Source organism: Chiloscyllium punctatum, chromosome 4 (assembly GCF_047496795.1).
Source record: "Chiloscyllium punctatum isolate Juve2018m chromosome 4, sChiPun1.3, whole genome shotgun sequence".
In the NCBI taxonomy this organism is placed as follows: domain Eukaryota; kingdom Metazoa; phylum Chordata; class Chondrichthyes; order Orectolobiformes; family Hemiscylliidae; genus Chiloscyllium; species Chiloscyllium punctatum.
Genome location: NC_092742.1, coordinates 123231082 through 123303170, shown reverse-complemented (window position 1 = coordinate 123303170; position 72089 = coordinate 123231082). Strand labels below are relative to the sequence as shown.

General features: G+C 42.1%; 1 long non-coding RNA gene across 6 annotated transcripts; it reads right to left on the bottom strand.

Moving 5' to 3' along the window:
• Positions 1 to 30839: 30839 nt before the first annotated feature.
• On the bottom strand, positions 30840 to 58217 carry LOC140476636 (uncharacterized). Of its 6 annotated transcripts, XR_011960565.1 has the most exons (8): positions 58147 to 58217; positions 57401 to 57507; positions 54288 to 54370; positions 52455 to 52554; positions 50662 to 50747; positions 35586 to 35703; positions 32120 to 32248; positions 30840 to 31576 (listed from the first exon to the last, which is right to left on the bottom strand). It is a non-coding gene; the product is annotated as an uncharacterized lncRNA (long non-coding RNA). The 6 variants fall into 6 exon arrangements; XR_011960563.1 differs by lacking the exon at positions 50662 to 50747; XR_011960566.1 differs by lacking the exons at positions 32120 to 32248; positions 50662 to 50747.
• Between the last annotated feature and the right edge of the window lie 13872 nt (positions 58218 to 72089).

The following is a 72089-nucleotide window of genomic DNA, read 5'->3' as shown; positions in this document are numbered from 1 at the left end:
CAATATCACATTCAATATACATAGATGACTGGAAAGCTAAAAACAAATCTCACACAATTCATAAACTGACGAATAACCAAAAATTGATAAATAATAGCAAGTGACATTTGTTTATTTTACTGAGAAGTAATTGATCTTTTCTCATATTTATAGCACTGGAGCATACAATTCTGTGTTGTTTTAACTAAGATCTACAGAACAAGAGAAAATTAATGACTATCATGACTTTGCATATTTCAGCTTTATGACTGCAACATTCTCAAATATTTTCTGAGGAATATTGATTGAGTGGAATTAGATACATTTTGCTTTGAGTGACCAGAAGAAAGTATATAGCAGATACTGTGATTATTGGAATGGACGATGATACCTCCAAATAATCTACTGATATTGTGATTGGAGATACAGTAAGTGTCAGAATAAAGTAAATTATAATCAAATCAATTCAAAAATGTTTGCAAGTTTAAAATAAATACAATATTCACAATGATTGAGAGATTGTACATTGTAATGGCCTTGCAGTATTTATTGTACAGAAGCATAATTCCACATTTGTAGCCCTTACTGGATTGCACAATTATTAGATATAAGATATATTAGCAACAAATGGATTTAAAAAATATATATTCGTGAACTTGAGAATAATGAGATATCTCATCTTGATATTAAACTGAGTAATATGTAGAAATGAAGAGTAATATCGAAGGGAAAAGTAATTGGAGTTCTCTGAATTTCAAAGACTGAGATAATTGTTATATTTCACCTGAGCAAAAATCAGACATTTACAAATGATTTTGCAAGGGATATTATTGGTTGTTTGGTATGTGCATGGGCCTGAACAAATAGGTATTAATATAGTAGCATTGACAATAAGAAATAATGAATGAAATTTTCAAAAAACACTGCATTTTTACAAAGTCTATGTTAAATTGCTGTGCAATTATTGTAATTGATAATTGCTTTTAGAATCCTGACAGATAAATTGACTTAATATTTTGAAAACACTTTGCTCTGACGTTGATTGGATATTCATTAAGATTAAGAAACTGAAAATTAAAGCATAAAACTTAGCTGTATGATGTGAAAAAAATCATTCAGCAGCAATTGAAAAAACTGATTTTGTTTAAAAATGCAGGCAATGCAAGATTTATATGCTTCCAATAGTTTTCTTGAAGAGTCATGTCAATTTTGTTGATGTAATTTTTACCACAATAAATGTTCCGATATTTATTTCAGAATTAGGAGGAAAAGAATTAAGCCATGAAAGTGACTATTATTGTGAACAAAGCACAGGGTCACTGACCTTTGATACGGAAAGGAAGTCTCATAATTGTGTGATTATTGTTCACTGACATCTAATATGGGAGGAAAAGGATAATTGTCAACATTTTCAAGCAATTTTTTTCTTATAGTGGAATGAAAATAAAAATCATTTTGGAGGGCAATTTGTTTGAAAAAAGGAAACAGTCATTTCATATGACATTTGAGCTGAAGACTCATTCCCGTTTCCCTCATTGTAGTCTTTATAATAATTTAAAACTTAGTGTTGGTTGAACAAAAGAACAAATGGATATAATCAAAATGTTTTCTTGTACACCAAAACAAGTAAATGTAAAGCAATTTTATCATGAAAATAATATCGCTCTGAATGTAATCATTTCACACACAATAAATGTTTGTATTGAATTGAAATGTCATCATAGCTGTAGGAGTGTTTTTCCCTGACAGGGAATGAGGACTCAGGAGGCAGGCTGAGCTCAGACATGTGGAAGATGTTTACTCATGCAGCAACCAGTTAATGAAGGGATCGTCCCCCGAGGCCAATCTCGGAAGGGAGATCCATAACACACTGTAACATGTACAGTAAAAAGCAGCATTTTTATGGACTTTCTGCATCACAATGGCCACATGCAATGTGATTACAGCCCTTTCCTCCTCATCCAGCCACCCAATTGAAACACATAATCGCAGATGGGCATTCTAAAGGACATCCCCAGATTCCTATTGGGATCTTTCCATGCATCTTATTGACTTAGATTCCAAAGTTATTCCTGAACTCCCTCGGGCCTCTCAGGATACCTTATCAGCTGGGACATTTTGAGTTCTGCTATTCATTATATTTTATTTTATCAAAGCCAATTACTCCTCATATTGTTCACTCTCTTAATTATATATGTACAAAGAAATAGAAAAGACAGTTAATTTTAGCTTACTTGCTATAAGATTAGTAATATGACTTGTGTTATAAAGTTCGTTATATTGTGTAAAATCATACAGCTACTCTTTCTGTAAGGACTTTATAATTAATGAGCAGTCAACATCATACCGTGAAGTTAATTCCTAAAACTAGCTAACTTCAAATCTGTCTAAATGTTTTTCTATAATATTTTTAGTAGGCATTGGTTACATATATCAAACTTATGTTGCAAATTTCCCCTATTATACTCAATAATCTGTAATTAGAACCTATGTTTAATATTCTGAGTAACTGTAAAATAATAACTATATCTGACAAATGAACACTTCTGTTGTCATGATAGCTGCTTAGTGAGTTAACTGGGCTGCACCCTGCAGCTGCTGTTTATTCATTTAGTGGGACAATTATCCTTTCATTTATGAAGATCAGGATTGGTCATTTGTCTGTATGTCGGCATGCTCTTATGAAGAAATGTCAGGAATGCTGTAGTCCTGGCATTGGAGTAGGTCCATTGGTAGTGTGATTTCTTTTAATTTCACGCTGGAACAGAATGTTAGTCTAGTTTATCACCCCCTGACCACCTTGTATTTTAGTTCTAAGGTAGGCTGCCTGTTTTTGCTTGTCAGGCATTTTGTATGAGCCAATATGGACCATTCTATTCCAGGTGGGGGCAGGTCATGTCCAGAACAGCAAATCAACTTAGATTCAAGTATGGAAATAAAAAAATCACCATTCGCTATCATTGGTTTCTGTACAATGCAATACGTTTACGTTACTGAGCCTTAATTTCACACTTTAAGCTAGATATACTGGATTTGATCAATTCTTAAATATTAGATATAAGCAACAATTAATCTTAAAAACATTTCATAGCAAACTTAAAAATGATTAGAAATCTCATATAGCTGCCCGTCATGTGTAAAAGTGAACAGCATTTATTGCAGTGTAAAATTATCAGACATCTCTTAATATGTAAGGATGAATATTAATCCAATGATTTCTGTGAACATTCAAATGAGAAGGGAACAGATATTATCTGTGAATGTTGGATAGGGAATCATTAATTAGTTTGTGTTTGTGTTATCCTGGAATAAGAGTACTATTATTCTTCTTTTAATATTGATACTAAGAAATAATGGATTAAATTAAAATGTGAATTTGACAATGTTTGTTACAAAACCTAAATTGAATTACTGTGTGATTTTTTGCAATGACAATGAATTGATAATTAATTTTAGAACTTTGACATGGAAAGACATTAGACATTCAGTGAACGTTGATCAGAAATGGTTTGTCATTCAAAATTCTCAGATCTTCAAGATTTCTATATTTGGTTTCTCTACTTTTCTTCTGGAGAAATATAATATATAATAAGTACAAATTCTGCATTATATTTAATTCATGCAATTTTTCATATCATCAATATTTTGACATTTGAGTCAGAATTATAATGAAAATAAGTCAATAAGGAAGAATTATTTTCACAGAAGCATACAGTCAACAGCATTTATCAACGTATTTGTTTCAATATTGTCCCTGTATAAATGGATAAATACGTTTAATGGGGATCTGTTGACAATGTAATCAACCACAATATCATTTTTATCATAATTTTTGGATTGGAAATCTATCAGAAAAAACATCCTATATTCAGGACTTGCTTCATCTCAATACATGTTACACGTAGTATCCTCAGTCATAAGTAATAAGGTGTCATCATGGGTCTGGGAAAGATGTAGTGTGTAAATTACAATAAGGTGTCTCTTACATATGTTTGGATCTGGTGACACTGTGATGTTTGCTTTGATTATTCATCCTGAGAACAATAAGGCACGTACAAAGTGTTTTTCACCGAACATTAATTAGGTGGTCTTGAAGACCATTACAAGTACTTTGATTTCAACAATGTTCAGCTGATTTCCATGATCTGGGAAATGTTTCACAACATTTTACCAAAATTCTGGATTCTAAGCATTCAATGGGTTTCGTGCAAACACCCTTCACTTGTCATCATTCTCAAGTGAGGTGTCTAATGCTCAGGCACTGGCTGGAAGTCAAGGTGCCAGGAAGTCTGCTTCAACCTCTCCAAAACACAGCTCTCGGGCTCGTTGTAACAGGATCTCCCGAGCCTTTGTGAGCTCTTTGACCTGGCTTTCCGCTGTTTTCTGGAGCTTGTTACTTTGTCTACTGTTTCCTTTAGTTTGACCTTTTTAGCTTTGCTTTTCCCAGCTGTAGGAATATTTAGAATGTTCAATTATGGGCCACAGGTCACTTGACCTTAGCGGACAGATAAAATATGGTTCACTCATTGTTGTAATAACGAATTGAGAATGAATCTTTGCATTTTATCAAATAAAATGTTTCAATTTTATCAGTGGTTTACAATGACATTCATTAGATAGTCATTAAGAGAGATCAACTGACAATTATAAGCTATTTGCAGGATTATTGAATTGAAAAAGGATACAGACGTATAGAGATTTTTTTTGGAAGGCATTGCTTTTTCATTCTAATATCTTTGTTGTTCAAGAGGTCTATGTAGCTGTTCATTGGTTCTCTTGTCCAGATACTAATTTATAATTCATATCGCTTTTATTATGCCCAGAGTTTTGAGATTTGTATCAGATTAAGAAGAAAACGAGGAGCTATTAAAATGAGAACTTGAGTGAATAGAAAGCACAGTAAATTTAAATTACAGAGGAAACAGAGAGTATTTGCTCCAAATAAGCAAATATTTTTTATGTCGAAAGTGTGGTGGTGGAAAAACACAGCAGACCAGGCAGCATCCATGGAGCCGGAGATTCCCAATGAAGGCTTATTCCTGAAACATGGTTTCTCCTGCTCCTCAGATGCTGCCTGACATTCTGTGCTATTCCAGCACCACATTCTTGACTCTGATCTCCAGCATCTGCTTTCCTCACTTTCTCCAAATATTTGTAATGGACATGAACTGAAAATGTTAGCCTCGGCAGTTGAACAAAACCAAATTTACACTTATTTGTGCAATATTTGGACTGAAAATTGTTTGTGATCATGCAACACATGAGGACATATGAACACCTCTTCTGTTAGAATCCTTTGCCATTCATAATAAAGAATAACCACTGCTTTGAACAACCAGTATCGTGTGTAATTACTGAACTGAAATACCAGAGGACAACTTCTGCATTTATTGGAGGGAATGATAACAGATCCTTACTGTGGCAGTGGGGATTGATCTCAGAAACAATCAGATAGTTACTCTGACTATTCCACTGAACAGTAATTAGATGGTCATGAAGACCTTTGTGTGTCCTCAGGTTTGGTGTTTTGTGTGAGCAATGATGTAAAAAATATTGAGATATTTTACAAGATTTAGGAACACTGATAATCAAGTGTTTAAGGTATTAACTAAAGTCAACTTTTAAAAAGTTAGAATTGCTTAGAGAAACGCAATTAAACTACTGTAGAATCCCTGTTAGCACAGTGTGGTAACAGGTAATTTCGTTGAAAAAAATGACCCTCCAAAGAGTAACCCAGCCAAACACTTTCCCAACCATATTCCTCGACATTCACTGCTGACTAACATACACATCCCTGAACACAATGTGCAATTTAGCATGGTCAGCTCACCTAACCTGCACGTCTTTGGATTGTGGGAGGAAACCACAGCAAAGTCACATAGACTTGGGGAGAATGGGTAAAGTACACAAAGACAGTCACCGAGGATGGGACCAAACCAAGATCCCTGGCACTGTGAGGCAGCAGTGTTAATGACTGAACGACTGTGCAACTATATGCAATAAATAAAATCAGTGAGAGGTATGCAAAGTCAAATTTCAAATAAACACTATTGTCAAAGCATGTAAAATTTACATTCAATACGAATACAGGAATGGAAAACAAAAAAAAACTCCAACAATTCATGAATGAAAAATAATTAGAAATTTAATTTGATCAAAGGTCATTCCAATATTTAGATGAATTGCAATTTTTAATAACAAATGTAGGTAATTAGCTGACTAATGAATAATTCGAAGTGGCATATGTTTACTTTACAGATGAAGAAAGTGACTTGATTTCCCCCCTTGTAACACAGCAGAATAACGATGTGAATGTCCGAAATGTTTGAATCAAGCTCTTTCGAACAAAAAACTGATCACTTACGATCACTTAGCTTTTCACCTTTAAGACCGCAACATTCTCAAATATTTTTCAGGAATTTAGAACCAGCAGAACTAGTTAATTTCTTTTCATGGGAACCCGAAGAAGAGAATAAACAGCAGATACTGTGAAGAAGTCATTCAATGTGAATATTCAACTGAAGACAACATTCCTTCTTTCTAAAAATGTTCAACTTCCAAAAATTCAATATTTATTGTCATTGATGAATGAAACAATAAAGAGATGCTGATGTTATTGTATTTCCAAAGCAGGTTTTTTTTCTTATAATTAAATTAAAATACAAATCATTTTAGAGGTCACATGATTTGAAAAAAAGTGTCATTTAATGTGATATTTGAGATGAAGAATCATTCTTTTTCCCCCAGTGTAGTCTTTTCAATAATTTAAAATTTATTTGAGCTGTTATTTGAGCTAAAGAACAAATGGGTGTACCTACATTGTTTTCTTGCATACAAAAGAAGTAAAGTCAACAACATTTTTAAGTTTCGTAGAGTTAATTAGCAAAATGCATTGAAGCTATCATGCATGAAGTGAGATAAGTGAGAGAGAGAGAGACAAATTAAATGTTCAAATGAACACGTCGATATTTTGAAAGCATATCAATCTTATGAATTATGAATAGGTGGATGGAAAATAAAAACAAATTCCTGACAATTCAAGAATGAATAATAATAAGAAATTTAAGTTGTTCAAAGCACATCACAATATTTAGATAAATTGCAATATTTGCAATATTACAATTGTAGGTGATCAACTGACCAATGAATAACATGAAGTTGCATTTGGTTATTTTGCTGAAGAGGAATTTTGACTGTTTATTTTTTCATCTTTATAACACAGGAGAATAGGTATTTATGTGCTTGAAATGTCTGAACTAGGTTCTTTCAAATAGAGAGAAAAAAATCAGTGAGTATCATTTCTTAGACTCTTCCAACTTTAAGAATGCAACATTCTCAATTACTTTTTCAAGGAATGTTGAACTAGCAGAATTAGATGCATCATTTTATTAGTGACCTGAAGAAAATAAGTAATAGATATGGTGATGATTAAAATGTTCAGCAGGTTGAAGTATATTTCATGTTGTTTTGAAAAGCAGTTCAATCTATGCTCACGTATTTTCTCATGAATATTTGGAGCTGCTCTGACACATCTCTGCTGAAGGTGGGAATTGAAATCATTCCTCCCAATCTTGTCGTAGAGACACTGTCAGAGCTCCACAAGGACCTTTCATAATGTCCCCACCCCGGAAGGGTAGGACCATAGTCACATGGTTTCTGTGGCAACACAAATGAAAACGAATCAGATGTTTATTGTAATAATTTGTATGGGAATTAATTACATATTTCCTGTGTGTAATGAACTGACAAAATGAATTAGTATTTACAGTGATGATGTAACAAAGCAGTAATGACTTTAATTAAATATGAATCTCATGATGATCCATGAGAGTAAAAAATGCCTAATCATTTGATCATTGTAAACTGATGAACAAAAATCAATAAAATAATTCCATATGTTGAAAGCAAGTTTTCACAGAATAAAAGGAAAATTCAAATTTTTTTTGCAACATAAATGAATAGGAAAATAAATGAATTAGTCACACAATGCGACTATTCATCTGAAGACAACTTCCCTTCTTTCCAGAAATGTTCACTTCCCAAAGTTCAAAATGTACTGTAACTATTTCATGAAACAATAGAGATGTTAGTTCCTTTTGTTGTACTTCAAAACGTCACAAGAATTTTAAATGATTTTGTTCCATGAAAAATGATTAACTTGTACCGTGTTTATAAATACAGTAAATGTTAACATGTAAGCAAAACATAATTAAATCAATTCAACTTTTGCTAGGGTTAAAATAAAAATTGATATTTACAACACACACTGCAAATCTTTACATTATTTCATGCATGAGCCATAATTCCACAGATATACCCTGAACTATATTGAACAATGATTAGATAATAGCAGCAATTGGATTGTCAAAATTCCATCAGTTAATTTAAGAATACTGAGAAATTTTAGTTGATTATTTCACTGAACAATATGGAGAAACGACCAGGAATTATTCTAATGAAAAGTAATTACAGTTCTCTGAACACTTCAGGCTGAGATTACCGTGATCATTGATGAGCAATCATCAAATATTTACAATGAGGCATTGAATGGGAAGTCATTGGTTCCATTATGGAATCGTTCAACTGAGAAATAAATTGATTTTTATATTGTAGTGTTCCTACTCAGAAACAATTGATGCAATTGAAATGCGATTCTCACTATATTTGTTAGAAAGACTAACTCCAATCACTGTACAATTATTGTAATGGCAGTAACTTGAAAAATAATATTATAATCCGTAAAAATAAATTGATTTAATATTCTAAAAGCACTTTGCTGTGACGATTATTGGATATTCATTAAGATTGGTAAACTGAGGAATACAATATAATGGCTAGCTTTATGTATTCACAAAAATGATCCATTCAGTTATTATTCAGCAGAATTGTTTTTGGGTCAAACAAGCAGGATTACAAGAATGACATGTTCCATCCATTGGTTTGCTTCTTGAGACGTGCTTTTAATTTATATACTTTTGTTCATTACCAATGTTTAGACATTCCTGTCAGAAGTAGGAAGTTAATAAGTAGATAGTGAAAGTGCGTATGACAGTGAACGTAAGATACAGGGAACTTCCATAATTTTGTGATGATTGTACATTGATAAATAACTTTGGAGTAAAAAAAGTAAATCAGCATGTTCAAAGCAATTTTTTTGCTCATAACAAATTGAAAATTTAAAAAATCCTTCTGCAGTGCACATGATTTGAAAACACATCAGTCACTAGTCAAAAAAAATACCAGTCACAGAAAATATCGGCTCGAGATAATAAGGCCCTTATGAAGAGTATTCTATTCAACAGTAATTCGAGGACTTTGAACATCTTCATGTCGTTCTTGCAAAGAACACTTATTATTCCAGAAGTTTTATTATCGTAAATATTTCCACATTTGGATCAGAACTAGAAAGATAATGAGAAACGATTCACATGAGTATTTTCATGAGTGAAAGTCAAAATAAATTTAGAGTGCCAAGTTTCACTATTTTGTCTGAATAAGCAGATAAAGATTTTTAATATGCGAGCTCAAAATGTTTTCAAGTACAGTTGTACTAAGCCAAAATACATTATTTTATTTTGCGATACTTCAAGTGGATTGGAAATCTATGTATGCTGATGTTAGTGTCCTCGTTCATTTGTAATAAAGCATTGTTATTGGGTTTAGCGAAATACATCGTGTGCAATTACTGAAGTGAAATTTAAGAAATCAAGTGCATTTATTGGATGGAACTGCTCACCAAATGTTTACTGTGATTCTTGTTCTCAGAAACAATAAAATATTTACTCAGGCTTTTCTCTTGAGCAGTAATTAGATGAACAGGAAGACATTTGTGTGGTTGTGTGTGCCGTGTTCAGTGAGCATTTCTTTTCAATTACAATTATATTATATTAATAAAGGAAGGGATTAATAATCATATGTTAAAGATCTTAATTAAAGTCATATTTTCTTTTAAAAATTAAAATTCCTTTGTGCAACAATAATTTGGAGATGTCAGTGTTGGACTAGGGTGCATCCAAGGAACAGGAGAATCGACGTTTCGGGCATAAACCCTTCTTCCTGTTCCTTTGATGCTGCCTGACCTGCTGCGCTTTTCCAGCAATACATTTTCAGCTCTGCAGTCCTCACTTTCTCCCTGGTGGACTAGGGTGGACAAAGTTAAAAATCACATGACACCAGGTTATAGTCCAACAGGTTTATTTGGAAGCACTAGCTTTCAAGGCAATGGCTCTGCATCTGGTTATCTGGTCTCTTAGGAGAGACACGACTAGAGATACACAAGTGCCTTTCATTATCTTCCCAACAAGGAAGGGTGGGATTATAATCAATTGGGATTACTCAAATGAAAACTAACCAGTGTTCATTCCGATAATTGGGCTGGGAATTAATTAGACTGTTTCTGTGTAATGGACTGAGAATGAACTAGTAATTCACTATAATAATGGTACTAAGCACATATGCTCTTACTTACAAATTAATATCAGGATAATTGGAAGAAAGATAAATCGACATATCATGAGCTTATTGTAAATTCATAAAAAATACAACTGCTGAATACGTTTAAAACTGTTTTTCTTATAAAGAAAAAGATAATGAGAATCTTTAGCAGTCGGTCGGAATCGGAAGAAAAGGTCATTCACTGTGACTATTCAGCTGCAGACATCTTCTCTTCCTTCTACAAATGTATAACTTGCAACAATTCCAAATGTATTCTGATTGATAAAGGAAAGAGCAAACACCTGTAAATTCTATTTTTTTGTTTACAAAAAATGTCACAAATTTAAATTTTTTTAGCTTTAAAATATTTAAATCTTACTGTGATCAGAATTACAATAAATCTTTGTGTTGAAGAAAAATATAATCAAATCAAATCAAAACATACATCGATATTCATCATAATTGGGAGAGTGAACACTTCAATATCTTTCCATCAGTTGATGTACTGAGCCATAATTCCATTTTTCTATCCCTTTCTGGATTGATCAGTGGTTAGATATTAGCAATAACTAAATTATTAATATGCTGTCAATGAACTGCATGTTAATGAGAAACTTCCCATTGCTGTTTGTTCGAAATAAACAGTAATTATTGGTGAAATGTCATTAGATATCTCTTAATCGATGAGGCTGTGATTACTTTGATTGTTGAAATGATCACAATATCTTGAATTTATTTGCTTCAGGTCACTGATTAAAGTATGAATGTTATTAAGGTGAGGGGGAATGTTTTAAAAAGGATCTGAGGGGCAACTCTTTTCACAACGCGTGTTTGGCATATTGAGATGAGCTGTGAGAGGAAAGGCAGCGGCTGGTACAATTACAACATCTAAAAGACTTTCGGACAGTTACATGGATAGAAAACATCCAGAGGGATATGGGACAAACACAGGAAAATGGGACTAGTTTAGTTTCGGAAACCTGGCCGGAATGCCAAGTTGGGCTGAATGGCCTGTTTCCGTGCTGTATCAGTCTAACTTTCTACAATTCAAACTTGACTGTGATGGGTAAAGGAAAGCAAAAACGGGTGTTAATTCTATTTTGTGTCCATAAAAAAGTGACATGAATTTTAAATAATTGTGTCACATGAAATAGTTCACTGTTATTGTGATTAGAAATGCAATGAATGCGAACATTAAAGTGCAATATAATTAAATTAATTGATATTCACAATGATTGTGCGTTTGTACACTGCAATATATTCACATCAGTTCACGTACTGAGCAAGTATTGTTCATTTATACCCCTTACTGAACTGAACAATAATTACATATTAGCAACACATAGATTTTTGAAAATATATCAGTGCACTTCAAAGAAGGAGATATTTAATGATGCTATGTGACTATGCAATGTGTAGACATGAACAGCTATCATTGCAGTGAGAAGTAATTACAGTTCTCTGAACTTATAAGGCTGAGATTTGTGATTATTCAAATGAACAAAAGTCAGTTTTCAAAGTGTGTTGCATGCAAAATCATTGGTTCCACTGTGGGATAGTTGACCTGAAAACAATAGCATTGTTACAATGGATTAAATGAAACAATGAATTAAATTAAAATATGGATCTGACTATACATGTTAGAAAGACAAACAAATTATTCTGTAATTATTATAAGGATAATGAATTCATAATAAATGTTGCAATCTGAACAAATAAGTTGACTCAACATTTTAAAAGCACTTTGCTCTGATGTTGATTAGACATCATTAAGATCGGTAAATTGAAGACTAAAGTAAAACAGCTAGATTGATGGATTGAGGACAATTCAGTAATTATTGAAAAGAAATGACTTTTGCTCAAAATGCAGACAATACAGAAGTAATGTATTTCATTCAATTAGTTTACATGTAGAAACATATGTTTTTAATTTATTTAACTTTAACCTGATCAACGTTCAATCATTTGTGTCTGAATTAGGAAGAAAATAAGGAGATAATGAAAGTGAATATCAGAGTGACCACAAGATACAGTCCATGACATTTGACAGAAAAAGGAATTTGCATAATTTTGTAATTATTGAACATTGATAAACAATTAACTCCTCAGGTATTGAAGCAGTCCAACCCCAAGAACAACAAAATCTGGACAATATCCAGGTTTGGGCTGACAAGGGGCAAGTAACATACATCCCACACAAATGCAGGCTGCGACCATCACGTATAAGAAATGACCTAACCACCATCACTTGACATTCAATGCTGTTCCCATCACTGAACACCCACTATCAACATTATCCTGGGGATAATCATTGATCAGAAACTGAATTGGTCTCACCACACAAACACAGTGGCTACAAGAGTAATTCAACTCCTGGCTCCTGAAAGCCTGCCCAATAGCTACTAGGCACAAGTCAGGAGTGTGATGGAATACTCCCCACATGCCTGGATTAGTGCTGCCCTAACAACACTCAAGGAACCCATGGCCACTTCCATCTCGAAGGACAAAGGCAGAAGCTAGATGGAAATACAACTACCTTCAAGTTCCCCTCCAAGGTACTAACCCACCCTGACTTGGGAATATATCACCATTCCTTCACTGTTGGTGGGTGAATGTCCTGGAAATCCCCACCCCAATGGCATCGTGGGTCAACCCACAGCAGGTAGACTGCAGCGGTTCAAGAAGACAGCTCAGCACCAATTTCTCAAGGGTAACTAGGGACGTGCAATAAATGCTGGGCCCAGCCAGTGACACCCACATCACATCAAATAAATATTAAAATAATGTCTGCAAGATCAAAACAGCTCCAATGCTGTCCTAGCTGCAATCTCTGCCTCTTCTTATTGACAAAGGTAAAAGGTTACCTTGCTCAACTTTCTTATCAGTACAGTATTCACCCCAGCCCTCTCTTATACCAACCAGCAGCATTTCCATCACCAGCAGCAACTCCACTTAAAATATTTTGTCAGTAACTTTTCATTAACTGGTTACTTCAATTACAATGCAATCTCTACAAACAGTACCTTTTCGGCGACAACAAATTTTCTAACAACTTTTCTTGATCTCTCTCTGTCATTCTTTTTGGTTAGAAGAGGTAGGGAGGGAGGGCAACAGCACAGTAATGTAAGATATATGTAACACAGTGAGACAGGAAAGCTAGTATGGCTCACGTTGACTCTTAGACCCCACACAGTGGAACAACACATTCACTGCATAATAAACACAACACAACATTTCAACCCGGCGTGACAGTAATAAAATGTGGATCGGTTGGACATGCTGGATTTGTTTCAGCCGGAGTTTGTGAGAGTGAGGGGTGACATGACTGAAGTGTCTAAGATCCTGAATGGTTTGTTAAGGAGGACGTGGAAAGGATGTTTCCTCTTGTGGGTGATACATGAACTCGAGAGAACTACTTTAAAATTAGATTCACCCTTTCAGGACAGAGATGAGGAGATTTATTTCCCCTCAGAGGGCTGTGCAACTTTGGAACTCTCTGCCCCAGAAGGTAAGCTCAATGAATATTTTTAAGACACAGGTTGACAGGTTCTTGTTAAGGGACGTTGGGGGAAGATGGAACACCAATCACTTAACAGATCAGGTATGTCCTTATTGAATGATGGAGCGGGCTTGAGGGGCTGAAAGGTCACCTTCTGCTTCTTTTTCACATGACACAGGACTGAGAGCTTTGTTGAAAATTCCTTCACTAGATGTAGGTGCCACTGGCTATGGGCAGCATTTATTACCCAGAGGGCAGGTAAGAGTCAACCACATTGCTGTGGGTCAGGGGTCACATGTAGACTAGATCAGGTAAGGATGGCAGCTTCCTTCCCTAAAGGACATCAGTGACCGAGATGGGCTTTTACTGACAATCGAGAATAATTTCATCAATAGACTCATAATTCTAGATTTTTACTGAATTCAATCTGCTGAAACTGACTGACCATGTGGCTGTCAGTGAATCCAACACAAGTGGATGGAAACATTGCTCAGAGTCTGGTTCTGGAACATTGAATACAACCAGGAAATGGAAAGTGAATAATTAGCTGAAAACAAGGCCACTGCTCTGTTAGAGACAAAATCATTTAATGTTCAGTTACTGAACATTACTGACTCACAGAATATTCTAACCTGCAGAATCACAGTAAAAGGGGAAAGTAAACAACATTCTTGGTAAAGACAGAATGAACGAACTGCTTGTATAAAAACAGCTCAGAACAAAGGGGATGAATCCTCCACAAACTGACAAATCAGATTTGTAGGTAGAGATTGGAATTCTTCAGAAAAAACCGTTTCCTGCTGATGGTGTGTGCTAGAAACCATTCTCAGAGTGATCTGCCATTTATTTCCTTTGAAGAGAATCTGTTTCCCCTCGCAAAAGGAGGTGTGTTGCTCACTTACAGATGAAGGAAACCTGATCTGAGATTCGCAGGTTAATTAAGCTATTAGTGACAGTCCACTGCACACAACAAGAGCTTAGACCACAACAGATTCTAGTGAAACCAACAATGCAATGAAAAAGGTGAATTGGTCTTTATAATCATGCAGCCTCTCTCAATCAAATAATCACAGTCAACTTCTCAACATTTTAAAACTATTAATATCAATGAATACATATTTATTTCCATTCCTAATTTCCTCCAAAAAATGTATCTGGTTATTCTCTTCAAAATATATTTTAAATGGTGTATTCCAAATCACAATTCATTTCCAATTATACTTAGTGCAAAACAACTTGCAAACGAAAATAGTTTTCACATCAATAATGACACTGGAAACTTTGTTATGTAGTTCAACCATATTTCCAAATATTGTTTTGGTTCATTATTGCAGTGAAGCTAAAATTAAAGTCTATTTATTTTCTCTGATACCCTTCCATTAATTTATTCCCTAAGAACAATGCCCATGGTGTACTGAGTGACAAACATTAAATAAAATTGAATTTTCATTGCAAGAACTTGTACAAAATATCACATATTATTCAGTTCATTCATTGTCATTGATTATCAGTTATTTTCATTGTATGATCACGTTAAATTCACTTCAATTATCAAAGTAGAATTTTCACCTCTATAGATATGTAAAGTGAATGTCAAATTATTAATATTTCAAGTAAAACCAAATTCACATTATGTTCTGTTTGAATCCAGGATTGACAGGATGTGTTACATTATTATGGGAAACAGGAACAAGTGAAGGTGGTGGCTCTCAGATGTGAGGCCTTAAAGCCAAAGGACCAGGTGGTAGTTACAGTGGGGGGAGGTACCTAGTGACCCGCTCTCCTCAGAAGGCAGTGAGGATGATGACACTGACACTGACTGGAACGGGTTAGATGACAAAGCGCCCACGTATGGACAGAGGGACGACAATGGGTGGGATGACCCACTGCCCTATAAGGCCCAGAAGGCCGTGTCTATGGCACCACTGGGCATCAAAGTTCAACTTAGACAGACAGCAGGGCGCAACAAAGGGAACTGACAGAAACCAAACCTGAACCGTTCACCCGCTGAATAACAGATGTTGGTGAATGAACACCCAGCCTGATAGAGAAATGGTAACAATGGGCCTTATTGGGACAATATGGATGAATTAGTAGAGGTACACAGTCTCACCGAAGATGATGTATGGACCCTCCCTCGGCCCAAGATGCCCTGAAGTGTACAGCAGAAACTGTACCTGCAATGAGAGGATGGGGTGCGAGCCGGTTCCCCAGAGTACAGCTGATCCATGGCGCCAGGCATTTACAGATATTGCAGGGACACACTGGGGAGGGGACAGACTGAATGGGCTAAAATAACCTTGGTGACTCAGGGAACCAAGGGCAATATCAAGGATCATACAGAGAGGAAGCCTGAGGTGTGTAATGACCATGGGAGATTACCAAACCCCAACCTGTGATGATGAAATCGGTTTGATGTATTTAAAAGATGACATGGGACCCTATTTAACTGTAATTATAAACATGGGACTCTCAGTGGGAGATAATTCTAACCACATTCTGAATTGGGCCATGAGAGCTGAGGCAAACACAGAAACACAGGGGAATAGCTGCAGTACAGGGAGGGTAATGAGACCCACAATGTTACAAGGGAAGCAGGAAAGGGCACATAGGCAAGGCACAGAGTGGGAGATAGGTGTTCATATTGTGAGTGGCCTGTGTTCATGTAGGTATATGCATAGCCAATGAATATTCATTGACGCGCTGTTAAGGGGCCAACACTTGCATGATTCTAACACCAGAGCATCTTTGTCAGTTACCGATAAGGATTTACCCCTCACCCCCTCAATTACTAAAATGAGAGCAGTCAGAGAGGGAACCTAGGAAACTGGATGAAGCAAACCTGCCCCGATGTAGACCGGGAGTATGACAAAACGTATTCAGATATGGAGGTGTGACACTCAAGAAGGGACCATTTATTCTAAAATGGCAACTATTGACATCAACACCCGAATTTAAACATGGGGATGCTCCGGCCAGGACTCGGACAGAAAGAAAAGGAGAGACAACCTCTCCGGGGTAGCTACATTGTAGGGAGACTGGGACAGTCAGAGAATCTGGTGGGTTTAGCTCGGACCCACTCAGCGGTGTGTGTAACTCAAACAGGAAAGTGGGTTGTTATCTATCGACCCTGTAGAGATCGAGGGCCCTCTCACTCCCCACACAAATGGGATCTCATCAAAGCTGGGGCTGAGGAGGCAGTAATTGTGACAGTGATAGATTGACAGAAGCTGGAAATAGTCTGGGTCAATACCTGTGGACATTGAATGGCAGAAGAGAGTGGTGTTTACTGACCGAGGAGAACAGGCCTCCAGGATACTATTACCTCAGGGATCCCGCAATATTCCAGTATATCCCACTGATGTGTGTTTGATGGATTTAGTCACACCGATCTTACCAACACCTCATCACCTCAAGCGGTAAGAAAGAAAATATCCAGATATTATACAGAGTATTGGATCAGGTTAGCCAGGCCAGGCTTAAAATTAACGCACAGAGAGTGCAACTGGGAAGGTAGGGAGAGACGGAACTGGGACATCATATTGGGGAGATCAAATCAGGAAGGGAGAGGGAACAGTCCCAGCGGGAACAAAAACTATGATTATAAAACTATCTACCCACACACCGTAAAGGGATCAGGCAAACTTTAGGATTGTTTAATTATTGTGGGAATTTTGTGAGGAATTATCCAGAAATAGAGAACCATCATGAGCCCTGGCAGAAGCGTGGACATTAACCAGGGGTGAGGGAGGCAAAATGCACACAGTCAGCATGCCTTTGGTATAGTCCATGACTGGGCTCGGTGAAGGTATATCACCCCGTCTGGGGGCCACATTGAGCATGAAGAACAGGTCAGAGAGTTAGTGGAAGCAGTAATAATAAAGATTAGAGCTCACAGGAAAGTAGAAACCCCACACCAACGGGGTAGTTGATGAGCATGGGTGAGCATACTTACTGAAACAGTGCAGACATTTGAGGAGGATGCAGTGGCAGGAGCTACAGAAGCGAGAAAGGAAAGTTCAAAGACATTTCCAGAAACAGTCCCATAGCAGGAGAAACAGGAATGGGAAAAGGGTGGGGCAGTAATAGGACATAGGATGATCCTGCAGTGCCACTGAAGAAGACAAACATTATGATAAACATATCATGGGCTGGCCCATATTGAGCAGGATAAAATGCAATATCGGATGATCAACTACAGGGGTGTTCTGGAACAAGAAGATTTTGTCACAGGGGTGTAGCTGTACACAGTATGAGCCAGGGAAAACAATCAGCATAAAATGGAGGCAGCTGCAGGGGCCCAGGGACTCACGGGAACAATTACAGATGGATTTTACATACACCCCCATCCCAATCACAGGGAAGGAAATCCTGCTGGGTCTTAATAAAACGGTTTACTCAGGGGGCGGAAGCATTCCCCTGCAGATTCTGACCAAGGGACACATGTTCCTGGAAATGAAGTTAAGCAGCTCTGTGGCCTGTTTGGTACTGAGCAGAAATCCCATCTCACATACCACCCCCAGAGCTCAGGGACAGTAGAAGGAATGAAGCAGACACTGAAAGCTAGTCTGACTAAGGCCCTGACAGAGACAGGCCGGGATGGGTTAGTGTACTCCCCACAATCCTAATAAAACTGACATCAACCCCAGCAAAGGGAACTGAGCAATCCCCCTTTGAATTTGGACTATGCAGCTGCCAGAGGGTATGGTAGTGGGAGGGCAGGAGATGTACAATGGCAAGGATAGGGTGAAACAATTTGTGAAAGAACTGACAAAGCAACTGCATGAGCTGAGAGGGGAAGTTGCAGACGGAAAGAGAATCAGAGACTGGGAAAGGGAGCTCATAAACATCTGAGTTCACATCCCGAACCCAGGAGATTGGGTCGGGGGGAAATATTAGTGGAACGTATGAAAGGAACACATCCAAATGCTGGACTTGGCTGGGGGAGTCACAGAATTCCAGAGAGGGAACTCTTCCATCCTGCATTAGTAAGGAGCTCTGAATAAACATTGGTCGTGCTGCTCAGCACAGAACTCAAGGCTCCTCTTTGATATTTCTCCCAGTAACAGGTGTGCAGGGGTATGTTGGTGGCTGGAGGTCTGTGACCAGTGCCTCTGTTCCACAAGGATCAGAGCTGGGACATCTGTCCTTTGTAATACATATAAATGATTAGCCTGAAAATGTAAACGATTTAATTAGCAAGTTTGTAAATGGCACAAAGTGAAGCAGTTGTGAATCGTGAAGAATGTTATCAATGGAAACATCAAGGACGAGATCAGTTGGAAGGTTATGCGGAGAAATTGCAGATAGATTTTAATTCAGACAAGTGTGACATGATGCGTTTTGGGCGGCTCATTGTAAGAGGAATGTATACACTAAAAGGAAGGGCCCTGAGCAGCATTGATATACAGAGGTGCAAGTTCACAGCTCCCTGAATGTGGTGAAGGATGTGGCAGGCTTGCCTTCTTCTGTCAGGGGAGTGAATATAAAACTGTCATGAGGCCACTTTTGGGGGATTGTGTGCTGTTTTGAGCACCGCATTATAAGGAGGATGTGGAGGCTTTGGAGAAGGCGGAAATGGATTTACCAGGATGTTGCCTGGATTGGGAGAGGTTGGAAAATCTTGGATTGTTGTCTTTGGAAAGTCAGTGGCTGCGGAGTGATCCGAGAGGCACAGACAGAGTGAATAATTTGAATCTTTTTCCAAGTGGAAATTACCAATTCCACTGGCCATAGATTTAAGGGGAGAGGGGGCAAGTTAAAAGGAAATGAAAACCGAAAGAACAGCAGATGTTGTAAACCAGAAAGCAAAACAGAAATTTCTGAAAAAGCTCGGCAGTTCTAGCAGCATCTGTGAAGAGAAATTAGTTAACATTTCTGAGGAAGGGGGACCGGACCCAAAACATTAACTGATTTTTTTTCACAGATGCTGCATGACCTGCTGAGCATTTTCAACAACATCTGTGCAAGTTAAAAGGGAGTTGTGTCAGACAAGTTTCTTATGCAGAAGGTGGTCAGTGACCAGAATGTACTTGCCTGAGAGATGGTAAAAGCAGAAATAATCACAATGTTTAAGAGGCATTTGGACAGACACATAAGCAGGCATGGGTTGGCAGGGATATGGATCATATACAGGCAGATGGAATCAGTTTGGAATGGCATCATGATCCACACAGACATGGTGGGCCAATTATTCCGGTGCTGTACTGTTCTGTTTTCCAGGCGGGAGAATGTGTGGAGCGAGAGACAATATTTTGAGTATAATATGTCTCTTCTTTAGAACACACAGTAAGTTGATGGATTTTGAGAGAAGCAATGTAGAAAGGCAATATACATTTGAATGGCACAGACATAGAGAGCAGGACAGCAGGAATGTGGGTCAATGGGTACAAATCCTTAAAGGAGAGAGAACATAAAGTGTTTTGAGTAAATGTATAGGATGCTGGGCTTCCTTAATAGAGGGAATGATAACATACTCATGGAAAAGATGCTGACCATTGACAAAGTTCTAGTTAGGTCACAGTCAATCATTGCATTCAATTGTGGTGAACAGATTCCTGGTCAGGATGAGGAAGTTAAAATACCACAGAGGGGCCTGTTCCATACTTTGCTTCTCTTTCAGGATGCATTGGCAACCCAAGGGTTAAACATTCTCCTGCCAAAGGTCTTCCTGCCGTAATGTAAGAGTACAAGGCCTGTACTCTTCCAATACAGACTGAACACCTCAGTAGGGGTGAGGCAGACCGTATCTTCGAAATAGGAACCACACATGTGGATTCCACCATAACCCCAGATAGAGCAATTTGCCCTTTCCAGACAAGACTGAGAGCCCTGGGCACAACCCTGTTAAACTGCCTCCTGCTCCCATTGTCTTACCTCCCCTCCATATTAGCATAGGGAAGTGAATCCCCCATTTACTGAAAGAAGAACCCTCTGCCTTAATCTCTTCCTGTCAACACATAATCAAGGACAATATGATAATCAGTTTCTGTAATCCATTCACACATTATCACAGGACATTGGCATTCATCAAGCTTTGTAAATTCATAATTACCAGCTTTAAACTATGCAATGGCAATCACCCATGTGACTGATATGCCTTTGTCTAATTCTTATTAAATATACTGTCTCTGTGGGTAAGGCAGAGATTCGTGAAGATGAGTCTGTACAAGTAGACACTCGGCTACTTTAGAGATGCTTTGAAACTCTTGCCAGCTGTCCGATAATAAAGCTATTGCTGTTGTACAGAAAACTTGTGTCATCTGGATTTGTGGAACAAAACAGACATTAACAAGGAAGGATATGAGTGATCTTCAGGGTGTGGAGTACAGACTTACTGGAGTGGTTCACTGATGAAGAAAATGCAGTCACTGGATTGATTTGAAGAAATTGCTATTTTCTTTGAAGTGAAGAAGTAGAATATATTTTTGATAAAGCTGTATAAGATTATAACAGACCTAGATATAGCAGACAAAAATAACTGTATTTGATAGATGATAGCACAAGAATTAAGACCAGATGTGAGGATTTGAGACAGTGGGAGATGAGTAAGTACCTCTGCTGACTGTATTGGCTGGAAATATGCAGAACATGCTGCCTATTATGGTGCTGCAAGCAGAGAAGATGAATGATTGATAAAAAACAATCATACCAGATCTGAGGGAAATAAACTTGCAGAGTTTGGGATACGTATGGGGAATGAGAATATTGGATTCTGCTACAGAGAGCCAGCTTGGAATTAATGGGCCTCTTTCTGTGCTATAATGCATCTTATTTGGACTTGCTTAACTTGCTCTGGTCACCGATTAAATTGTCATTGAGGTAAATCTGCTCAGTGTTCCTACTCAGACCAATACAGGCTGTCCCTCCACAGCAAGAGATAATGTTTACTGCGTTATACTGGCTTCTGGGGGTGGTGGGGGGTGGGGGGGTTGGTGTTACTAACGGTGTGTGTTACAGTCTGCCAGCATTTATCAGAAATGGCAAAACACCAGTGCATACTGGATTAGTGGTGCTGGAAGAGCACAGCAGTTCAGGCAGCATCCAACGAGCAGCAAAATCGACGTTTCGGGCAAAAACCCTTCACTGGAAATGTGGGGAATGCCAGAAGGGAATTCTTTACCCATCCCACCTGGAAACTGGCCAAACCAGTCAGACTGGGGAGAAGCTGTTCACCTGCTCTGTGTGTGTGTGTGTGTGTGTGCGTGTGTGTGTGTGTGTTTGGGGGGGGGGGGGGTGGTGGGGTGGAGGGGGGAGGTGGGGAGGGATTCTCTCAGGCATCCATCGTGCTGAGACACTAGTGAATTTACTCATAACCACAAGTTGAAGGATTTTTTTTCTCTTGTTCACACCAAGTAATGAATAATAGTTTTGGCAGTTCATAAAGTTTTGCATATAGAGAACTTAGTTTTGGAAATGTTCACAACATCATTGAACATGTACAGATTCACACTGGGTAGAGACTTTTATTTTCCTTTATTCATTCACAGGATGAGGGTGTCGCTGGCCTGGCAGCATTTACTGCCCATCCCTAATTGCCCAGGAGGCAGGTAAGAGTCGACCACATTGCTATGGGTCTGAAGACACAATGTAGGCCAGAGCAGGTAAGGATGGCAGCTTCCTTCCTGAAAGGGCATTACTGAACCAAATGAGTTTTTTCTGACAATCGATAAATGGTCATCATTAGACACTTAAATTCCAGAGCTTATTTTTATTGAATTCAAATGCCCCCCATCTGCTGCAGCAGGCTTTGAACCCAGGTCTCCAGAACACGATCTGGGGCTTTGGATTAACTGTCTAGTGACAATACCATGAGGCCAATACTTCCCCACATCACTGTCCATCTGCACAGAGTGAACAGTGATTTTCTGGTTCATCAGAACAGGGTAATCACACATACGTTTGCTGAATAATTGCAGGAGTTGGATGTTGATGGGCTATTGACATCCATCTCTGAACCATGTATTCTTGGGTTTGTTTCTATTGTCTTGTTATCTTTTGGGGATAAAAACAGTTTCAATTAGCTTTCTATTAAATGCATGGCAATCAAGTCGATGCCATAACTCTCAGGCAGATTAGTTTCTTTTGAAGGGCTCTCCATCTCCCCGACCTCCTCCATCCTCACCTCCAACAGTACAATAATCTCACAGAGTCTCTTTGTGACTATGAATGAGACAATCTGATCAGCTGCTTCTTTCCCTACTCCTATGTCAAGTTGGCTCTTAATCTCCCCTTGCTGCAGTTGTGATCCGGCATCATAGTACAGTGATGCTCGCATTTCATTTCTTAGCCTATCAGTGTTCATGATACTGCATGTAGCTTCTTGCATATATGGCTTACAGTGCAAGAGTTTAGCTCTTTCCTTCCACCAAAAGCAGTAGAATTGTACTCCAACAAAACTTACAGAATCACGGCCCAGCATATTCCCCTAATTGCCTCTTACCATCAAACCAGAGGATCAATCCTCATTCAACTGAGAGAATTCAGGAGGGCATGCCAGTAACAGCAGCATGAATACCTAAAAATGAGGTGTTAACCTGATGAAGTTCCCAAAGAGGACTACTTGTGTTCCAAACAGCATAAGCAGCAAGTGATAGACAGAGTGAAGCAATCCGGGAAACAACAGAACAGATCTAAGATCTGCAGTCCAGCCACATCCAGTGGTGAATGAAGTCAGAGCACAGCTGGAATTCTGAGGACAGTTCTCTTCAAGATATTAACCAACAAGAATGTCAGACTGGAATAATTATCATAAAACTCAAGTCTGTTTGATATTCATATATTTACAATCAGTGTTCAATTCACCAAATGTAGCTGAAGGTAAAGATAACCTTCAAGTGATTGTAACAGTGGAGACATCTGAATACTTGATCAGCAACTTAAAGCCTGTTGTGTTTAGATAGTAATAATTTTTAAGAGATTTTAAAAAGTAAGGTGACTTGAGTATAATGGAAGAAGTTGATTGGTGGGTAGCTGATAATCTTGTTTTAATCTGAAGTTAGTTTAGGATTAGTTAACAAATAAACATATGGTATGGAATCCCAACCCCATGGAGTGCACATCCAGTTCCATGTGGGAAAACCAGGACACTTCTTGTGTGAGCGACAGCCACAAGAACACGGAGGTGACATGGGAAATGTCAGTAACACTCGTTTGACCACAGTTAAAGTACTGGCACACACTTCTGATCCCCACATTCCAGGGTTGATGTGATCACACCAGAGAGGGTACAGAGGAGATTGATCAGAATGTTCCTACAATTGGAAAATTTCTGCTCTGAGGAAAGGTTGGATAGGCTGGGGATGATTTCCGAGGAGGATGAGCTGAGATTTAATTGAAGTGATAAAATGCTGAGGAATCCAGTTCGAGAGGATAGTAAGGAGCTATTCATTAACTGAGAGGTCAGAAACTGGAGGTTTTAGATTGAAACTAATTCCCAGAAAGAAGGGGGGGGGAGAATTTCTTTCACTCAAGAGATGGAGGGGAGCAGGAACTCATTGATGGGGTGGCAGAGGCAGTAACCAGCATCACATTAGAATAAAAGGACATGGATGTAACTGAGATGCTGGAACATGCAGGGCTGTGGACTAAAGTCTGCAGAATGGGATCATTGTGATTGATTTAACATTTCTCCAGAATATTAAACTCAAGTCCAATTTGAGAATTTATGAACATCATCCGACCTGAATTCCAAATGTCAGAATAACTTTATCAGGAAGTTTCAGCACAGATTGCGGCCACTTGGCCCATCCTGCATGTATTGGCTGTGATAGAACTACCCAGGCTTTACAGCATTCTGTACTCACCAGTGAGAGCAACAATTTCAGACTGAACTCTGCCCTCTATGTTGTTATAATGTATATCTTTCACAGCTGCATACCTTGTTTCCTGGTTTCTTTCCCAGCTCTAACTCCATTCCCTGTGGCCTTCAGGGTCTACCATTTCTGCTGTTTAATCTCTCCTGCCTTCCCCCGTGTGACAGACTGTCTTTTTGTCCTTGTCTCACCCCACCTTGCTCACAACCTGTTACATTTCTGATGGTTCCCAGACCTCTGTGACTTCACTGCACCCCCTGGGTCAGTGGCACGAGTTTTGAATTCTCTTCCTCATGAGATAATTGGAAATCTTTCTGGCTGCAGTTTCCCTGAGATTTTATTTTGAAAAAAAAAAGAGGATTTTCAGCCTTCGTCCACAATTCTGAGCACTTAGACATTACTTGAGACCCTCCCACAGATGTGCAGGTTTGATGGATTGGCCGTGCTAACATGGCCTGTAGTGTGTAGGTTAGGTGGGTTGGGTTAGCCATGGTAAATGTGGGGTTATGGGTGTAGGGTGGGACAGCAGGTCATTGCAGACTCGATAGACTGAATAGCCTGTTAGTGTGCCGAAGGGATGCTATGATTCGAACTAATTGTGATTGTTGTCACATTTTCCTCATGCCAGGTTCATTCAGCTCAGGTACACATACTGCGTTTTGTGTTTCTCTGGGTTCTTACTCAATCCTTTCCTTCAGTTTTACATCAATTTCATACTGTATGTGAGGGTGGGAATGAATTTGTAAATATAAATGCTCCAACCGAAACCCCTCACAAGTCAGGAACTGTTTCTGCTATTAGCATCACTCACAACAGGAAAATAAAGGTTCAGTCACAAATCTGACAGAAACACAGAGGTTATAATCACCAGGAAAGGCTTAACAGCTTAAAACTCTTTTCTTAAGAAAAGAGGAGGCTGAGAGACAACCTGGTACAAGAAGGAAGCTTTGTGTCTGTGTTTTCAGAGATTTGAGGTTGAAATCATTGGGTTTGAAGCATGTTTAATTTCCCCAGGTCATCAAAGGTGCTATCTAAATGTGCATCTTTTTTTCTGCCTATCTGTCTGAGTCAACAATCAGATGGATAGGTCATTGTCTGAGTGTTTTCCCAAATCCCTGATTGAATCTGCCTCCCCCCACAATCTCAGGTGCCTCACCACTCACTGGGTCACGGAGAAACTCTGCTGTTATCATGAGAGCTTTCTTTGCTGTCACCTCTCTTAGTGTTTCTGCCTAATTCCCACTTCCCTTCATTAAATCCCAGCTGCCTATAGTCCACCCACATGGGCATGTTGAAGAGCATGACAGGAGAATGGATTGAAACTGACTTCTCAATAGCCAGAATGAAAGAGGAAGGAGGAAATAAATGGGGTTTGTGGATCCCAGGGATACAGACTCCAGGATTAGTCCTGATGGGTATTCCTGCAGTAACACGAGACAGAATTCCATGATGAGAGTTAAACGTGGCTGGCCGGAGAGGGAGCCACTGAACATGAACAGGGTTAGTTCACACACAGGAGGTTTGTTCAGTCAGTAACAGTGTGTTCAACATGGATGTGAAGTGAACAGTGAGGGGAAATGTTGCCACAAGCTGCAGATGGACAACTTACATTGGAACGGGGGAGGCCATTCAGCCCCTCAATCCTGCTCTGCCATTCAGGATGATCATGGCTGATTTCTGGCTTAACTTGCAATTTTCAAAACCCTCCAAACACATCAATAAACTCCTCTGCAACAGACAAGATGAATATTGAAAAACTGATCAACTGCAAATGCTGGGAAATCAGGAACAAAAGCAGACATTGCTGGAAAAATTCAGCAGATCTAGCAGCATCTGTGGAGAGTGCACCTTTGGGACTAGTGACCGGTCAGGTGACCAGCTGCAGCTGACCATTCTGCCTTTTCTGTAACACTCTCTGGAACAGGTTCTGGTGCGAGGGGAATTGTCAATAACAACTTAGAAAACAGGAGGACGTGCTCAATCAGAATAAAACCCATTTTGGTCTTTCACTTTTAATTCAACTGCAAACATTATTCATTAATGTTTCTGAAATAGGATAATAGATCAGAAATCTTCATGTCACTGGGTCTGGGAAATTGTGCTAATTCTGACCTGGTCCAGCCTACATGTGAATCCAGACCCTGAATAATGTTGTTGACTCTGAACCATCTCCTGGGCAGTCAGATGGATGACAAATGCTGCCCCAGTAAGTGATGCCGTGATCCCATGAACAAACAAAACAAATGCAATCGCTGTGGTTACTTGTGAACTTGCCAATGTTTCATCAAGCTGGATATCTGAGTGCGTGGCTTCCCACACTCAGAGCAGGTGAATGGCCTCTCACCAGTGAGAATTCACTGGAGTACAGCGAGGCTGGATGGTGTACTGAACCCAGTACCACAGTGAGAGCACTGGGACCAGGAGAGATGATTAGATTAGATTAGATTACTTACAGTGTGGAAACAGGCCCTTCTGCCCAACAAGTCCACACCGACCCGCCGAAGCGCAACCCACCCATTCCCCTACATTTACCGCTTTACCTAACACTCCGGGCAATTCAGCATGGCCAATTCACCTGGCCTGCACATCTTTGGACTGTGGGAGGAAACCGGAGCATCTGGAAGAAACCCGCTCAGACACGGGGAGAATGTGCAAACTCCACACAGTCAGTCGCCTGAGTCGGGAATTGAACCCATGTCTCTGGCACTGTGAGGTAGCAGTGCTAACCACTGTGCCACTCTGCCGCCCACATATTCACCATCCCAGGGGATACTGGGTAAATATACCTCAAAGAGGGATCTAGTGAGAGTAGATCGGGAGAAACTGTTCACATGCATGGAAGAATCAATAATGAGGAGGCACCGATGTAAAGGGATTGACAAAGGAAGCACATGTGACATGAGACTTTCATGCAGAGAAAGTTTATGGAATGCACTGCCAAAGAGTGAGGTGGAGCCAGGTACAATGAAGAGAATAGAATTGAACAGTTATTGGAAGGGGATGAATGGTAATGTTTATGGGATAAAGGTAAAGAATGGCATTTGGTGAGGTGATCCTTTGGTGAGCTGATGAGTCAATCAGCCTCCTTTTGTCCTTCTGTGAACATTTCATTCTGAATCTTCTAAGGTATTATCAGAGCAGGGATTGTGAAGAGGTCAGATTGAATGAGATTCTCGGTGAACAAAAGTGAGACACCGATACAGAGAGGTTTTGGGATGGAACAAATCAAATGTTATAAATTTGCACAGCCACCAACATTACAGCAGTTACAAGTGGGAGTGATCAAGAGAGTGGAATTAGAGCAGCAAATAAATCTTAAATATTTATGCACCTAAAGGGGATGCTGGGTAAAGATACCACAGTTAGTGCTGATTTCATTCCAGACACACCAGCCAGGGCACACATCCTTGCTGTGTCTACCATATTGATCTCTTTAAGATGTTTGCTCATTTGAAGTGTTTCAGGTTTAGATAGTCCAGAGAAAACAGCTTCATTCTCCTCAATCTCTTCTGCCAGGGCAATGCTGCTGTTAGAATTCAATTCACTGGCATGTTACTGGCTGCTTCAAGGACTGGAACTAGCAATTGAGACTAAAAGGTTACTGTATTAAATATCTTCGATTGTATTGCCAGATTGCTAGACACATGAGTGGCTTTTAGAAAAATAACTTAAATGATGGGTATTGAGTGTCAGAGCCCCTACTGTTGTGGGGGCATCCCGTTCAGATACAAATCTGAATTGTTAGAATTGACTTGCACTGGCTCCAGAGAAGTGGTCAGAGCATCATAACGGTCATTGGAGATGGTAACAAATTTCCCATGGGTTACAAATTGGAAATGACAGAGTAAGTACAAGTTCTGCTGGTAAAGTGTATAAAGTTATTCAAAATGGTCCCAACTTACACTCAGATACAAGTGAGAGAAAGGCACATTAAGTAGGTCATTTCATTAGTCCAAATTTAGAAATTCAGGGGAACTGAAGGGAAAGCTGGTGTTGGGAGTTGTAGTAATGATAGGGGAAACTTTGTTTTACAGACAGAGAGAGTTTCCAGATGGGAAACTCAGTTTTAACATCACATCAACTGCAGAGTCGTCCAATTCCGCAGGTCCTGATCCTTATCGGTAATATGGAAGGGGAAAGCAGCATTCCCAGGCCAGAAAAATCATTCCTATGTTATGCATGTGGTCGAATATTTAACTGGTCATGTGATCTGGGAAGACACCAATGTGTTTGGACCAGGGTGAGGCTGTGTAAATGGAAGGACTGTGGGAAGGGATTCACTTAACCTCCCAGCGCGACACTGACTGACACAGTCACACTGGGGAGAGGCCATTCACCTGCCCCACGTATGGGAAGAGAACTACTCGATCTTACAATCTGCTGAGGCACCAGAGATGGCACAGCGGATTTAGACCCTTCACCTGCTCCATGTGTGAGAAAGGATTCATTCAAATCTTTCACCTGCAGAGACATCAGTGCATACCCATCGGGGAGAGGCCATTCACCTGCTCAGTTTGTGGGAAAGGATTCACTCAGTGACCTGCTGAAACACCAGCGAGCTCACTGTGGGGAAAGGCCATTCACTTGTTCCCAATGTGGGGGGAGATTCACACAAATGCACCACCTGCAAAGTCCCAGTGAGCCCACACACGGGGAGAGGACATTCAGATACTCAGTGTGTGAGAAGGGATTCAGTGATTCATCCCATCCCCTGAGACCCCAGCGGGTTCACACTGGGTAGGAGCTGTTCACCCCTCTGTGTGACAAGGGATTTGCTGCATCTTCAACACGATTGAGAGACCAGTGAGTGCTCACAGGGAAGTGGTCATCCCCCTGCTCCATGTGGACTGCAGGACTCTGATTCTGATGTTACTGTCCATCAGAGTCAGGAGTGGACCTTGTACACGATGACACTGCTGGAGTATTGATGTTGTTGTTGTTAATGACATGAACTGGGCTGGAGGTGACTGAACTTACATTGCCACTTTCTGAACCTCAGGATGTCTCTCTGGGCAGTAAATCTCCACAAGCAGCAATGTGACAATGAGCAGGGATCATCGGTTTTGATTTAAATTGTGATTGTAGCACGGCTGCTTCACAGCATCAGGCACAAGGTTGGAGTCCAGCCTTGGTCAACAGCCTGTGTGGAGTTCCCACATTCCCCCATGATAGCGTGGGTGCCCTCCAGGTGCTCTGGTTTCCTCCCACAGCCCAAAGATGTTTAGGCTAACTTGTCCACAGTGTCCAGGATTGTGCAGACTAGGTGGATCAGCCATGGGAAATGCAGTGTTACAGGGATGGAGTGCTCTGGGCGTGATGTTCTTCGGATGGTCGGTGGGGTTTGATGGGCCAATGCTCTCCTCCCACACTGTAGGGATTTTATTCTATAATTGAGGATAAAGGCTACACAGCAGGGTGTCCTCAGTGAAGGAACATGTGGTCTGTATCAATGCTCTCGATGCCTTTCGGTGGAGGTGGGCACCGTAGGAGATATAGTGCTTTATCTCCACAGCTGCCCCCTCCCCACAAATCTACATTGATTTCGTCCCTTCTCACTCAGTCACTTGTAATGGTTTGCTTGGCCCATAATGGGCTTTGTTTATAAATATTCAATTGGTTACACAAATGGTTTACTGCTGGTGATTATACTGCTGGAGACCAGAGCCTAGATTAGAGTGGTGCTGGAAATGCACAGCAGGTCAGGCAGGATTCGTGGAGCCGGAAAATCAACGGCAAAAGGCCTTTTCCAGCACCACTCTAATCTAGGCTCTGGTTTCCAGCATCTGCAGTCCTCACTTTTGCACTGCTGGTGATTATATGTTAACCAAAAGCAAAATTGCATAATGATGATTTTGATGGTGGGAAGGTTGCTGTGCTCACATTTCTGGGTCGGAGAAATGGGGAAAAAGAACGCTTCACAGCTAACAGAACGAGAACTGAAAAGCAGTTAAATAAAACCAAAGGTTCAGACAGGGAGGGAATATTTCCCTGGAGTTTGAGTAGCTGGAAAGTGATGGTGTCCGGGAATAGACAGGATTTTGTTTTACAGGAGGTTGAAAGCTTTAAAACTGTTATATTCAGACAGTTTATTTTCTTTAATTTTATTTGCTGTGCAAAAAACTTTTACAACATTTTAAAGCCAAAATTTACAGACCTTGTGTTAAAGATAAATGTTAAATAAAATCCATCAAACCATCACTCACTGAAAACTGTTGTGGAAGTGCAATCTCCTGGAGAATCCCTGCCCACTTCTTCCTACCCGGGCTCCATGACTATATACATACCTGGAAGATAGCAGCAGGAAGAGACCATTCAGCCTTTCAATCCTGCTCCACCATTCAATAGGAAACAGCTGACCATCCAGCTCAGTCTCCTGTTCCTGCTGTGTTCCAATTCCCTTTCATGACTTTACCTCAAAGAACCATATCTAAGTCCTCCTTTGGCTTCACTGCCTTTTGTTCCAGTGACGTTGCGGTGTTACTGTGTGGGTGTAGGTGAGGTAATGTGATGGTGCTGCCTACTGGAGGATGCACTCAGCATCCCTCATCATCCTGCAGTGACATCAACTGGGTTTTAGCAACTAGAGATAGAAACCATTCCCAGGATATGGGCATCACTGGCTAATTTATTCCCCATCTCTAGTTACCCTTGAGAAGGTGGTAGTGAGCTGCTGTCTTGAACCATTCACAGTCCATTTGGCGCAGAGAGACCAACAATGCTGGGAGGGAGAGTATTTCAGGATTTTGGCCAAGTGATTCTCCATCTTTGCTTCTTCAAAAGCTGGTTAACTTAATCATGATCTGCACGTGATTTTGAGATTTCAGTCTGCAAACCTTCACCATCTAGCACCCTGTGTAAAGGAATATGTACAGGTTAGAAATTCAGAACAGACAATTCTAGTTTCTTTGGAATACCCATTTCCCCTTTCTTCCATCAAAGCTGTAACCCTCCAGCCCACTTACTCTCTCCCACCGCTCTCTCTCTGACTCTGCTACCCTGTAATGTACACCCTCCCCATTCTCATGGAGTAACTGATAAACAGATCCATGCCACCACTTCCCGTCCCTGGTTACACTCTGCACCCTTTCTGGGTTCACTTCCTTTCCTTTCAGTTGCTGCAAGTCAATAATGTAACAGCAGAATGAAACAAAAGGAAACAGAAAGGGAGGTGGCAGATCCTGGACAGAAGAGGAACCTTCAGTCTGGGAGAATGGGTCAGATTCTTCTTTGTTCCCCATTAGTTGATTCCCAGCAAGACAATGAATTGTGGATGGAGAGTGGTCCTTCATGGGTGTAGTGACACTTTGACCCCCCAACTGATCAATACTATAAGTAGATACATTCCTCCTCCAGCCAATCACAGTGTGAAATACTTTCCGCAAAGTATACTTACCCAAATCACATGCTCCAAAACCCACCCACATTCTGTGAATGTACAGTGCTGGTTTCCCCACACACGTGTGGTCCCTGCCTCAGGGATTGTGGGAGTTGTAGTCCCCATGAAGCCACTGGAGCCCTGTCTCTGGAAAGTGAATGAAAAGTGTGGGCTGGAGGGTGTTGTGTATAGGATCCCCATTCAGACACAGAACATATGGACTGTCACTGGGTTTTACTGAGACATCTGCTTCCACAACCTGATTTGCTGATCTAAGGAATATAGATTCAACCAACTGGGGCGTGGGGTTGTTAATAGGAGGAGCAGATTTTAAGCAGAGGTGGCTCAATGGTTAGCATTGCTGACTCTCAGCGTCAGGGACCTGGATTTGGTTCCAGCCTTAGGCGACTGTGTGGAGTTTACACGTTCTCCCAGTGTCTGTGCAGGCTTCCTCTGGGTGCTCCAGTTTCATCCCACAGTCCAAAGATGTCCAGGTTAAATGGATTGGCGATGCTAAATTGCCCACAGTGTCCATGCGTGTGCAGGTTAAGCCATTAACCATGGGAAATACAGGGACTGGGTGAGTCTGAATGGGATGCTCATCATAGTAGGGTAGGTGTGGACTCTATGGATGAATACCCTATTTCTGCACTATAGGGATTCTATTCTATTCTCATGAAGAAGGATGTACTTATCTCAATGTGCTGTGAATCTGCAGAATTCCCTATTCAAAATGCAGTGGATGCCAGGACAATGAGCAAATTTACTGAAGAGATAGAGATGTTGATTTTGCAATGAGTTGAAGGGTGAGAGAGAGCAGGCAGGAAAATCCAGCTGAGACCGATGTGAGCTCAATCATCACCGTATTAAATGGTGAAGCTGGCTAGAAGGGCTGCATTGCCTCTCCTGTGCCCAGTGCTCCTCTTACTGTAATAACTGGAAAGCTGAATCCAAAACTCACCACCTTCACCAAAGGAGATTTTCGGAAGCAATGGGATAGTCAGGTGGATTAACATTTCAAATTTAGATAGTAAGGAAGCGTGTGTGAGATAATGATCTTGCAATTTTAAACTGAGGTGAGTTAAAAATCACTCAACAGGTTATAGTCCAACAGGTTTAATTGGATCATGATGAAGGAGCAACGCTCCGAAATCTAGTGTGTTTCCAATTAAACCTGAAGGACTATAACCTGGTGTTGTGTGATTTTTAAATTTATACACCCCAGTCCAACATCGGCATCTCCAAATTATGTAAACTGAGGGGAGACAGTGATTTATGGTTTTAGACTGTGTAGTACATTCACATTGTCCACAATACTCTGTTGTGAATATCTATCCTGTGCTTTATTACAAAGCCAAGGTCTCTGACGATGAAAACCAAAACACCCAGGTAACATCGCCTCACCTTGTACTCTGATAAAAAGACTTGTGATAAGTCTGGTTGAATTTAGAATACAGTTGGAAAGCGGGAAGATTAAATCCAATCCCAAGATCCTGTGCTAAAACAAAGGAGACTACAATAAGATGAGGCAGGAGTTGGCTAATGTAGACTGGAAGCAAAGACAGTTGACAGACAGTGGAGGAATATCAAAGAATTTTTCAAACTGCTCAGCAAAAGTATATATCAGTGAAAAGGAAGGACTGTAGGAAAAGGAATAATCTGCTGTGGGTGGCTCAGGAAACAAGGGAGTCTATCAAATTGAAATAAAAAACATACAAATTGGCAAAGACCAAGGAGAATCTAGGAGATTAGAAAAACTTTAAAGATCAACAGCAAGCTAGATGGGATTGGGGGAGAAAAGTGATGAGTAGCTATCCCCAGGGCCGGAATAGCAGTTTACACTGCTAGAGGGGAACCTATTGTTTGGGGAACATATGGCCTCTGTAATTGTTGAAGCACTTAACTGTTACCATTGAGATAATCCTGATCAAGTTAAAAATCACAGCACACTCCAAAAGCTTGTACTTCCAAATAAACCTGTTGGACTATAACTTGGTGATGTGTGGTTTTTAACTTTGTCCACCCCGCTCCAACACCAGTTCTTCCACATCAGAATCCTGGCAGACAGCCCCACTGAAACTGAAGTGCCTGTCAGATACCTGACTGAGCCACAGGGGTATGGGGGAGGGGTATGTGGTTTAACCACATAATGTTGAGCTGAACTCGACTTTTAAACTGCCAATGCCATGGAGATAATATTGAGAGACAGCGTCCATTCAAAACCACAAACCACAAAGGTATAAGAATGGGAGTCTCACATCGGACAGGCGGGGAGTTACCTGATGCTGCCTGGAGGTGTTCTGCATGTACACTATCCAGGTAACTGCCATGTCTCATCAATAAAGACTCAAAGAAGACCTCTCAGAGTTCTGTGCCCAGTTATTCCTCTCCAGCAGAGTTCAGGAATATGAGCACACAGCAGTCAGTCTTCACAGTGGAGGATACGGAGAGCATGGCAGTAATGGATAAGGAGACTAAGGAAAGTGAGGACCAAGAAACAATCATTATCACAAAAGCGTTAAAGTTGGACAAGCTAATAGAGCTAAAGGTAGACAAGTCTCTTTGCCCTGAAGGAATACATCCCAGGATGCTACCAGAGATAGCGGGAGAAATAGAAAATATACTTGGAGTCAGAATCCTACAGCAGAGACAGGCCCTTTGGCCCAAACTGGTCCATGCCGGCCAGAATGTTCATCCACGCTAACCCCATTTCCCTGCACACTTGGCCCATCTGCTTCTGACCCTTTGCTATCCATGTATTTGTCCAAATGTCTTTTACATGTTGTTAATGTACCCACCAAACCACTTCCATTGGCAGCTCAGTCCATATACATACCACCCTCTGTGTAGAGCAGTTGCCCCTCAGGTTCCCTTTCATAATTTCTCCTCTAACTTTAAACTGATGGCCTCCACTCCTTGATTCCCGGGGAAAAAGACTGAGTGCATTCACCTTACCCAAGCCTCTCATGATCTTATACACGTCCAGTAAACATCCCCCCTCTGCTCTAAACAAAAAAAAATCTTCGTTTATCCAACCTCTCCGTGTAACTCAGACCCCTGAGACCTGGCATCATCCTTGTAAATTTCTTCTGCACCTTTTATAGTTTAATAACTAAAACCTACACTGCATTCATCACATTTCCTGTGTTTCCTGACGGCGTCGGAACTGACGTGACAACGCCAACGGATTACAATCAATGATCGAGAATTCACTCCTTTACAACAATCCTGTTTTCATAATATTTTCCATGCTGCAGGTATCCTTGTGTCTTTCTGGTTGCATGGTTAATTTAAAACCTGTCCTCATACAAAACCAATCTGTAGCTTAATTGTTCCTGGGAAATGTGCCATGTTTTTTCAGATTTTAAAAAGCAAATGAACTTTCTCTCCACAGTCACCGCGCTAACATGGACTTGGCTGTGTCTCGTATTTTTTTCCAGTCACACTGACATATGAAATATTCGCCCACGGACAGAATACACACCTTTCCTTCCACAAGAAAAGGCCAATGATATTCAAATCGGCACGGATCAAGTAACTATCAAAACTGAACATGGAGTTCAATTTGAATTTCTCATCCACAAATCCGCCCTTTCAGAACCCTACAGAGAAAACAAGTCACCACTGTTAATACAGGATGGAAATTCATAAGACAATTACAGTATTAAATTGCAGTTTCTTTCTTTCCCCCAAAGCTTTAATTCTCAGTCTCACATTTCTCTCTTCTGTGAACTGAAATCCAAACCAATCTCCTCACTCCTTCCCTCCAAACCCAGTTCTAACACTCTCTCCTCTCTTTGAATTCAGTTTCCTAGCTCCTGCCTGCAGACTAAGAACCAAAAAAAGGGGCAGCAAGATGGCACAGTAGTTAGCACTGTTGCCTCACAGCACTAGGGTACGAAATTCGATTCCAGCCTCGGGCTCATTCTCTCAGTGTCTGCTTGGGTTTCCTCTGAGTGCTCCAGTTTCTTCCCACAATCCAAAGACTGACAGTGCAAGTCAGGTGAATTAGCCATGGTAAATTACCCATAGTGTTAGGTGCTTTAGTCAGAGGGAAACGAGTCTGGGTGGGTTGCTCTTCAGAGGGTCGGTGTGGACTGGTTGGGCCGAAGGGCCTGTTTCCACACTGTAGGAAATCTAATCAAATCAGGAGTCCGACTCGGAGCCTCCCGGGGTGTTGATGAATCCTCCCCCCACCTCCCAGGGTTTCCTTCCTGGTCAGACGCACATTGATTTTTTTTCCCCCCCAATCTGGAACTTCTTACTCATTTCCCCCACTCTAACCTCTGATGAGAACCATCTTGCACACACTGGCCAAATCATATCTGAACTAAAATGAACCAAATTAGAACTCTAATTACAGGCCAACCCCTGTGTCTTTCCATAATATTCATGAATCTTCACAAGAGGTCAGATAACTTTCTGCAAAATGCTTCCCCATTGATACTTTGACCACTCGTCAGGATACCAGGGGAGGGGGCATTCCCCTGGATCCTGTTTTCAGAGGGAGGAAACTGCCAATGACAGGTTAACCTCACACACCCACAGCCTCCCTGGCACTGACCCACCCTGCACATACGCCAACAATTGGCCAGCACTGTGCCCGTGCACTGGTCTCCCCTCCTACAGAGGATGTCTCCAGATCACACAGGAGCCTCGGTGATTGACAGCAGCTGCTGCCCAATAGGGTGGAGGGGGCGGGACTGGAGGACTGAGACAATGGGATTGTAACCAATGAATGAATGTGGAGGACACTGGGGGATGGACAGGTCAGTGAGAGACAGGATCAGTGCAGCAGCAGGAGGGGATCCTGGACAAACTGAGCAATGGGAGAGTCTGACAGGAGAGAAACTACAGGAAGATTCTGTTTGGATGCTCAGGCAGGGACAGCTGGGAGACAGTATGGCCTGGTGGCTTGGACAGGTTTACTAATTACCTCTTCAAAGATGCTGTTACTCAACTCTGAACCCGATCCTCCTGGTCCAGAGGTAAGGACACTACCACCATTTCTTGGTGGGCTAGTGGAAAGGGAAGGTTTTCTCAATCTCACTCACATGGAAACTCCATGAGCTCCTCCCACTTACTGTCTAAGGTGGGGATGGAGGAGACAGAGCAGGTGGAGGGGTTAGGGATATAGGGACTGCCTTTCAAAAGGAACTCACCTGTGTTGGTGTTATTAACAAGACCCAGTACACAGTCACCAACACAAAGCTGGTGAACGTTATCCAGAATATTAACACCCATAACTGGGTGAAGCAGACCCCAATGTACAGAGTTAAGTCCTGGATATTAATGGCTGTGTGTGTGAGAAATCATGTCTCTGAACTTGAGTCAATTTTTTTGAAGTAACAACAAGAGGATTGATGAAGGCAAAGCGGTGGAAATGATCTACGTGGTTGTCAGTAAGGCGTTCAACAAGGTTCACCATGGGAGACTGGTTAGCAAGGTTAGATCTCATGGAATACAGAGAGAACTAGCCATTTGGATACAAAACTGGTTCAAAGGTAGAAGACAAAGGGTGTTGGTGGAAGGTTGCTTTTCAGATTGGAGACCTGTGACCAGTGGGGTGTCACAAAGGATCGGTGCTGGATCCACTAATTTTCATAATTTATATCAATGATTTGGATGTGAATATAGGAAGTAACGTTAGTAAGATGACACCAAAATTGGAGGTGTAGTGGACAGTGAAGAGGATTACCTCAGATTACAACAGGATCTTGATCAGATTGTTGAATGTGCTGAGGACTGGCAGATGGAGTTTAATTTAGATAAATGTCAGGTGCTGCATTTTAGAAAAGCAAATATTAGCAGGATGTATACACTTAATGGTAAGGTCCTCGGAGTGCTGTTGAACAAATAGACCTTGGAGTGCAGGTTCATAGCTCCTTGAAAGCAGAATCGCAGTTAGATAGCATAGTGAAGAAGGTTTTTAGTATGTTTTCCTCAGAGCTCTGAGTACAGGAGTTGGGAAGTCATAGGAGTTGGGAGTTGGGAGGTCATATTGCCGCTGTACAGGGCATTGGTTAGACCACGTTTGGAATATTCAGTGCAATTCTGGTCTCCTTCCTATCAAAACAATATTGTGAAACTTGAAAAGGGTCTGAAAAGAATTACAAGTATGTGGCCAGGGTTGGACGATTTGAGATACAGGTAGAGGCTGAATACACTGTTTTCCCTGGAGCGTCAGAGGTCGATGGGTGACCTTATAGAGGTTTATAAAATCAGTAGGGGCATGGATAGGGTCTTTTCCCTATGGTGGGGAGGAGGCATGGTGGGGGGTGGGAGACAGAGGGGGGAGACCGAGAGTGGAGCGTGACGGTTATTTTGTAGATTTACAACACAACCCTGTTCCTGCTTTCTCCCCATCCCCTTCAATCTCTCTGAAGGGCTCAGAACAATTGCACAGTCCCTCGAAAGTAGAGTTTCAGGGTGATCAAGTGCTGAAGGTTGCATTTGGGACGCTGACCTTTATTGGTCTGTGCACTTATCAATAAATGGACCTGGGTTCAATTCCACGGTCCTGGATTCATGTCTGTGACCACAGACACACCTGTCTCTGGCCCTGACTGCTGCAACCCCTGTCACTATAGCTGTGCCATTCTCCTTCCTCCAGTTCTGTGCAGCGGAGCTATTTGTGGTGTCATGAACCTGGCTGTTGCTGATTCCCCCTGAGAGTCCACCCCCCCCCCCCCCACCCCCCCAAAGCATCCCAAGCGGTACACAATATCTGTTTGAGAAGGGGAATGATCACTGGGGAGCCCTGCACTTCCTTCCTGAGCATTTTATTTGATCTGATAGTCACTCATTCCCTTTCTGCCTGTGTAACCCTCACCTGCAGTGTGACTAACTCACTAAACGTGCTGTTCATAACATTCTCAGTATTGCATATGCTCCACAGTAAGTCCACTCACAGCTCCAGGTCTGAAAAGCAGTTGCAGATGGACACACTTCCTGCACACATAGCCGTCAGGGACACTGAAAGCGTCCCTTATGTCCCACATTGTACAGGAGGAGCACACCACAGGTCTGAGGTCTCCTGTAACAATGTGTTTCTAGATTCAGCTAGTTACTCCCATTAAGAGAATTTAAATGAGCGAGAAACCTTCCTTCACTTCAAACATTTCCATTATAATCAAAAGCCCCAATCTTTACTTAAGCTGACATTTTATATTTTTAAAAACTCTTTAAAACAAACTCAGCAGGTTTCACTTACAAACTGGCTGTTCCCATTGGGACCATGTGAATTTCTGAATGGCCTGAACTAAAACTGAAGCTGAGGGTTTCACCTTCTCCCTGTCTCCCCTCGCTCTGTTTACAACCAACTCCAAAACACTCTCATTGAGCCAAGCAGCCCTCACAGTGCAGCCCTGTCAATTTCATTGCCTTCTCACACCTACACTGCCCTCAGCCTCCTGTACTGTTCCAATGCATCTCAATGGGAGCTGAGGAACTGCATCTTATCTTTCAATTCAGCCCTTTGTAATGCCAGAGTCAACGTAGACTTCAGCAGTTTCTGGATGAACAGATAATTGTCAGAATCTAGAACATTCCATGCGAAATGGTGTTGGAATTTGAGTCCATAAGGAATTTTAATGAGACGTTTGCAGTGAATTGAAAATAAGGAGTTTACAGGTTAACATCATGAAGTGGGTGACTGAGACAAAATCTGACATTTTCCACAAAGAGATGAGGTGTAATTTGGATAAATCTGTGCTCCCTCTCAGGGCAATATCTCCTTCCACAGCTGCAGGGTCCAGAACAGAGCACAAACGCAAAGGGTGATCCAACCACAAAATTTGAAGATCTTTCTGCTTTTTGCTCGAAAAAAAGATACTTTCCCACAGACAGAACAGACACATCTTTCTCCTTTCCAGAGTTAAATGTCAATGGCATCCAGATCCTGATGACCCTGCTAATGATAGAAAATTGCTTTTGAGATCCCTGTCTCAATTATTCTCAATTAATATTCTATAAAATGAATTCACAAAACAAAGCTCACAGTCAATGCAAGATGAATAGTGAAGGCAAACACTTCTCTTGGTATGTGTTTGGTGTGTAAATGCTCCTCTTCAAATCACCCAGCCCCCACCCAGGAAGACGACATGTCCATGTGCCTCGCTGTACCTTGCACCCAATAAAGATGGCGGCCATAACCCAGGACTTATCACTGCCTGAGGGCCACAGCCATTTTCCCATTTGCTGTAAATGTGGGACCAAGAGTTTCTAATTCAGGCCCAACTACATGTACAGAGTGTAATTAAACCCTCCTAGTCTAAACTGGATTCAACTCCCCTTTCCAGTTTCCTCCTCCTGCATACACCAAGGGTCATTCTAGGTCTAGTCACCCGTCCTCCAAACCGGGCAGCTGGGAAAATTAGAATTCCTACAGTGTGGTAACAGGCCATTTGGCCCAACAAGTCCACACCCACCCTCTGAAGAGTTTCTCAACCAAACTCATTCTCCAACCCTATTATTCTACATTTCCCCTGATTAATGCACCTAACCTATACATCCCTGAACACTACGGGAAATTTAGCTGGGCCAATTCACCTAACCTGAATATCTTTGGACTGCAGGAGATAGGGGTTAAAGAGTAAATAATAGGTGGGGATGGAGCATTTGGAAAGACAAAGGAGTGGATAACAATCTGGCTGGGGGGGGTGCATAACTGTTAATGGAGGGGACAGGAACCTGTGTCTGGCAGCATCTCAGTGGAGGTGCTGGAAATGGCAGCTGATGATCTACGTTCTGCTGAAAAACAGACCCTGAACTTCCAGTTGCCTGTTACTTTAACACACGAGTCTGTTCCCTGGCCAACATCTCTGTCTCATGCTTACTGCAGTGTTCCAGTGAAGCTTGATGCAAGCTGGCAGAACACTCCAGAAAAATAGCAAAACACCCCCCCCACCCCGTATTTCATGGACTGCAATTTGCCCTCCCATGTGGTCAACAATACTCTCCAGTCCATCTCCACCACTTCCCCCACCTCTGCCATTGAACCACACCTCTCCAACAGCAACAAATATAGAATCCCCCAGTTCTCACCTTCCACCCAGATACAATGCGTCATCCTTCTCCATTTACACCACCTACAATCAGATCCCACCAGAGATATATTTCCCTCTCCATTCCTTTCAGCATTCCACAGAGACCATTCCTTGTGAATTTGAAGTCAGATCCATGCTCCCCAACAACCCCACTCCCAGCCCCTTCACTTGCCAATGCAAGAGGTGTAAAACCTGTGACCACACCTCCTCCCTCACCTCCAAAGGACCCTTCCACATCCAGCAGAGATTTTCCTCCACATCCAAACACCTCACCTATTACGGCCTTTGCTTTCGACGTCGTCTCCTCTTCACTGGGGAGTCAGGACACCAACTTGCAGAATGTTTCAGGGAACATTTCTGCAATGTATGCACCAACCAACCCCACCATCCTGTGGCCGACCACTTCAACATCTCCACCCACTCCACCAAGGACATGAAAGTCCTGGGCCACCTCCACCACCAAATCCCAGCCACCGATGCCTGGAGGAAGAAACCTCATCTTCCACATTGGTACCCTTTAACCACAGAATCAAGGTTTCCTCATCTCTCCTCCCCTGCCTTATCCCAGATCCAACCCTCCAACTCGACACCACCCTCTTGAGCTGTCCCACCTGTCCATCTTCCTTTCCAATTATCCACTCCACCCTCTCTCCATTACCCTCCACCTACATCCACCCATTGCCTTGCTAGCTCCCTTCCCACCAATGCCACACACCAACGCCACGCTCTTATTTATTGCTCAGCCCTCTTACTACTCCCCCTCCCCAATCCTGGCATTCCCGATGAAAGGAATATGCCCAAAACGTCGATTCTCTTGCTCCTGAGATGCTGTCTGACCTGCTGTGCTTTTCCAGCGCCACACGTTAACGCAAGCTGGAAGAACAACACCTCATCTTCTACTTGGGGACCCTGCACCCCTCGAGCCCCAGTATCAAATTCAATAATTTTACGTCCTGAACTCTCCAATGTCCTAGCACCCTAGCCTCTTAACGCACACAGCAGGCCTTGGTTATTACAGCCTGCCATTACACACTACCTATGGTTAGTCACTAACAGTCTCCATAAACAGCTATTCACCCTCCCCCAGCCAGATCGTTATCCACTCCTTTGTCCAACTGCTCCTATCTCTCTCTTTGGACTCTATCACCACCTATCATTTACTCCTTAACTCCTACCTTCTGCATATAAACCGACATTTCTTTTCAGTAACATCAGTTCTAAGGAAGGGTCAGCAGATCCAAACATCAACTCTGATTTCACTTCACAGATGCTGCTGAGCTTTACCAGTACCTTTTGGTTATTGTGTGAGATTTACAGCATCCGCAGTTCTTTTGGTTCTAATTTACCCTGGAACTTCTAATTCAGGTCTAGCAGCCTAAAACCATGCGTTTATAAACCCGCCCAGTCCACAATAGCTCCATTTCTTCCCCAGACTTTGTAGTCTCTCCCACTCCCTTCACACTCACGAGGTCCCCCCTCACCGTGACACTGCGCCTGCACAGCTTATGGCCACGTGTTGGCTTGCTGGACCCACTCCAATTCACTCGAATTGGCTGGAGGATCACGCCAATTCTCCTATTGGTCTGAAGCTGCTGTCAATCACCCGGGCCCCATTGTGACATGAGTGGGCTCTTCCCAAGTGCATCAGATGCTGAGGGGTGACCTCATAGAGCTTTATAAGATCATGAGGAGTATGGATGGGAAAAATAGACAAGGTCTTTTCTCTGGGGTGGGGGAGTGTGGAACGAGAGGGTGTAGGTTTAAGGTGAGAGGGGGAAGATTTAAAAGGGACTCAAGAGGCAACTCTTTTCACACTGAGATTGCTGTGTATGGAATCTTCTGTTCAGAGAAGTGGTGGAGACTGGTACAATTACACCATTTGGCATCTGGATGGGTTTGTGAATAGGACGGGCGTAGAGGGATATGTGCCAAGTGTTTGCAAATGGGACTAGATTAGGTTGGGATATCTGGTCGGCATGGACCAGTTCGACCAAAGGGTCTAATTCCATGCTGCAGGTCTCTATGACTCTGCCCTGGGATGAGCTTCATCATTCACAGTGAATGGGGCAGTTACCGAGCACAGGGGTTTGGGGCTATTCAGCCCAAAAGGGTTGTACTCTCCCCTTCTGGAGATGGTGCCAGTCTATCCCAACTCACCTCCCATTTGTCTGTAGTCCTCCAAATCCTTCCTTAAAAAAGTTAAATTCCAAATTTGTTTTGACAATACCTACTGAATCTGCATCCAGCTGTCGGTCAAACTGTTCCAGATGCTCAGAATGTAGTGAGTAAAATAATCTTCACATTTTTAACCTGCATTATTTGCTAGTTACCTGAAGGTAGTTACTAAAAATTGTGATGTTAATAATTTCTCCCTCTGTCTCTCTGTAAATTAAATATCCTGGAAACAAATCTGCTCCTGGTCGAAATCACTGCTTATCCTTCTCAGCTCCAAGGAGAATTATCTGAACTTCTGCTAACTCTCCATAAAAGAGAAACCCATCTTAATTTTAGTAGCGCCATAAAGATGTACAGCAGAGAAACAGACCCTTCGATCCAACTTGTCCATGCTGACCAGATATCCTAAATTAATCCCATCCCATATGCCAGCTCTTGGCCTATATCCTTCTAAACTTTTGCTAATCACATACCATCTCAAAGGCATAATTGGGTAATTGTACCAGCCTCCACACTTCCTCTGGCAGCTCGTTCCATACACGTACCATGTTTAGCTAGAAACATTGCTCCTTAGATCCCTTTTAAATCTTTTCCCACACACATGAAGCCTGTGCCCCCAAGCTTTGGACTCACATATCCTGGGAATAAGACCCTGGGATTTCACCCTATCCATGCCCCTCACAATTGTATCCGATGCTCCAGGGAAAACAGCCCCAGCCTATTCAGCCTCTAACTATAGAGCTTGAACCCTCAACCCTGGCAACATCTTTGCGGATCTTTACTGAACCCTTTCAAGTTTCACAATATCATTCCGATAGCAGGGAGACCAGGACTGAAAGCAGAATTCCAGAAGTGGCTGAATCAATGTGCTGTGCAGCCGCAAAATGGCGTCCCAACTCCACTACTCAATGCACTGACCAGTAAAGGCAAGTACACCAAACACCTTCTTCACTTCTCTGCCTATGATTCCACTTTCAAGGAATTATGAACCTGCATTTCAAGGTCTCTTTGTTCAGCAACATTCCCCAGGACCTTCACATTAAGTGTATAATTCCTGCCCTCATTTGCTTTTCCAAAATGGAGCACCTCACATTTATCTGAAATAAACTCAATCTGATAATCCTCAGCCCATTTGATTGAAGTCCCAATGTACTCTGAGGTAACCTTCTTCACTGTCCAGTGCACCTCCAATTTTGATGTCTATTGAAAACCCACTAACTATACCTCATATATTCACATAGAAATCATTGATGTAAATGATGAAAAGCAGTGGACCCAACACCGATCCTTATACCATATTGCTCATCACAGGCCTCCAGTCCGAAAAGCACTACCCTCCGTCTCCAACCTTCCAGCCAATTTGTATTCAAATAGTTGGCTCTCTCAGTATCCCATGGTGTCTAACTCGTTAATCAGCCTGTTATGTGGAACCTTTTTGAGTGTCTTTCTGAAGTCCAAGTTAGTGTACAAAGCCATGCTGACTATCCCTAATCACTTCTTACCTTTCCAATTACATATAAACCTGTCCTTTAGAATTCCTTCAAACACCTTGTCTGCCACTAACCTCAGGCTCACCAGTGGATTGTTCACTGGCCTTTCCTCATCACCTTTCTCAAATAATGGCGCCCGTCTTGCAGCACCTCACCTGTGGCTATTGGTGATAGAAATATCTCAACGAGGGGCCCGGCAATCACTTCCCTAACTTCCCACAAAGATTTGGGATACACCTGATCAGGTCCCACAGATTTAGTCAGCTTTATGTATAAGACATCCAGTACAACCTCCTCTGTAATATGGACAGTTGTCAAGTTATCACTATTTATTTCTCCAAAGTCTCCAGCTTCCATACCCTCTTTCAGTAAAAGCGGACATGAAATCCTCGGATAGTATCTCTCCCACCTTCTGTGGTTCCACAGACAGTCTTGTTGATCTTTGAGGGTCCCTATTCTCTGCCTGGTTACTCTTTTGTCCTTCGTGTTTTGTAGAATCTCTTTGGATTGTCCTTAAACCTCTTTCCCCCAAAGCTCTCATGTATCCTTTTTGCCCTCCTGTTTTCCCTCAAGTTTACTCCTACTGCCCCTATACTCCGAGGGATTCACTCAAACCCACCTGTCTGTACCTGCCATATCCCTCCATCTTTTTGACCAGACCCTCAATTTTTCTAGACACACAGCATTCTCTATACCTACCAGATTTGGCCTTAACAGGAACATACTGTCTATGTACTCTTGTTGTCTCATTTTCACAGGCCTATGGAGTCAATGGCAGATGAGGACATGGAAACTGACATTCTCAGTAAAGAGGTAGTGTTGGGAAAGATAACAGCCCAAAGGTATATGGGTCTCCTGGCCGTGATGGAATGCATCCCAGGGACTAAAAGAGATGGTGAAGAGTCTATTGACCTTCCTTGCTAGAGGGATGGTTATGCTGCAGCTGTACAGGGTGCTGGTGAGGCCGCACCTGGAGTACTGTGTACAGGTTTGGTCCCCTTACATTAGCAAAGATGTACTGACACTGGAGGGGGTGCAGAGGAGGGTCACGAGTTTGAGTCGGGAGTTGAGAGGGTTGGTGTATGTGGAGAGACTGAATAGACTGGGACTATACTTGTTGGAATTTAGAAGAATGGGAGGCTGCATTGGAAAAAATAAAATTAAGAAGGGAATAGATAAGATAGAAGAAGGGAGGTTATTTCCATTGGGGGGCAGATCAGCCTCGAGAGCATAGCGTCAAAATAAGGGGGTATCTGATTTAGGACAGAGTTGAGGAGGAACTTCTTCAGCTAAATGGTTATGAATCTGTGGAATTCCCTGCTGAGTGTAGCAGTTGACGTTATCAACTTGAATGTCTTCAAGATTTGTGAACAGGAAAGGACTTAAGGATTATGGTGAGAGAGCAGGAATGTGGAGCTGAGGCCATGAAAAGATCAGCCCTGATCTTATTGAATGGCAGAGCAGGCTTGAGGGGCCAGATGGCCTACTCCTGCTCCTATTCCTTATGTTCTTACGTTCCCACTTTCCAGCTGTCCCTTTACCTGGGGGTTGCAAAGAAATATTGAAAGTTCTCGCCTTGTACCATCAAAATTCACCTTTGTCCAATTTTGAACACCAACGTTTAGATCTGGTCAAGTGTGGAAGCAGGCCATTCGGCCCATCACATCCACACTGACCCTCAGAGCCTCCTATCTTACCCCTGTAACACTGCATTTCCCATGGCCAATCCACCTAGCCTGACATCCCTGAACACTGTAGGCAATTTCACATGGCCAATCTACCCAACCTGCACATCCCTGAACAATATGGGCAATTCAGCCTGGATTATCCACCCAACCTGCACACCTTTGGACTGTGGGAAGAAACCAGAGCACCCAGACGAAACCCACACAGACAACCTCAATAAGGTGATCATCCTGTTATTTCTTAGTTCCACCCAAGTAATTTCACCGGGTGAACTCCCATGAATATTCTCCCTAAGTACAACAATAATGTTATCCCTCATCAAAAACACCATTCCACCTTCTCTCTTATCCCCCTTTCTATCCTTCCTCTTACATCTATTCCCTGGAACATTAAGCTACCTGTCCTGTCCAACCTAAACCACGTTTCTGTAACACCCACTATAATCCAGTCCCATGTTCAAGACCATATCTTAAACTCATCTGCTTTCCCTGTCAAACCTCTTGCATTGACATAAATGCAGTGCAGTGCTATCAAAAGGAGAGACTGATGGGATGGCCCTGTTGGTGAGGGATGACGTTCAGCCCCTTGTGAAGTGGGAGACACAGAATCAGGAGATGTAGTCAAATTGGAGGGTAGCTAATGTTGTCCCACTTTCCAAGAAAGGTGGGAGAGAGAAAACAAGGAATTATAGACCGGTTAGCCTGATGTCAGTGGTGAGAAAGATGCTGGAGTCAATTACAAAAGATGAAATTATGGCTCATTTGGATAGTAGTAATAGGATTCGTCAGAGTCAGCATGGATTTACAAAGGAGAATATACTGACTTGGATTGAAAATTGGCTGGCTGACAGGAAGCAAAGAGTAGCGATAAACGCTTCCTTTCGGAATGGCAGGCAGTGACTATTGGGGTACCACAAGATTCGGTGCTGGGACCGCAGCTGTTTACAATATACTTTAATAATATAGATGAACACATTAAAAGTAATATTAGCAAATTTGCTGATGACACAAAGCTGGGTGGCAGGGTGAAATGTGAGGAGGATGTTATGAGAATACAGGTTAACTTGGACAGGCTAGGTGAGTGGATGGATACATAGCAGATGCAGTTTAATGTGGATAAATGTGTGGTTATCCACTTTGGAGGCAAGAACAGGAAGGCAGATTACTATCTAAAAGGAGTCAAGTTTGGTAAAAGGGAAGTACACCGAGATCTAGGTGTTCTTGTACATCAGTCAATGAAAGCCAGCATGCAGGTACAGCAGGTAGTGAAGAAAGCTCACTGCATGCTGGCCATCATAATAAGAGGAATTGAGTATAGGAGCAAAGAGGTCCTTCTGCAGCTGTACAGGGCCCTGGTAAGACCGTACCTGGAGTATTGTGTGCAGTTTTGGTCTCCACATTTGAGGAAGAGCATTGTGGCTATTGAGGGAGTGTTGGGTAGGTTCACGAGGTCAATTCCCGGAATGGCAGAATGATCATATGTTGAAAGATTGCAGCGACTGAGCTTGTATTCACTCGAATTTAGAAGAATGAGAGGGGATCTGTTTGAGACCTACAAGATTATTAAAGGGTTGGACACTCTGGAGTCAGGAAGCATGTTTCCATGGATGGGGGAGTCCAGAACCAGAGGACACAGTTTAAAAATAAGGGAGAGGCCATTTAAAACAGAGTTGAGGAGAAACGTCTTCACCCAGAGAGTAGTGGACACAGGGAATGCTCTGCTCCAGAAGGCAGTGGAGGCCAAGTCTCTGGTTACTTTCAAGAAAGAGATGGATAGAGCTGTTAAAGATAATGGAATCAAGTGTCACGGAGATAAGGCAGGAACAGGATACTGATTGTGGATGATCAGCCATGATCATAATGAATGGTGGTGCTTACTCAAAGGGCAGAATGGCCTATTCCTGCACCTATTGTCTATTGTACCTTGTCAGTCCTACCTCATTCTGTGCCTTGCCCTTGCCTGCCTTCTCGCATCAGGACTTCATCCTTTTCTCTTATGTCATTGATCCCAATGTACAGCGACCTCCCACTGATCATTCTCCCCTTTCAGAATATTCTGTACCCTCAGAGCCATCCTTCATCTAGACAGTAGGGAGGGATCACCCCATTCTGATTTCTCACTGTTAGCTACAGAAACTGCAGTCTGTGCTGCAGACCAGAGAGCCCCCTATCACCATCGATCACGTGGAACCTGATATACCTCACATTACACTAGTAACTTGGCTGTCAGTGCGATATTCCCCTGAGAGTCTATGACCCCCGATGCTTTCCAAAACAGTATACTTGTTTGAGAAGGAAATAACCACAGGAGACTCCTGCACTACTTGCCCTCCACTCCTCCCTTTCTGAGAGGAAACCCATCTACCCAACTGGATCAGCAGTTTTCCTACCTTTCTGAAACTGCCACCTATCACACCCCCCGGCTCCTGTAAAGTCTTCATTACCTTTAACCATCGCTCCATCTGATCCATGAAATCCTACAGGATTTGCATCCTCACTTCCTGCAGACAATCAGGATCACAAACTTTCCTTAATCTCCTAAATACAACTGGAAGAGCACATCACTGTATGAATGGCCATCTCTGCACCTTAACAGTCCACAGACCCAGAAAAAGGCACACGGTCTTACAGCTTTACAAAACACTACTCTAGAATAAATTAGTACCAATATTTTATATTAAAAAACTGAATCAAAGTATCATAAGATGTGTATTTAAAGATATAAACCGTCGCCCTACTGAATGTTGTACCTTTACTAAAATAAAACAGACTAAGATTTACCTTTGAAGAGACCGAAACCGACTGAGCTGTGAGTCACAGATGAACAGCACTAAACAGAACCTTCGGTCAAATTTGTCCATGCTGACCAGATATCCGAACCTAATCTTATCCCTCTTGCCAGCACCTGGGCCATATCCCTCTAAATCTTTCCTATTCATGTCAAGTATCCAAATGCCTTTAAAATGCTATAATTGTCAGCCTCCACCACTTCTTCTGGCAGCTTATTCCATACATGCACCACTCTATGCGTGAAAAAGTTGCTCCTTAGTTCCCTTTTATATCTTTCCCCTCTCACCCTCAACCTATGCTCTCTATTTCTGGACTCTCCTACTCAGGGAAAAGACCTTGTCTGTTTACCCTATCCATGCTACTAATGATTTTATAAACCTCTACGGAGGTCACCCCTCAGCCTCTGATGCTCCAGGGAAAGAAAGCCCCAGCCTTTTTGCTCTCGTCCTGCAGCTCAAACCTTCCAACCCTGGCAATATCCTTGTAAATCTTTTTTGAACCCTTTCAAGTTTCACAACATTCTTCCGATTGATGGAGAACAGAATTGCACACAATACTCCAAAAGAGGCCTAACCAATGTCCTGTACATGACCTTCCAACTTCTATATTCAATGCTCTGATCAATAAAGGAATGTATTCCAAACACCTTTTTCAATATCCTATCTACCTGCAACTCTACATTCAAGGAAATATGAACCTGCACTGCAAGATATCTTTGTTCATCAACACTATCTAGGAATTTGCCACGAAGTTATCAGTCCTGTTAAGATTTGCTTTTCTAGAATGCAGCACGTCACATTTATCTGAATTAAACTCCATCTGCCACTTCTCACCCATCTGAACAACATCCTGTTGTAATTGGAGGTAACCCTCTTCGCTGTCAATGATACCTCCAATTTTGGTGTCATCTGCCAACTTACTAACGATACCTCCTATGCTCATATCTAAATCATATATATAAACGACGAAAAGTAGTCGACCCAGCACCGATCCTTGCGGCACTCCACTGGTCACATGTCTCCAATCTGAAAAACAACCCTCCACCACCACCCTGCCTTCTACATTTGTGCCAGTTCTGTATCCAAACGGCTAGTTCTCCCTATATTCCATGAGATCTAACCTTGCTAACCAGTCTTCCATGGGGAACCTTGTCGAGCGCCTTACTGAATTCCACAGATCATATCCACCTCTCTGCCCTCATCAATCCTCTTTGATACATCTTCAAATAACTCAATCAATTTTGTGAGACATGATTTTCCACACACATAGTAATGCTGACTATCACTAATCAGTCCTTGCTTTTCAGAATACACGCGCATCTTGTTCCTCAGGATTCCCTCCAACAACTTGCCCAGCATCAATGTCAGGCTCACCGGACGATAGTTCCCTGGCTTGTCCTTATCACCTTTCTGAAATAGCGGCACCACGTTAACCAACATCTCGCCTTTCGCCATCTCACCTGTGATAATCGATGATACAAATATCTCAGCAAGAGGCCCAGCAAGCATATTCCCAGCTTCCCACAGAGTTCTAGGGTACACCTAATCAGGTGCTGGGGATTAACTAAGCTTTACGGGTTACAAGACACCCAGCACGTCCTCCTCTGTAAGCTGGATATTTTCAACATGTCGACATCTACTTCCCCAAATTCTATATTGCCCTTGTCCTTCTCCACAGTACTAACTGAATGTTTTGCATCAGTGTTTATCTCTCCCATCTCCTGCAGCTCCACGGCGTAGGCTGCCTTGCTGATCTTTGAGGAGCCCTATTCTCTCGAGTTACCCTTTTGTTCTTAATGTATTTATAAAGACCCTTGGGATTATTCATAACCCTTTGCCAAAGCTATCTCATGTCCCCTTTTTGCCCTCCTGATTTCCCTCTTAAGTATACTCCTACTGTCTTTAATGCTCAGGGTTTTTTGGGATTTCTGGATTGGAATAAATGTAAAATATTACATCTTGATGAAACAAACGAGGGCAGACTTACACTAATTAAAGACAGGGCCTCGAGTAGTGATATGGAACAAAGAGGCCGAGGGGTTCGGGCCTTTCAAGTCTGTGTCACATGTAGACAGGGTCGTTAGGAAGGTGCTTAGCACACTTGCCTTCATTGCTCAGACCTTTGGAGTACAAGAGTTGGGACGTTATTTTGGATGTTGGGAAGGCCTTTTCTGGAATTCTGTGTCCAGTTCTGGTCATGCTGATATTGGGAGGACATTATGTAGCTGGAGCGGATTGAGAAGAGATTTACCAGGATGTTGATGGGAATGGATAGTTTGAATTATAAGCAGAGGCTGGATAGGCTGCGACTTCTTTCACTGGCGCGCAGGAAGCTGAGACGTTTCTCAAATCATGGAGGGTTGGTATCAGTAATGTGAACAGCAGGTGTCCTTTCCAGGATGGGACGCGATTCAAGATTGGGTACATACCTTTTAAGGTGACAGCAGAACGGCTTTAAAAAGGCGTTTGGGTTTTTTTATTTTTGTTCAGATAATGGTTTGTGTGTGGAATGAACTATCAGAGGAAGTGGTAGTTGTGAATCAAATTACAATTTTAGGGTGGCACAGTGGCTCAGTGATTAACACTGCTGCCATGGCCCCAGGTTCGATTCCAGCTTTGGACAAATGTCTCTGTGGGACTTGCACATTCTCCCAGTGTCTGCATGGGTTTCTTCCAGGTGCTCCAGTTTCCTCCCTAATGACAGCGCAGCCCTATGGTCTGGTAGGACAATGCTGCCTTTACCTTTTACACAGTGATGCCACTGTGTCTCTGAGATGGGGATTGGGAATGCCGAAGGTAGTGGATGGGACACCACTCAGGCACAGTGCTTTGTCCTGGAGGATGTTCACTTTCTTTAATAGTGTTGGGGGCTGCACTGATGCAGGCAAGTGGAGAATGTTCCAACAAAATCCTGAAATGTACCTTATAGACAGCAAACAGACATTGGGGAATCAGGGGTTTGGGGAAACTGAGGTGTTCTCCTTGTAGCAAAGGAAATTGAGGGGAGCTGTGACAGAGGGGTTTAGAAAAGTTACACATTATAATAATAAACCTTACACCCATCAGCTCATTATACAAGGATTACAGGACACACATTAAAGGTTTGGGAAGATTCAAAGGAGAACTTTTATGCAGCAAATGGGATTCAGATGGAATACAATACTCACACACAATGTGAATTTCCAGGTCTTGATGAATTGACTAATTCAATCAGAGTTCGGTGTTACAATGACTGAGATTACCATCTGAATGTCCACCTGTAGTATCCTGTAATACAAGTTTATAAAATCCATCACTGTCAGTTCAGGTTAGAAACTCGCACCTCCTGGCCCAGGATGACTGGACACATTATCCGTTGTGGAGGTCAGCAGTCAGTTCAGGGGGAAATCTATGTGGGTTTCTAGGAGTTTTCACCATGGGACTTCATGTGACTGAACAGGGCAGATCTTTGACACGTGGGACAGAATATTCCACGAGGCAGTGAGATGTGGAGAGCAGGATTTGTTTCCTTTTTTCTTCTGTGCTGCTGCTGTGCCTCATCAATAAGACATGGGGAGTGAAAGGCTCATGCAGCTTGATGGGCAAGTTACCTCCATTCTGACCAATGGGCAGCAAGATCCTCCTATAGAGTATCTCTAAAAACAGAGCAACTCTGCATGCTTCCCACTGCCCGGGACTCCCAGTAAATGTTTAGAAGAATTGGGGGGTGGTGGGGGAACTCCTAGAAAAGGCATAATTGTAAAGTTCTAAGAGGATTGTGAAGAGTGAGAGATGCACAGGAGAAGGGGGAACAAGTTGTCAGATGGAGTATAATTTGGGAAAATGGGAAGTTGGTCGTGTTGGAGGAGATAATAATAATAAAAAAAAAAGAGTGCTATTTCCATGGTGGAAACTGAAGAAAGCTACACCACAAAGGGACCAGGGGGTAATTGTGCAGGAAACACTGAAAGCTAGCAGGTTCTGGGTCAATCACGGAATCAAGGGTTCTGTTTCAGATTCATCAAGTTTAGGGCAACACCGACACGGGTAAGGGGTTTCAGTAGCAATGGAGCTGGGGTGAGGTGGAGACAAGCAACGTTTTAGAGATTGGAATTCCTGGTGTTTGTGATTGTGTAGATGTCTGATCAGAAGGTCACCTTGGGGTTACAGATATGACAGCATTGTTATGAAGAGTCTAGTTCTGTCTCAGACTGCACCCAGTGAGAGGGAGGGACTCAGCAGTAAGGGAAAGGAATTTGTAATAGCAACTGAAGGTAATGGGTTTAACCGTAACAATGTTTCTTTGGAGGAAATTGCAGTTAATCGAGTAGTGGGAATGTGATAAGCAGTTTGGTAACTGAGTAACAGTGGAGCAATGGAGAGGGATGCTGGGGAGGGAGAGCTGGACATCGTCAGTGTACATGTGAAACCTCACACTGTCCTTTTGGACGATGTCACCTCCTGCAAGTGCGGAGGTGAGAAACAGGAGGGACCAAGGATAGATCCTTGAGGGACACCAAATACAAGGAATTCAGAAAGGAAAAGGAGAGTGGAGATGGAGCAGGATTTACAAATGATGGTGAGATCAAATGTTATTTTTTTTTTTTGCAGAATGGATGAGAAGGACATAACCAGAAAAGACAGACAGAACAAGGAACAATACCTGTGAATTGGGGAGGGGGAGTGATGAGGAGGAAACAGAGTTGGAATGCCTGTAGTTTAGCGAGACTAGTAAAAGATCAAGGTGAGCTCTGATAAGGCTTGACAAGAGACTGGAGAAAGATGTAAGTTTGGGACAAAAATCAGGAACACCATGTGAGGCAGTTTGTCTCAGTGGACTAGTGGGAGGGAGAGAAGCAGCAGAGGTAGCTGATCGGATTGTCTCAGTCTTAGTGACAGAGAAACTCAATGTGCTCCTTGCTCTTGTTGTTGGAGGGAAGGATGAAGGAGACAGGATGATGAACAGTGTTTTACAAAGAAATAAAACCTGGGTTAGTGATATTTAAAATAAGTGAACAAACCTAATGTATTTAACTTTTATCCAGAATATTAAAATGTACAACTGAAGTCCTTGTTCGAATCCCAGCTCGGCAGATGGTAGAATCTGAATTCAAGAAAAAATAACAAATTAGGAATCTCCTGATCTCCATGGAACCATTGTCAATGGCGAAAAAAGTCCTGCCAACCTGACAGTTGGCCAACAAGCTGCTCACTGTATTAATCACTGCAAAATCTCAACAAAGGAATGAAACTGGATGTACCACTTGGCATCTAACAAGTCATTAGAAAATACAACCACAGAATCAGCCCTCTCGACTCTGCAACATCCTGCTCACTAACATCTGGTTTTTTTGTGCCAAAACGTGGCGAGTTGTCTCACAGACTAGTCAAGGAACAGCCTGACATAGTCATACTCACAGAGTAATCCCTTACAGATAATGGCTAGACACCACCATCACCATCTCGGCCTTTTCTCGTTGGAACGGCGAAGGATGAGGGGTGACTTGATAGAGGTTTATAAGATGATCAGAGGAATAGATAGAGTAGACAGTCAGAAACTTTTTCCCCGGGTACGACAGAGTGTTACAAGGGGACATAAATTTAAGGTGAAGGGTGGAAGGTATAGGGGAGATGTCAGGGGTGGGTTCTTTACCCAGAGAGTGGTGGGGGCATGGAATGCGCTGCCCGAGGGATTGGTAGAGTCAGATTCATTGGCGACCTTTAAGCGGCATTTGGATAGGTACATGGATGGGTGCTTAATCTAGGATAGAAGTTCGGCACAACATCGTGGGCCGAAGGGCCTGTTCTGTGCTGTATTGTTCTATGTTCTATCCCTAGATAGAGAGAGTGATGATGGAAAAGCACAACAGGTCAGGCAGCATCCAAGGAGCAGGAGAATCGATGTTTCGAGTCTAAGCCCTTCATCAGCCTGACCTGCTGTTCATTTCCAGCACCAGACTCTCGATTCTGATCTCCAGCATCTGCAGTCTTCACTTTCTCCTGAAATCTCTGGATATGTCCTGTCCCACCAGCAGGACAGACCAGGCAGAGGTGATGGCACAGCAGTGTACACACAGGAACCATTTGCCCTGGGAGTACTCAGCATTGACTTTGGACACCAGAAGTCTCATGGCTCCTGCTGATTACCACGTACCGTGCTCCCACAGCTGATAAATCAGTGCTCCTCCTCGTTGAACAACACTTGGAGGAAGCACTGAGTCAATAAAATGGTGACAAGCCTACTCTGGGTACAGGATTTCAATGTCCTCTACCAAGAGCAGCTCAGCAGCAGGATTACTGACTGAGCTGGTCGGGTCCTCAAGGACATAGCTGCTCAACTGGGTTTGCAGCAGGCGGTAACGGAACCAGCAAGAGGGAAAAACATACTAGATCTTATCAATATGAACCTACCAGCTGCAAATGCATCTGTCCATGACAGTATTGGTAAGATCAACCATCCCACAGTCTTTTTGGAGACAAAGCCTCACCCTAAAGTTGGCAGAAACCTCCATTGTGCCGAGTGGTACCATCACCGTGCTAAATGGGACGATATGTAGGAACTCAAACTGGATCTCCCTGAGGCACTGTGGGATAACACCAGCAGCAGAACGGTACTCCAGCACAATCTGTAATCTCATGGGTTTGTACATCCCGCACTCACCCAACACAATGGACAGGAAAGGACGGCATGCCATGAGCAGCACCAGGCATACCTAAAAATGAAGTGCCAACCTAATGAAGCTACCAAGCAGGACTATCTGCATATCAAACAGCATCAGCAGCAAGCAACAGAGCTAAGTAATCCCAACAATCAATGGATCAGATCAGAGCTCTGCAGTTCTGCCACATCCAGTTGTGAATGGTCATGGACAATTAAACAACTCATTGCAGGAAGCACCACAGATATTCCCACCCTTACTGATGGAGGGATTTCATACATCCATGCAAACGATAAGATGACAGTATTTGCAGCAATTTTCAGCCAGATGCAAAGTGGGATGATCCATCTCAGCCTTCTCCAGTGGTTCCTAACGTTACAGATGTAAGCTTTAAGCCAGTTCAATTTGGTTCGAACAATATTGAGAAATGTTTAAGTAGTGTAAAGGCTATGGGTCCTGCTAACATTCTGGCAATAATACTGATAGCTTGTGCTCCAGAACTTGCCACCCACCAAGCCACGTACCGCTCCAGCACTGGCATCGACCGACAATGTGAAACATTACCCAGACATGTTCAACACAAAAACACAGGGCAAATCCAACCCAGGAAATTTCCCTCTGTCAGTCCAAACTCGATCAGCAGTAAAGTGATGGAAGTATTCATCAATAGGGCTATCAAGCAGCAGCTGCTCAGCAACATCCAGCTGAGTGACACTCATTTTAGGCTCCATCATGGCCACTCAGATCCCTATTGTGTTACCGCCCTGATTCACAACCTGACAACCAGCTGAATCCCAGAGGTGAGATGAGAGTGACAGCCCAGTCCCACTCCAACACCACTATTTCTAGCTGATTCCACCCTCAACTCAGCTCATACACTGAAACTCTCGTACATCGTGTGTTATCTCCAGACTTAATTATCCAAACACACTCCTGGCCAGCCTCCCAAATTCAACTTCCCTGTAATCTCAAGAAAAAAGAAAAGCTCTATCGCCCACATGCTCAATTCTCCCCAAACATGTTCATCCATCAAAAGGCTCATATTCATAAGCGACAACAATTTAAAATTCTCATTCTTGATTTGATTCCTGGCTGTGATCATCCCTAGCTCCCTGCACCACACATCTTGTGAGACCTCAACAACCCATTTTCTTTGAGACTCCCAACGATTTGTTAATTCATTACTTCAACTGTGTGGCTGATTCTACAGTTGCTAAAGCAACATGGTCTGGAATTTGCAGACAAAACCTCACAGGTCTGCTTTCCACCTTTAAGACATCCCTCAAAACCTGCTTTTTGGCAATGCTTTTGATCACCTGACCTAATATCTCCATCTCTGGCCTTATATCTAAACTCTCAATAGTATTTTTGTGAAATTATAAGCATGATAATAAAACTACAAACTGTTCTTGATTTGGACATTATCTTCAAATAATCAAATGTTGCTGTAATGAATAATCTGCTATGTCTCTTACCCAACCACATTGTAGGAGCACCTTCACCACACAAACTGCAGCTGTACAAGAAAGTCAAACATCACCCTCTCCACAGGCAACAGGGCTTTGCCATTAATCACTGGTATCTGTGGAAGGAGAAACACAGTTGATGTTTCAGGGAGTGCAAAATGGATTACAGGGAATGAAAATGGTGCAGAATTTGATAGTCAGAAATGGAAGGAACATACACTTGCTTATTGGAAAAAAAGAATTCTTGACTGTCAAAAATATTCAAGAAAAAAGTAATCTGATCAGAGAGCAGAACATGGTCAGGGGCTGGGCCGCAGTGAAAAACTCATTTACAAAGGGTCTATAAAAGTAATAATACAGGAGTAAACAGACCAAAAATACACCCATGTTTCGAGAGTGAGGAAGCTAGATATTGACAAAGTGGTTATGAGGGAGCCCAGAGGTGAATCAGAGCAGGATTGGCTGCTGTGATCACAATGACTCGATACTAGAGACAGGCTGCACATGCGCCTTGCTGCACCTTGCCCCCTACAAAGATGGCGGCTCCGCACGTGTCCAGTTAATCGTTGTCCCGAATAAAGATGGCGGCGCTCACTCAGGCCTGCAGCCGCGCCGAGGCTATGCCCCATTTACTGCAAACATGGTATTGGGACGTTCAAATTTGTGTGTTCCGACGTGCACAATTTGTTTGTAAAACCTCTCCGCTCATAGCATCACAGTTTTTCTCCCATTTCCCTGTTTATTTCTTTCCTTACCGTATCCTTTCTCTCCATAACTTCCCGAACATTTATGACGACGACACTGCGCCGCGCGCGAGGGTGATCACATGGTTTAGTTTAGCTCCGCCCTTCATTTCCTTTGATTGATTGGAGGACCAACCACCCCTAAGTCCTCCAGCCCCGCCCACCGTCTTTTCATTGGTCCGGTGCAGACATCAATCACCCGAGGTCCCTTTGTTGGATAGAGCATGCGCAGTGTGTCCTACTTTTGCTGATATGTTGGGTAATGTGATGGGAGAGTTAACTGAGGGGAAGGATCCCTTTGTGTGAGCTCTGCAGTAGATTTCCTTTATTAATGGAGGGAATTGCCTTCCTACTCATGACTGTATAGCTGTGATTGATGAATCAATGCCATCTGAATCAGTACATAAACACCCCATTTTCACAACATCTGAGATCTTTAGCACATTGTATCACGCTCTTCTTTGGAGACAAGAAAAACATGAAACGGAGCCTCAAGGAATCGGAGCAGGCGTAGGGCATTCATCGCCTTCAGCCTGTTCCCCCATTCTATCAGATCATGGCTTGGCCAACCCAGACCTCAACACCTCTTTTATGCTTGATCCGCATAGCCCTCAACTGCTCAATAGTTCAAAAATCTATCTGCCCTCTTTTAAAATAATTTGAGATAGAATCTTAGATTCCCTACTGTGTGGAAACAGGGCCTTCAGCCCAACAAGCCAAAACAACCCTCCGAAGAGTAACCCAACCATTCCCCTCCCACATTTAACTTTCACAAAAGTTTAGGCGAGAAAATTCTAGCCATTCAGTGAGAGAAAAAAGCACTTACTATTTCTAAAATCAATGTTCCCTTCTGTAAAGTCCCCTGGTTTGAGACTTCACTGGTGCTAGAAGATCTAGTCAACATCCACCCTGTCAAACTCCTCAGAATCTTGTTTCCATAAGATCACCCCTGCTTATCTATTCTTGGTAGGTCAACCCTTTCGTCGTTGAAGTAGCTAAGTGAATCTTTTTTGAATAGTCTCCGATGTTGGTTTATCCTTTATTAAATATGGGAGCTAACATTGTATACAGCACTGCAAGTGAGGACTCAGCAACAACCAGTGTGGTTAACCAATCCTCAATCCATTCCAATACATTACCCTGATACAATGAGCTCCTAAATTGTGCAATTAACTTTTATGTAGCACCTTATCATATGCATTTTTAAAATTCAAATACAGAACATCATTGGATTGCCCTTTATCAGCCCTGCTTGTTATCTCCTCAATGAACTGTCATAAGTTTGTCAAATATAGTTTCTCTTTCACAAAACCCAGTCTACCATGTTTAATTATAAGCTTTTCTAACTGTCCTGCAATTTCTTAAGTTAATATTCGACTCTGTAGATTCTTTCAGTGGATTTGCTAAGCATGATTCCCCTCTCTTAAATCCATGTGGACTCTGTCCAATCCTGTCACTGTTCAGTAAGAAACTTGACTGTACTCCAATATAGTTAGTAAATGTATCTGTATTTATTTTTAAAAATTGATTACTTATAGATGCTGGACCCATGCAATATCAATTAATTAGTAACTCTGAATTTGGGTTATAATGTTCTTTTTTTGTTAATTCCTCTTCATATTGTGTTATGCAGACAGCACCAAGTGATCACTCTTAATTGTGAGTAACTTTGAAAATAATATTTTTTAAAAATGACATCCCAAAATGCTGCCTCATTATTGTGCAAGGAGGATTTTGCATTCAATAGTTTGCAGATAAAATTGAACAGATTTTTGCTGCAATTTGATCAGACTGCAGGTTACACTAAAGTGGCAACTCTGTTGTCAAATTCTTACTTGACACTGCCCAAGGCGATACTGATGGGACTTCACTTTGCCATTCTTGTTCACCAGCTTTATTTCCAGGTTTAATCTTATAATCATTCTAGAGCTTGTAAGTTTAGACAACTTCTCTTTTCGGTACATATGTAAATATCATAATGAAATGTTGCACTGAATGGTACCAAATCTGAAATTAGTCTCTAATCTGATAGTAACATGGTCTGACCCTTCTACATATGTATTGGCATAAGTCTATGCCAGTTATTTTTCTGAAGCCTGTGATGCCTGATGAAAGGCTTATGCCCGAAACATCAACTCTCCTGCTTCTCGGATGCTGCTTGACTTGCTGTACTTTTTCAGCATGACACTTTTCAACTCTGATGTCCAGCTTCTTTGGTCGTCACTTTCTCCTTTGAGAAGATCAAACCAAGAATAATTTTTGTTGATCAAAGTGCGATAGGAACCATTTCATGAAATTCAGATATCTCACATTTACCTTAACTATGTGTAGGCTAAGACATTACTAAATTATTGTCAGTAATTGAAACCGTGCTGACAAACTTGTGCAGTATCAATGCCTCACCTTTAGAGTGTTCTCAGATATCACGCAGCTGCAGTATTTTGTTTTGCACTCAGCTATATATTGTTCTCACTTGTTTCTTTGTGAAAGATTACAAAATTAACTTGGATGAATGAACTTATGATTTCTTTAACCAATGCTGGGAGAAAAGAAAATGTCAGTATTTCAAGTGCTGATAAAGTAAAATAAACTGATAATCAGTAGAAAGGGTTTAAGATGGATATGGAACAAATGCTGGCAAATGGGACTAGATTAATTTTGGATATCTGGTCAGCATGGGCAAGTTGGACTGAAGGGTCTGATTTTGTGATGTACAACTGTGACCTCATTCTCTCAATTATTCAAGAAGTTGAATACTTCAAGGAGGAAAAGGAGAATTTATGCAGAGAATGCACTTGCAATGATGATTGAGGTATATCAAACTCACATTATTTCATGACCTTTTTCTCTGGGTTCTTCAATGAACAAACTTGTTTTGTTATCTGAATAACTATGTATCATGTGATTTGTTTTGCACCAAATATTTCATTAGGATCTAGTGAACTATTAAGAAGTGTTCATGTTTAAAATTTAGGCAGCATGATTGTTAAGCAAGAAAAGGTTTTACTCCCATTGAATCATTGCTCTATAAAAGGTAACAAGCTTTTTATCTTTTTTGGGCACTGAATATATGGAAGTCAATTCTGAAGGAAAAAATCCTCGTCGGTAATGTTCCCACATATGTGGAGTAATTGCTTCTGGTCACTCTTCAGGTTATAGAGGCTCGGAAAGAAATGAGTTGGCCAAAGTTAGCAACATCATTTGGAAGGACTATGCTCATTGGGGAAACTTACAGGATCTGTAGAAGAAACACATGTTTCAGAGTGTATGCAATAAACCTGAACATTGTTATTATTTCACAGAGTTTAGGACCAGACTGGAGCAGCAATGAAACTCGTATTTTTTTTTAAATTTCCGAGCTCGCCAAATTATTGTTGGTAAATGCAGGTGACTTTATCAAAGCACATTTCACACTCCCCAGCCAGGAACTTGGTCCCAATTCTGTCAGTCCATCCATTCCTATGGATAAGAGGTATTTTAAATGTGAGCACTCCATTTAACTATTTGAATTGAATACTTCAGTGGTTAAGTCCTCTTGGATTCTTAATTTCAAATTACTCCATGTGATTTTTTATCCCCCCTGAATTTGCCAAGCACTGGGCAGTTCTGGAATATTCCAAATATTTACAATAGATGCATTCACACTATTGAAGGCAACTTGGCAGATTTGAATACCATTTGGGTAGTCAACAACAATACATAAGTAACTTTATGAATTGCTTACTGTACACCAACAACACAAGCCAAGTATTAGTGAAACCACAGATTGTCTCCCATGGATTCCCAAATCTAAAAAGTGCATTCCAGATATGCTCACTATCACCATCTGGGAGCAGTCTCCCAAAGTGCTCCCAGAATTTAGAAAGCACATACACTGCCCTTCAAAGCTAAATCTGCTGTCACAGGCTTCACTCTTATTGCAAACAATGTCATTTATTGTCCAGTTCTTTAACGTGACAAATGATTTTACAAATAATTTAAAAATTACTTTAAATTCTGAAGAAATGTGATGTCAGCCCTTTGTAGAAGTGAATGGAAAGTGTGATGTTTGCTTGACCCTTTGGCTCTATATATTAGACTGAACAGAACCTTTAGCAAGATGTGGGATGTTTCCCACACACTTTGTTTAAAAAAGCAAAGATTATGCTCTGAGATTTAAATGTTCAGTTTTAATAAAAGTCCTTCCAAAAATTGAGAGTTTGATTTCAGCTCCTTTAAAGAGACATGTTCTCGGCGTTCAATTTTGTGCCATGTGATCATTCTTTGCTAAAGGTGGCTGTGTGCAACACTGCAGGATGTTGTACTGAAATGCCTCATTGGGTGGAGGAGCTTTATTACAGGTGTAACTAGGCTAATTTTGAGATGGAATATTATTGTGAGTTAAATCTTGTTTTGAAACTGAGGCGTGCTTGTGTAACTCAAGTGTGGACACTACGCTTACATGTTTACAATGAACCTTTCACTTTTGCAGATTAGTATTTTCCGATCTGTTTTGTAAATAAAGTTCAATATGAAAAGCACAATGTTGGAGAACCGCAGGTCCAGCAGCATCTCTGAAGGGAATAAAACATTGTAAGTTCAAAGTCTCATGACCTTTTGTCCGTTCAGACGAAGAGTCAGTGAACTTGAAATGTAACATGTTTTTCTCTTCACCAATGCCCTCAGAAGTGCTGCGTTTCTCCAGCACTTTGTTTCTGGGGTTCAGATCTCCAGCATCTGCAGTGTATTGTTTTGTTATAGATCCTATGATTTGACTTGGGGAGTGAGAGGCAGCAATTGTGATCAACGAGGATAAAACTCCCCAACCATGGAAAAAAACAATTTGCAAAACACGACTGTAAATAAGAAATACAATTAAGCTAAGTGCAAGGTGGCATACCATCTGCCTTGTCTCAAACTTGCTACTCATCTTTGAGAACTAATATGTCAGAATTGTGTTTGCTCACTTCCTTTGAGATTACAGTTTTGAGTTGCAGTTCCAGTTCCTGGGCCGGGCCTAGTTAACACATTGCAGTGGGGTGGGGAGCTTTGTGTCAGCCTGAAGTTTTTATTAAGAGCATCATTGCAGGTTGAAGTTGACGGTTTTGACTAATATTGCGTCATCAAACTTGGAGGAAATCCTTCCGAATGTATTAATTAACTGGACTGAGCCGGTTTACATGCAGTCCTGTTAGTAGTGCTGTCATATTCTAAGTTAAGAATCACACAACACCAGGTTTTCATCCAACAGATTTAATTGGAAGCACACTAGCTATTGGAGCGCCAGTCTTTCATCAGGTGATTGTGGAGGGCACAATTCTAAGGCTGAATTTATAGCAAAAATTTATAGTGTGATGTAACTGAAATTATCCATTGAAAAATAGCTTGATTGTCTGTTCAGCCTTTCATCTGTTCAAATACCATGATAGTTTCACTTCTTTCATGTGTAAATCACAAAATCTTTTTTTTTAGAAAGTTGCATTCCTGACAGTGGCCCACCAAATCACTCATTTTATTAATCACTGCACAGTCTGAACAAAGGAATGAAACTGGATGGACCACATTACATCTACCAATGCACTGGAAAATACAACAACACAATCAGCCCTCTTTACCCTGCAACTTCCGCCTCACTGTGGGCCAAAACAGCAGCAGAACTGTACTCCAGCCCAATCTGAAATCTCATGGCCTAGTAGATCCCCATTCAACCATTAACATCAAGTCAGGGGATCAACCCTAGTTCAATGGAGAGTTCCGCAGGACACGCCAGGAGCAATACCAGGCATATCTAAAAATGTGGTGCCAACCTGGTGAAGCTACCCAATCTGCACGCCAAACAGTGCAAGCAATATCAAATAGAACTATGTGATCCAACAACCAATTGTTCAGATCTGAGCTCTGCAGTTCTGCCACACCTAGTCAGGAATGGTGATGGACAATTAAACAACTCACTGCAGGAAGCATCACAGATATCCCCACCCCTACTGATGGAGGGGTCTCACACATCCATGCAACAGACAAGACAACAGCATTTGCAGCAATCTTCAGCCAGCAGTGCCAAGTGGATGAGCCTTTATTGGTCCCTGACATCACAGACGTGAAACGAATTGGTTGAAAACTTATTTCAAATCAGATCAAGAAATGGAGAAGTAGTGTAAAGGCTGTCGGCCCTGCCAGCATTGTGGCAATAAGACTGATGGCTGTGCTCCAGAAATTGCTGCCCACCAAGACAAGTCCAGCACTGGCACCTACTGACATTGTGGAACATTTCCCAGGGACGTTCAACACAAAAACGCCGGACAGAGCCAATTTCCCTCCATCAGTCGACACTCGCTCAGCAGTGAATTGATGGAAGGTGTCATCAACAGTGCTGTCACGCAGCTGCTCAGCAATAACCTTCTGTGACACCCAGTTTGGGTTCTGCCAGGGCTACTCAGTTCCTGGTCTTGTTAAAGACTCGATTCACAAACTGACAAACAGCTGAATTCCAGAGGTGAGGTGAGGGTGATAGCCCAGTCCCACTCCAAGACCACTATTTTGACTTCAGTGATATCACCTGACCTCACCACAGTCTCAGCTCATTTACTGAAACACTCATTCATTCATTTTGTTAACTCTAGATTTCATTATGTAAACCCACTCCTGGCCAGCATCCCACAATCACCCTCCCTTTAATCTTCAGAATATTGAAAACTCTTCTGAATTCCAATGAATATAATCCCAATCTACTCAGTCTCTCTTAAACCAAACCCCTCAACTCCGGGATCAACCTAGTTAACCTCCTCTGCACCCGCTTTTGTGCCAGTACATCCTTTCTCAAGTAAGAAGACAAAAACTACATGCAGTACTCCAGGTGTGGCCTCACCAGCACTCAAATACAGCTGGAACATAACCCCTGCCTTTAAACACATTCCTTTCAGCAATGAAGGACAAAATTCCATTTGCTTTCTGAACTGATTGTTGTACCTGGTGACCAACCTTCATGCAGAAGGATGCTCAGGTTTCTCTGCAGAGCAAATGATGCAACTTTTTAACATTCAAGTGATTTTATTTTTAAATGTTACTACAACCAAAGAGTATAAACTTTATATTTACAAACATTCTATTTCATTTGACAGACCATTACCCACTCACTCAATGTATCTATGTTCCTCTGCAAAATTTCACAGTCCTCCGCTCACTTTGTTCCACTAATCATCTTAGTGTCACATGCAAATTTTGACACCCTGCATGTGGTTCCAACTCCAAATCATTTGTATCAGTTGTAAATAACTGCATTCCCAACACTGATCCCTGAGGCACACTACTTGTCAATGATTGCCAGCCAGAATAATACTCATTTGTCCCCACACTTTGCTTCCTATTAGTTTACCAATCTTCTATCCATGCTAATACTCTACCGTTAATGCCATGCACCCTTATATTATGCAACAGCCTCTTGCACAGCACCTTGTTGATGGTCTTTTGGAAATCCAGGTACACCACATCCACTGGGTCCCCGTTGTCCACCTTGCTTGAAATGTCTTCATAGAATTCCAAAAGATTGGTCAAGCATGACCTGCCCTTCATGAACTCATACTGCATCTGTACAATGGGATAATTTCTATCGAGATTCCCTGTTATTTCTTCCTTGATAATAGACCCAAGCATCTTTCCCACGACAGAGAATAAACTAACTGGTATATAATTCCCCACTTTTTGTTCACCTCCTTTTTAAAACAGTGGTGTCACTTTTGCTGTTTTCCAATCTGCTGGGACTGCCACAGAGTCCAGTGAATTTTGGAAAATTACTGCCAGTGCATTTGCTATTTTTCCTGGCATCTCTTTTAGTACCCTGGGAGGCATTCCATCAGAGTCAGAAGACTTTTCTATCATTAGCTTAATTACCTCCAAATAGTCTAAAACTAGCTGTTCCGTAATAATGATAGTTACCAAATCCTCACCCAACTTTGTCTCTTTGCTAGTTACTGGAAAGATATTAGTATCCTCCACTGTGATATCCCATAACTAAATGCTTCTTCTCATTTTCCAAAGGACCAATATTTACTTTAGCCATTCTTTTCTCATTATATATATTTATATAAACTTTTGCTCTCTGTCTTTATAGTCTGTGCTAGTTTATTTTTCTCATGTTCTATATTACTTTTCTATATTGCTCTTTTGTGGCTTTCAGTTGACCTTTAACGTTTTCCCAGTTCTAGTTTCATGCTGTTTTTGGCCACTTTGTACACCTTCTCTTTCAATTTGATTTTCCAGAATAGCAACCTGATTCTCCAAGTATTTCACACACTCTATGGCAGCACGGTGGCACAGTGGTTAGCACTGCTGCCTCACAGCGCCAGAGACCTGGGTTCAATTCCCGCCTCAGGCGCCTGACTGTGTGGAGTTTGCACATTCTCCCTGTGTCTACGTGGGTTTCCTCCGGGTGCTCCGGTTTCCTCCCACAGTCCAAAGATGTGCAGGTCAGGTGAATTGGCTATGCTAAATTGCCCATAGTGTTAGGTAAGGGGTAGATGTAGGGGTATGGGTGAGTTGCGCTTCGGCGGGGCGGTGTGGACTTGTTGGGCCGAAGGGCCTGTTTCCACACAGTAAGTAATCTAATCTATCTAGCTACATCCTTGATGATTGTGGCATTGCATATTGTGGGCGGCACGGTGGCACAGTGGTTACTACTGTTGCCTCACAGCGCCAGAGATCCAGGTTCAATTCCTGCCTCAGGCGACTCTCTGTGTGGAGTTTGCACGTTCTCTCCATGTCTGCGTGGGTTTCCTCCGGGTGCTCCGGTTTCCTCCCACAGTCCAAAGATGTGCAGGTCAGGTGAATTGGCCATGCTAAATTGCTCGTAGTGTTAGGTAAGGGGTAAATGTAGGGGTATGGGTGGGTTGCGCTTCGGCGGGGCGGTGTGGACTTGTTGGGCCGAAGGGCCTGTTTCCACACTGTAAGTAATCTAATCTTTCTTCTTGCGACGGCACTATCAAGCCGCTTCCCTGTTTTTCATGAGGCGGATTTCATGTTTATGAGTGGATTCTTCAGGGACTGGCTTTGCAGGACTAGTGAAGATGCCATAACCATTCCCTGGCCAGCAGTGGAGTTAGGAGTTGTACGGATCTTATAGGTTTGGACATCTTCAGCAGCACCTCGTACAAGCACTTGGCTGCCTGGCACAGAAGGGCTTATGCCCAAAACGTCGATTCTCCTGTTCCTTGGATTCTGCCTGATTCCTGAAGGGGTTATGCCCGAAACGTCGATTCTCCTGTTCCTTGGATGCTGCCTGACCTGCTGCTCTTTTCCAGCAACACATTTTCAACAAAGATTTGCTGTCCATCAGGGCTCTGTGCATACTGTACAATGGCTGCTCCAACCTTGGCTGTAGCTGCGTTGGTCATTGTTAGTGTCTGGAGTCCTTGCACTCCATCTGTACCATTGTTGGCCAGCTGAATTGCTTCCCTGCTGTGTGATAGCAATGTATTGTCCGCTGATAGTCTGATAGATGGGTGTCTGCATCGTCATTGTAGTAACAGTTGAGACAGATTCTTCTTCTGATTTTTCCTTATTTTTCTAACGAAGTTTGCCAATGATACAAAGTTAGGTGAACAGGCAGGTAGTACTGAGGAAGTGGGGAGGCTGCAGAAGGATCGAGACAATTTGGGAGAGTGGTCCAGGAAATGGCTGATGAAATTCAATGTGAGCAAATGCGAGGTCTTGCACTTAGGAAAAAAGAATACAAGCATGGACTACCTTGTAAACGGTGAGAAAATTCATAAAACCAAAGTACAAAGGGATCTGGGCGTGCTAGTCAAGGATTCTCTAAAGGTAAACATGCAGGTTGAGTCCATGATTAAGAAAGTGAATGTGATGTTGTCATTTATCTCAAGAGGGTTGGAATATAAAAGCTGCGATGTGCTACTGAGACTTTACAAAGCTCTGGTTAGGCCCCATTTGGAGTACTGGTTCCAGTTTTGGTCCCCACACCTCAGGAAGGACATACTGGCACTGGAGCGTGTCCAGCGGAGATTCACTTAGATGATCTCTGGAATGGTAGGTCTAACATAGGAGGAACGGCTGAGGATCCTGGGATTGTATTCATTGGAGTTTAGAAGGTTAAGGGGAGATCTAATAGAAACTTACAAGATAATACATGTTTTGGAAAGGGTGGATGCTAGGAAATTGTTTCCGTTAGGCGAGAAGATTAGGACCAGTGGGCACAGCCTTAGAATTAGAGGGGGTAAATTCAGAACAGTAATGTGGAGACATTTCTTCAGCCAGAGAGTTGTGGGCCTGTGGAATTCATTGCCATGGAGTGCAGTGGAGGCTGGGACGCTAAATGTCTTCAAGGCAGAGATTGATAAATTCTTGATGTCACAGGAATTAAGGGCTACGGGGAGAATGTGGGTAAGTGGAGATGAAATGCCCATCAGCCATGACTAAATGGCGGAGTGGACTCGATGGGCCAAATGGCCTTACTTCCACTCCTATGTCTTATGGCCTTAGGGTCTAATTTGATCACTTTCCTTAGATACCCATTGCCAAGTATACCTTTTCATACAGTCCTTCCTTTTCACTGGAATATATCTTTGCTGAGCACTTTGTAAAATGTCTTTGAAAATCTTCCACTGCTCATCAACTTCCCACCATATTTTTGTTTACAGTCTACTTTATCCAGATTCTCTCTCATTCAATTGTAGTTCCAGGTGTTCAAGCACAGGACCCAGTTATTAGATTTTATCGTCACACTCTCTATATGTATTCTAATTCAAACATACGGGGATCGCTTCTTCCCAGGGGATCCCTAACTCTGAAGTCATTAATTCTTCCTACCTCATTGCACAGGGCCAGATCTTGGATAGCTTTGCTCCCTTGTTAATTCCATTTCATACTGTTCAAGAAAACTATCACTTAATGAACTCCTCAAGGCTACCTTGACTGAGCTGGATTGACCAATCTATATGTAGATTAAAATCACCGACGATAATAGCTGTACCATTTGTACAGGCATTAGTTATTGATTTGTTTATTGCCTATGCCAATGTGATGTAATTATTTGGTGGCCTATACATTGCACCTATCAGTGACTTTCTTGTTAGAATTGTGACTGCATCATTCCTGTTTCTCCTTATGTATGGCAATAACAACAACTACTTGCATTGTATGGAACTTTCACAATGGCAAGTCTCCTAAGGTGCTTCATGGATGATCAAAACATTGATTAAAGAGAATGATTTTAAAATACATCTTAAAAGGAAGATAGAGAAGGTGAGGGAGGCTATTCCACAGACTTCTGCCCTTGACAGCTCCAACTATGGAGTGATGCAGGTGAGGTGGGTTGGAAAGGTAACGTGCAAAGGGGAAATGGAAGAGTGCAAGCAGTGCATAAAGTCTTAAGGATAGAGGACGTTCCAGACTGAGTCTTACATGGAGTTTGAAGCACTGCAAAAGGTTCATGCATGTCATGACTATAGTGCTAAAAGAGATTTCTGCTGTCTTAAACAGAGTGATGGCTTATGAAATGACAGTGATCTCTACCAAACATGTACGAGGTAGAGTCAGGGCAATAATGAGATGCTACAGCAGGAGAGGAACAGGTAACTCCATACAAAACCCTACTCTTTCTCACCCATTTTTAACTCCAAAACCGAGTGAGTTCTAGAAAAGCACCTTGATATCCCACCACAACACTTTACCCCACAATCGTGGTATACGTGCACAAGGAGGGGTGGAACAGACTGTATTGGGACCCTGAAACACTTGGTAAAGACTAAAATCGTCTGACTATTGAGAGCACCACCACATTGTATAGGTTTTCTATTGTTTTACTCGGTTCCTGACTTCCCTTATTTTCCCTCATGAACCTGTTCAAAGTTGTTTTTACACACACCTGCACTACCTGTGAATTGAACGTCGGCCTCTCAGTCTAAGATTTGGGATATTTTCCCTGCATCACAAGGCATCGAGTCCAACTTCCCTTGTCCCTTAACGTTTCTGTTACTTAACTGCTGAGTCGCACCTGAAGCACCTCTGCTTTTGGAAGGAAGGGGCGGAACTGGAGGACCAAGCAGCGGCCGGTCCTCCAACCAGAGTGAGTGAGGAGCGGGGCCAATGCATTCTCGGGAGTGACCGCTTCAGGATTGGTCAGAAAGCAAACTGCTTTGCAGGATTGATCATTGTCACGACATAGTGGAGCATTAAACCCCTCTCATAAACCAATGTGAGGTTTTAAAGAAATAGTTAAGATGTAAATCTGACAATGAACATATTTCCAATCGATTTACACAACTCGAGTAACAAACTTATTTTCAAACTCCCAGAACGATTGGTAATTTACACACCTGGCTGGTATGGTTAAGTTGGACCAAACAATTTATTTGCATATTAACCATCTCAATGACTGTAACTCGACAGAGCAATTGTTAATGTCGAATATTTCCCCCGTGATTCTGTACAGATATGAATATTCTCTATAAACTCACTGACAACCTCCGACGCACGCGCAGTTTGGTTTCTATGAAGAGCATGCGCAGTGTCCCATTAACCAGGACACAGCGACACATGGAGTAGCTTTCTCCGGGTGCGGCTATGATCTGCTTCAGAGAGCGGCGTGTGGGAGATTCACTGGGAGAAAGGAGCGGAGAGAATTCACAAGACGCGGATGTATGTGAAACAAAAAACCCGAAAAAGACCCGGATAAGGAGATGGTGGTCTCTATCGGGAAAGCGGCCCAGGGTCAAGGCCGCCATTTGTTTGAGGGAATATGGAGCTCGGGCCTCAGAGCCGCCATCTTGAGAAGGTCAATGAGCAGGAGGGCGGGGCTATCGGGGCCGAGGACAATCGGAGGAAAGACCCACCTTAGATTACTTCACTAAAGACATGAATGCACTTGGTGGATTTTTCTTAACATCAGCAATTGTTTAATACTCACAGGTTTTTAATGCATTTTTGAAGCATTTAATTCACATTCAATCATTTGCAATGGCGGGATTTGAGCCTGTGTCCAGAGGACATTTACTGAGTTTCTGGATAAATTGTCACACAATAATGCCACGAGGGCCATCAGTTCGCCTGCTCACAGTCTGTATATCCCAGTGCAACATGAATCAAAACCCTTTGTTCCTGCACAATTGTTTGATCTTGCACTCTGGTGATATCACTCAGTCTCTCTCCATGTGGTATCCCTCACTGTGTGGGTCTAATCGCTGCCTCTGTCAATGTCCCTCGCTCTTGCAGCTACTCCAGATCCTGAGCAAACAGAATTCTCCACTCCAGATAGACGATGGAGACTGTGATGTTCTAGATTTCTGTGGGACTCAGTGCCATTTGACATGTGTAGCCCTCACTGCATCAGTCTAATTTCCCATTCTTTCTATCTGTCTGTAGGTACTCAGGAAGGTCCTGATCTAATAGACTTCCCAGCTGCTGGGTGTCTCATCCATCCCTCATTGAAGATGGTTTGTCAGCCAGAGAGACGCAGGGCAGGGAGATCTGGAGCCTTCAATAAATCCTGCAGTGAGGTAAGATCACTCTCAGTGCACAGAGCAGAGAGCAATGAGAGGACTCCAAACATCAGCTAACAGGACATGTCATAGCGAGAGTGCTGGAGGGGGAACACAGTACAGACACACCCCAGGTTCAGTCACCACCTTTACTGCAAGTTTTGTTGTACTAAGACAATATCGGGAGCGTCACAGTTATACATCCAGGCCTGTGCTGTCTTAGTGAGCATCAGTACAAAAGAGGGGAAAGCAGACCTTCCACGAGAGGGTGGGAATGTTCCATTCTGTGTTCCCTCTCCCACACTGTATCTATGGCTTGTCTTGTGGATCAGTGTCTTCAATCATTCTAACGCCAAAAACAGTTCCTATCTCTGTACTTTCCTCCCTCTTACCAATCACTTCACACATTTGAAACCTGCTCCAGTTCAGACTACCATCCATATCTCTCTAACTTACTTCAGTCTCGACAACATGCCTTGTCACGATAGT